Source organism: Aulonocara stuartgranti (genome assembly GCF_965226115.1).
Source record: "Aulonocara stuartgranti genome assembly, chromosome: 10".
Taxonomy (NCBI): domain Eukaryota; kingdom Metazoa; phylum Chordata; class Actinopteri; order Cichliformes; family Cichlidae; genus Aulonocara; species Aulonocara stuartgranti.
In genome coordinates this window covers 16,746,715-16,803,294 of record NC_138946.1, presented here as the reverse complement: position 1 = coordinate 16,803,294, position 56,580 = coordinate 16,746,715, and the positions used below count along the sequence as shown (strand labels likewise).

The window sequence follows — 56,580 nt, the reverse complement described above, 5'->3', positions numbered from 1 at the left end:
GTTGGCATCCATCCATCCATTCGCTTCCGCTTATCCTTTTTCAGGGTCGCGGTAGGGCTGGAGCCTGACCCTGAAAAAACGGGGTACACCCTGGACAGGTCGCCAGGTTTACAGTTGTGCGATACTTCTTCCATTTCTGAATGATCACTTGAAAAGTGCTCTGTGGGATGTTCAAGGCTTGGGAAATCTTTTTGTAGCCTAAGCCTGCTTTAAACTTCTCAATAACTTTCTCCCTGACATGTCTGGTGTGTTCTTTGGACTTCATGGTGTTGTTGCTCCCAATATTCTCTTAGACAACCTCTGAGGCTGTCACAGAGCAGCTGTATTTGTACTGACATTAGATTACACACAGGTGCACCAAAGGGGGCTGAACGCACACCCAACTTTTCAGTTATTTATTTGTAAAAAATGTTTGGAATCACGTATGATTTTCGTTTCACTTCTCACGTGTACACCACTTTGTATTGGTCTTTCACTTGGAATTCCAATAAAATTGATTCATGTTTGTGGCTGTAATGTGACAAAATTCTAGGGGAATACTTTTGCAAGCCACTGTAGTGGAATTGAACTCACGACCTTCTCGGTGAGTGATAACCACCATGCCACCGTGCTGCCAGCACCACATCTATGGCACAGCTCGCAAATGCTTTTCATTATACAGTAATTAGAGGCAACAGTGAAGACGTAAGGAGCAGAGGTAGTAGAGGTAGATGAGTTTAAGCACTTGGGCTCAATCATCCAAAGCAACAGACAGCTCACAAGAGAGGTGATGAAGCGAGTGCAGGCAGGGTGTATGAGTGACAAGAGGAGTGTCAAGATGAGTGACAGGAGGATAGCAGCAAGAGTGGTGGTGATTTTCAGTCCATTCATGGACTGGCCTCCCCAGAGTCCGTACCTCAACATTAATGAAGCAGTGTGGGGTCATCAAGATGAAAACGGGACAAAAGGCAGCCGCCATCCAACAACAACCAACAAGAAGAGCTTTGAATGTCCTTCAAGAAGCCTGGAGAACTATTCCTAAAGATTACTTAAAGACATTACAAGAAAGCTTGCCTAAGAGAGTTTTAGGCTATGGTGAAGAACAAAGGTGGTCGTATCAAATCATGACATTCAAGCTTCCTAGAATTCCCGTTGTTCATTTGTGTACTGCATTAGCATGTATGTTTGCACATATTATATATTGGTACTTTGCCACAGTACAGTACAGATATACTATCACATGAAAAGGCCTGTAGCTGGCTGCCTGGTCACTCCAATTTGAAGATGCACAGAAGAGCATTGGGGATTTTTACAGAGTGACACCAGTGTGTGTATTGCTGTCTTTCCTTTGGCACAACATTTGTTATACTCTCAGTGTAACAGATTTATGTCCTTATGTGTATTCTGTTAAATGTGTGTTTTGTGTTTCCTTCCTCAGCTTGTGCTCGTTTGGATCCTCAATCCTGTATTTTGTGGCAGTATTATAAAAACTGAAGCATAGCCATCATTCGTCGCTGCAGATGAAGCTGTTGGATTTCAAAGCTGTTTATTTTCCAGTCTGTATGTGTGAACCACCTTTCCTTTTCACTTATTGAACCTATCCTATAAATAAAAGTATTTATTACTACCATTACTTATTTTGCATTGCTTCTGTTTTGATCCCTCGTGTGTGTATTTAGAAGACTTTGATTGCCTCATTTCAGACCTTTACATCCGAATCAGACTTCAATCAGACATCAATCAGGCTCCCAGCGATGAGGAATGTTGCAACAAAAAGCACAAAATCATCACTTTTAAGTAGGAAGTAGCAGTCATCCGCTGATGTAAGATCTGGTCCTAATAATGGTTTTTCCTTGACAGTAACACTGTTCTCTACAGTCACTCTGCACAGCCAGAAACCTGAAGTTTACTTATGGGGCTCTGCAGAAGATTAGCACAACAGTTTCAAAAACTGTTTCTACCTCTGGGTAAAAGAAGAGACCACCTAAATATTATGATCAGGCTACTTTTTCTTGCTTTCTTAAAAAATCATTTTTCTTTTTCCATTACTGGGACGGTCTCATAACACTGTGTACTTTTTTTTTTTTTTTATCACAGAATACCATGGTTGTTAGATTAGGTGCTGTGTTGTAAGAGCAAATTAAAACAGTGAATTTGTGTGTTATTAGAATTATTGATATTATAAATGTGTAAAGTTCAGAATGTAACTGAGGGAAACTTTATAGAAGGACATTGCCATGGTAGGATTCAGCACGCATGCATTCATTGATGTTTCCTTAGAAACCAGCTGTACTTATTAGTTTAGTTTGCGTGTTATGTACACACACACGCACACACCGGTTGCTTTATTAGGTACGCTTTGCAAGTATCAGGTTGAACCCTTTTGCCTTCAGAACTACCTTAATTCCTTCATATCCAAAAGCTGCCCTGGTCTGGTGACTGTAGAGGTTGTTTGTCTACAGTGAACTCATTGTCATGTTCATGAAACCAGCTTGAGATCATTCGAAATTTGTGACATGGTTTGTTTTTGTGTGTTGACTGTAAATGATGCTCATTGTGGTATTCAGTTTCCTAATCTTTGCTGACAGGAGTGTAGTCTTCTGCTGCTATAGCACTGCTTTAAGGTGACGTTCTTCTGCATACCTCGGTTGTAACAAGTGGTTATTTGAGTTACTTCTTATCCAACTCAAAATAGTCTGGCCGTTCTCCTCTGATCGCTGACAAAAACAAGACATTGTTCACTCAGATAACTGCTGGACCATTCTCTGGGGGGAAATCCCAGTAGATCTGCAGTTTGTGAAATACTCACCACCCTGTCTGGCACTAATAACCATGCCAAATTCACTGTCACCTTTTTCCCATTCTGATGCTCGGTTTGAACTTCAGCAGGCTGTCTTGACCATGTCTACATGCTTAGATGAGTTGTTGTGCAAAAGGATTAAAAGAATGGCTAACATGCGTCTCCAAAAATATGACAGAACCTCCACCTTGTTTTGTAGAAACTCACTCTTGCACCTCTCTCCTGACCTCCTCCATATTTCAGATTGGGATTCATCAATCAATCAGACTCGTTGCCACTGATTTTCACTTCTGTTCTTGTGCCATTTTGAATACCTAAGCCTTTTCTTTTGATTTCTTTTCCTTATGAATGGCTTCTTGACGGCCACCCTTCAACTGAACATTCTTGATGAGGCTCCAGTGAACAGTAGATGGATCATCTGAAGAGCCAGATGCATCTCTTAGGTCCTGTGTCAGATGTTTTCTTGACTTTTTTTTACTATTCCATAAAGAGCAGATTTTTAATAGATATTTTCTGGCCTGTCACTTCTTCTTGTGTACTCCACTTGTCCAGTTTTGTCAGATTTCTAAGGACACACTGGACACCATGTAGTTAATCTGCGTGCTGGAGTGGCTGTAGCTCAGGAGGTAGGGCAAGATAGATAGATAAAAAAAAAACACTTAGGCTTGTATAAATGAGTGAATGAGCCAAGTTGTATAAAATGCTTTGAGTACGCAGAGTAGAAAAGTGCTATATAAAAACCAGTCCATTTACCATGCTGATTTATAGAAAGTCTTCAGTAAATGGCTTGTTTGGAATCACCTTGTTGGCACCAAAATGCTATTTTATGTCTGTCAAATTGTTTCTTTGCTAAGTTTACTGTTATGTGTGATTAATGTTTAGAATTAGGTGCCTTTTTATGCTTGAATGAGTCATAGGTCAGTGTTAAGTGACTTAACAAATAAACAAAATAAAAGTAAACAAAAAAGCCCATTCCTCTGAAAATAGTCAGGCACACTGGACTGGACTGAAAAGTGAGTGAGAAAGCAGCGAATGTCCAAACACCTTCAGAAGGCCTGGAGAACTATTGCTCAAGAGCATGTTAAAACATTTCAAGTGTGGCTCCTTGAAAGCAAAATATAAGCAAAGAAGGGCTGAAGAATTTGGATATTGTGGTATATTCCAGTATATTTGTAGTGAACTGCTTAAAAGGAACTAACTTTGATTCTGTCACGATCTTCTCACTCAAACAGTGTCTAGTTATAAACTCTATCTCCACTTGGTGGAGCTATTGCAAAGGTGTGTAATTGTTGAATTTCCTTTCGTCCCAGCCTTCCTGTTTTCTGTATGAATAACACATCAGAAGAATAAAAGATCTCAGTGTAATTTCTCACTCTATGGTTTTCTTTTTAGTCTTCTTTCCCCTCTGAATCCTTTGTCACTGTAGGCTACAGCGCTGCCAGTTTCACATCTATCCCACGAAATCACTTGCGATACATCCCTGCACTGCCTCCACAAAGTGAGAAAACCAAAGTTATCATCAAAGCACTCCCCAGACACGTCTTTGCTCTATAGTTTTTTTTCCTGAAATGATCTGATACATGCTGAAAGCACAATGGCAGGAAATTACAACTGGGCGACGAATAAATGTGGCGGTTACAGCAAGCATTAGAAGCACACAAACATCTAAACAAAGAAACTAACGTTTGGTAGCAAATGTTTTAATTTTAGAACCCTATTGAAAAAAAACCAAAACGTTATTCTTATCTGATTTTTTCCCCCTTTTTTTGAGAAAGGGTTTCCAGAAAAATAAAAGATCAGCCATTAATTTTGTGTTAAATGTTTTATTTTCTTTATTTCTATAGTTCAGACTGAGATAAAACTGCTTAAAATGTGCGTCATTCCACTGAAGCCCAAAGAAAAGAACTATGTGAGTATGTGAAGGCTTTTCACAGTGGGAGACGAATCTATCGGTACTGCTCTAAAACACACATGTATGTGTGTATTAAATTGTCTTGGTGACAGCAGTTACATGTGTGTTGGCATGTCCTTTTGTTTTTAAGCGTGGAAAGTGTTGCCAACGATCAAGTAGGCGGTGACACAAATGTTGAGTTCTTGTAAAACAGAATTTGTCATCCTGCACTCGTGGTTGTATCGAGTGAATCATCTCACATGTCTTTTCTCCCTGTGTGTGTGCGCCCAAGTCTTTTGTGTGGAACAATATTGGCATTTTGGCCGTGAGAACACGAGTGAAGAAATGCATTTCTTTGTGTTTATGTGAACAATGTGCACAAGCAATGTTTACCTGTAGCCAGTGCACAGGAGAAGATGGAAGAGGTGAAATACAGAGAAAACAGAATTTATAAACAGATTTGTAATGAAAACACAATTTTTCCCACTGATTTCCTTTAAAGTCCCGTTGAAGACGTAACACCTCCAGGAACTCCAAAATCTGATGGCGGTGTTACGTCATGTAGATTTACGAAAACTGATCCAACACGCCAGTCATTATGGGAAAAATTATGAACTCATGGCATGAGCACCAGTTACCGATTAAAATTTGTGGTTTTCAGTGAGATGTCTTAACAACATTTGAATTGTTTATCATCTGTCAGGTTATGGTGTAGAGCAGGAATGTCAAATATCTCGAATCGTTCCGCCAAAGACTTCAATCTGGCCCACTAGACTGCTTTGTAAAATGTGGAGAGCAAAGATTTTTGACTTCTAACTGTATTGTCATACGTTTTACAGCTTTTCCTGAAAACCTCCCCTGTGGCCAATCATTCTAAAGTGGAGAAATTAAGTAACAGATAAACGGTTAAATGAGAGAAAGTTGATGTTTTTCACTACGATAGAAATTGAGTATTTCTTAAAAGCGGGATTTTCCACATTCATAAAAAGGTCCCATATGCAAAGCAATGTTTTTAAAAATATCTCTGTCCACATGAAAACGCCATAAAATTATGTCAAGAGCATGCTAAAAATAGAAAGTGCAGATATAACCCCGCTGACCAATCACAAGCGTCGTTGTAACAACAACAAACAGTGACATGGAGCACAGTCTGATGTCAAAATAGGGGTTAAAGGTGCACACCTTTGATGTTCCAAGACAAAATCGTTCATATCCTTGTCCAAATGTAAACACTGACAATGAGTTTCTGCTACCCTTCTGTCACAAATGACCCATCACTCATCTCCACCTGCTCCATCCCCCCTGCACTCTCTTCTTTAGCTCTCTTGTGCTGTCTTTCTTTGAATTGTTGGTATTTAAACTCATCCACCTTACACCTGTTTCCCTCTCATTTGCAAAGACAGTGCAGCTCCTACACATCACCCTGTGTTAAACAGTCTGATTCAAAACTTCACTGCCCTCTCCCTTAGATATCTCCATACCAGGTATGCCACCTGGCCTTTCCACTCTTCAGTCTCTACATAGCTGCCCTCACTTCCTCCTTATTAATCCTCTGCACTTCCTGATTTGCCAACTGTCCTCCATCTGTCTTCAGTGATGGAAGAAAACCGCACACACATTCACAGACACGCGCGCAAGGCAGCCAGCAGAAGTTAAACCTGTATCACCTGTATCACTAGTCAAGGTGCTGCATTTCCTCTTTAATTATGTGCAGGCATTGTTTCCACAATAACATTTAGAGCGTTAAACATTAAACACCCCTGTCCTGCTGTACTGTAAACCTCTATGGATTCTTTTGGTTAGACTTTGTCCACATGTAAAACCCGTTAAAAAAAAAAAACACTGAGCGCTTATCAAGCATGAAGTGATGACGTTTGTAATGAGACACTGTGGTGCGTGTCCAAATCATGGCTTTTGTGATGATGCATTTGTGCAAAGATTCGTAAGATAACTTTAAAGGCCTCAGTGTCAATGTAACATCTGCCTATCCTCTCTTGCTGAAGACCTAGTGACCTGGGAGCAGAGATTGAGAAGTAGGACGCTATCAGAAACCCAATAAGTGTGCTTTTTCAAAGCGTTTGCCAGCGGTTTACAGCGTCGAAATCTCTTAAATGAAGGTCTTCACTGTAGAATTGGGATGCAGATTTAGCGCATTCATTAACAGAATGGTTATCAGCTTAAATCATCACACTGATTACATTTTAGAACTTGATTGGATGTTAGGGAAAAGCCAAGATGATTACAGTGCACTCATATTAAGGACGGAGCAATGATGCAATTTCACTACAGGCCTGAATAATGAAATTCGTCTATCACAAACATAGTATTAAATCAAAGATATGCTGGCTTTTCTTTGCTTGGCATGTGGTGTTGTTTCTTCAACTAATTAAAAGCTGCTTTATTCTTTGTTTAATCACGGGGAAATGCAATATTATTCCATTTAATACCGAGCTAAATAACTCAGTTACTTTTAGACATTGTTGCCTAATCAGCCTTGTGTTTTATTGTGTGCCTTTATAGCTTTATGTCAATAAAAGTAAGCTGATGGAAACCAAAGCAGGAAGTTGCCTCTCTCCATGAAGAAACTGTCTTACTGAATGGGATTTATTAGGCATCACCTGCCTAATATTGTGTTGGTCCCCTTTTTGCTACTAAAACAGCCCTGACCCCCAGAGGCATTGATTCCAATAGCCCCCTGAAGCTGTGCTGTTGTTTCTGGTACCAAGCTGTTAACAAGAGATCCTTTAAGTCCTGTAAGTTGTGAGGTGGGGGCTCCAAAGACTTGTTTGTCCAGCACATCCCACCGATGCTAGATTGGATTTAGATCTGGGGAATTTGGAGGCCAAGTCAATATTCAAACTCATTTAAGTCTGTGCTCCTCAAACCATTCCCAGCAGAACATTACCCAAAGCATCACACTGCCTCCATGTGATTCCTGGTGCCAGGTGTTCACCAGGTAACCAATGTACACCCACCCAACCATCATGTTATGCAGAAGAAAAAAATTCATCAGACCAGGCCACCTTCTTTTATTGCTCACTTGCCCCCTAATATATCCCGCCCACTAACAGGTGCTATGATGAAGAGATAATCAGTGTTATTCACTCCACCTGTCAGTGGTCATAACGGTCTGCCTGATCGTTGTAGATATAGTGTTGTATTTACGGTAGCTGCTGTTTCATGGTCTATAAGACACACTATTGAGAAAACTCGGCCAGAAAGAAAGCGTTAAAAATAAATGTGGCACACGTTAAAAGCTGGCTTGTTGTCTTGATGTTGTCTGTACTATTTCAGCGTGTGAAATACTGAATGGAGCCAGAAGTTTGCAGAACTACTGTAGCCCCCTCCCTCCTGTATCCTCAAACAAACCCATCAGATTATGTTCTTGGCGAGTCAGGCTGTCTTTGTCTGTTTGTTTTTTTCTTCTTCTTCTTTTAAGCTCTGCAAACACTCAGCGTTGATTAATCTGTTATCCTGTCTCTGTCAAAAAATAAACCCTGCATCAGCACAGCACTCCCACCAGCTGACTCACAGAGCAAATAAACAAGTGAACACCTGAAAAACAGCGGCTACTTGCAGACTGAGCTCAGTAAAAATAACACATAATCCTATTATTTGCTTGTTGTTACATGTGTTTGTTGGATGAAGACTGAATAAAGCAGATGACATGATCCCTTTTTTTGTGTGACATAAGCTACTTTTCTGTTATGTGACCAAAGAATCCTCCCTGGACTTGTCTTCCAGCTGCTTTTGTTCTCTGTGGAGGGCCACAGCTCATCTGATCGCTGCTGTTTTGTTCCGTAGCAATTTTATCGCACAGTGGCCATAACGTTATTCAAGTGATACTGATAACAGCACCTCACCTTTCTACTTTAGTCACCGTGAGAGAGAGCAGAGTGAAACGTGGAAAAACTGGAGAGGGTGGAGGTTTAGGTGGAGGCTGGTACTGCCTGTGGTTTGCTCTAAAAGCGGTGCGGCCACACCTTGGTGAAACATTGCTGTGCCGGTGTTTCATGATCCCAGAGGGGACTGACCCACGGGGACTCATGCCAATGTTAGACATTAAAGTGTGTGTGTTTCTGCATATCTATCTATCTCTCTCTCTCTCTCTCTCTCTCTCTCTCTCTCTATATATATATATATATATATATATACCTATATATATATATACCTATATATATATATACCTATATATATATATATATATATATATATATATATATATATATATATATATATACCTATATATATATATATATATATATATATATATATATATATATATGCGTGTGTGTGTGTGTATGAATGTATCTCCAGAAATAGCAGACAGGTAATGATAGTTACAGATTGATGAGTCACAGTGACAACCCCGTGGGGCCGCACTGTTTATTGTGACAAAAACACTCATTGTAAATAGGATGAATGTATAAACTGGCCAGACGGTGGTGTCAGAAGAGAGATTTTGTAACATACTTAAACAGTTTGCAAATGACGTGAATTTGTGAAAGTTTTTTGTGCAACAATTTGTGACATTTGTCCTCAGAGTTGAAATTTTGGGTGTCACATTTGGGGAAAATTGAGACGTCAGATGATCATAAAAATCATCATAACGATAAGTAAAACTTTTGGTTGGTGATGTACATATGACGTAGATTTAACTCATCAGTATAAATCTCCTCTATCATGAATGTTTAATCTACGTGGTGTTGCATATACTCCCCAGAAAGCTGATTCTGTTCATTTGACCTAGCGTTTTCAGTCTCAGCTGACGGTATGTTTGTCCACTCTTATAAACAGTACAGTTGCACAACGGCAGAAACGTGCACTATTTCCTAATATTGAACCACAAGCTCAGTTTCATGATTGTTAACATTCAGACTGATTGTTGATCAATGGCTACTCTTCAGTTTGTGAGTGGTAGCATTGTAAGTTGGTAAAAGATGTACCTTTAGGCTCCCTCTTCGGGTCAGCATTGGCTATTTCATTTCCACATAAATGGCCTCCCTTGACTCCCCCCTCAAACAAGTGTGCATCCTCAGAAAGAGTGTCCCATGGCCTCAGGTGTAACTACACTGTGAAATCCTGTCCTGACCAGACAGCTTTTCTATGTTGAGCCAACCGCTTAGCCAGGTTGTTTGGTTTTCCCAATGGCACCATTGTGGCATTTAACTGTGTACACTATATCAGTGTCAATGTCAACAGCAAGTTTTACCAGTGTTTACCAGTGACAGTTGCGCCACAGTTTATAAAGCTTTTTAATATTGAATGTGAAATGTGTCCTTATGTCTTCTTTTCTCTTGGTCCTGAGCTTTGACATTTTGTCAATGAGAAACAAAGAGCAGGACAGCTAGTTGTATTGTTGTATTGGAAGATCATGTGTGTGCATCTAACGTTACTACACGAGGTTTCTTCTGATTGGATGACTTCCAAATTTGTCCTGCTTTTCTACACATTTTAACTTGTTCTGATTAGAGCTCGTGTATTATATTTTCATCATATATTAACAGTTTTTGTCCAAATATTCAGAAAACTATATTCTGCAGTTTTGGTCGGCCAATCTTTGGCGTAGCATGTTTTGGGGTTTTAGAGCCACACAGGTGCAATGTTTTGAAAAAATATGTCTCAGCTGTTCCTATACGCCTGACACCTAAGGTACCATCAGTGTATTTTTTGTTTGCTGTCGTTTTTCTTCCCTGGACTGCCCGGAGCATGTTTTAAGGGTTTTGCAGGTTTGGTGAATACCGTGCTGGGGTAACCAAGGTAACCATGCTGGCAGTTTGCGTAACAACGATGATGAAACTGAGCTCATGGCTCATTGTTAGGCAGTGGGGCTAGTTTCGGTCTTTATGCAACTGTTTATAAGGCTGGGAAACATGCAGTCAGTTTAGAGTAAACAAGATACTTGGATAAATGATGAAAAGTTTCCCCCACTAAAAACACAACAGAACCAACCTTCCTTACCCTGCATTATCGAGCATGTACCATGACAACATGCAGCAGCATCAGAGGACATCACATTCTTTCTCACCTATTCACAAGATTTCACCACAGCAGGTAGCTGTGGCAGTTTTAGATCAGGTGCTCTTCCTTTTACAACCTCTAGGGTATCTGTGCCTCTGCCTGAGCTCAAACCTGTTAGGCAAACATGCCACTGGCTCTTATTTAACACTGCCTTGTTTTAATTGTCCTAGCCAAAACCTTACTCCGATCCTACTCAGACCAAGGCTGAACTCAGGTCTAATTCAAATCTTCCAGGACACATGTTAAGTGTCTTCAGGTGAGATACTAAAGTCCAGGTGAAACCAAATGTGTGAATGTGTTTGTTGCCAATCAAGCACTGTGAATGTGGCTTCTAGGGTAAAGTGCATTGCGTGATCAGGTTGAATGAAAAACACTGTATGTGGAAATACCTGTCCATTTTTCCCCCAAACGATGGCAGATTTACGTCCTCATAGCGTGAGTAATGCAAAACACATCCAACATCAAGGACGTTTTTTTTTTGCTTGATGAGTAAACCTGTTACGCCTAATTCCGGCAGGCAGTGCCTGACATGCCTACTTTCATGCAGCACTACAGACTTACTGTGTTGAACAAGCTGAACAGGCAGTGAAGAAAGGGAAGAGCACAAAGCCAGCCGATGGACTGAACAGTGCCTCTATGGGACGTTTCTTACAAACACAGAGAATAAATGCTGAATAACTCACATTCACAGGTAAACAGAGAGTGTGGAAATAAGGCTCCACACTCCCTGCAGCAGGTGCACGTCGATACAAAATACAAGTGCCAAGTGTTTATTTTACTCCCCTTCTGTGGTAGACAGATGGCAAAAATGTGCGGTGATGACAAATGTTTTCATAGCCATGGAGGGGGGAGGTTTTAACTGTGACGAGCATGTACCGCTTAACTCCAGAGAAACCACCAACTGCACTCGACAGCGATTCAAAACAAACAGATAAATGAAGTAACTTGAAATCACAGACACGACTAGATTTAGCCTTCAGCAAAGGTCTGTCAGGGGGATGTCAGGCCAGATGCCTGTGCTGATTTAACACTAAGTGTGTTAGACAGGTGGACAGATTAGAGGTGTACCCACCTCCGCTTGATCTGCACAACAATAGTTCGCTGTAGATAAGCTCAGGCTTAGGGTGTCTCCTGGTAAGTCTGAGCCTAATCCAACTCAGGTTTAGACTATGGCTTTTGAGGGGGACCTGATCCTGCATAATAATGGCAGCTCTTTTGGGATTGGTGATATTTGTAGCAGAGTTGTCAGTCTGGGAAAAGATTCTCTGGAGATTTTCACACACAAAAAACAACAACAACAAAAATGACAGGGGGATTATTTAAAATGAAAGAACTTGTTGAATTCAGTGGCTTTTTGTTCTTATAAAACGCTCCTTGTACTGGCTGGTTGTTGGTTTTGCTCATTATTTGGATAAACACATGTTTTTTTGGAAAAAACACACAATTGTTTAGGTTGTTGATCTCTCTCAGTGAGGGACTGATGAGCATGAAAGCATATTAGCAGGAAGGAGATGTTACTCCGTGCCCGTGGTAGGGAAATAATTGCTCATACCTCCATTGGGAGAGACAAACTGGATTGTCCTCTCAGTCTGAGGGTGTTACATGTGAGGGTGTGTTGTGTTGCGTTGGTAGTTTCCAGAGGAAAAAAAACAACCCCCCCCCCCCCCCCCCCCCCCCCCCAATCTTTGAGCCACAGTCTAAGCTCAAAATCTACTTCAGGATCTAAGAATAGCTGATGACACACGGCGCATGTTAATATTCTGCGGGAAACATGGAGAGGCAGAGGGCACTGGTAGAGGACTATCCCAGCGCTGCTAGGCTGACAGTCAGCGTTTATATATGGAGCAGTGTTAACCGCTGAGTGCTGCCCTTCAAAGCTGAAATGCGACAACTGTTTTGTAGCGTCACTGGAAGTGGAAAGAGATCTTCTCTGAAAGTGGATACACTGTGCTGCTTAATCTCTAATCAAGCCCTTTGACCTATGAAGCAACCAAGGATTTGTTTCCTTGTCGTGGCCAAGCATTGTAGTTCCATAAATGTGTCGTTGTATGTGTGTGGCCTGAGTGAGACAGCAGAACAGTCTAGAGCCCGGGCAGAGGCTTACAGAGGTGTACTGTCTTTAAACTGAATGTAACATTTCTATTTGATCAGCAGACTTTGAATAGAGGAAGTAAAGGACTGCAGAGGTGACCGGGCAGTTTATATTACACAGACCTGCACTGTCAAACAAGCAAAGACAAGTGCTGAGCAGGGAAACACATGCTGCACAGGCACACTGAGACTCTGAACGCTCGCCAATGCTTGGATTTATTTATGGTAAATGGCCTGTATTTGTATAGCGCTTTACTAGTCTCTAAGGACTCCAAAGCGCTTTACACGTCCAGTCATCCACCCATTCACACACTGGTGATGGCAAGCTACATCGTAGCCACAGCCACCCTGGGGCGCACTGACAGAGGCGAGGCTGCCGGACACTGGCGCCACCAGGCTCTCTGACCACCACCAGTAGGCAACGGGTGAAGTGTCTTGCCCAAGGACACAACAACCAAGACTGTCCAAGCCGGGGCTCGAATCAGCAACCTTCCGATCACAAGACGAACTCCCAACTCTTGAGCCACGATCGCCCGTGGCCAGATATAAGACATTTTGGTTGGAGCACATCTGCAGAAGAAAGTCTTGCATCCAGGCTTGGATACAGAAGGCATAGATCAAATACCATGTGACATTAGGCTTATGTACAGCTTTAATATAATGCAAATAACCTCAACCTCTAACCACAATGCAACAATAATAAAATGTCACCCCATGAAAGTCCTACATACAGTGATATAATAACATAATCAGTGAACTGATAACTTGTGCAGAATTCACCTGCTTGCTGCTACTACTGCACATTCACCTAATATACTATAAATATAATGTTCTTTCTCTACCCCCCCCCCATTTTTTTGCACATGTCGAGGAGAGTGTCAGGTTACATTTCACTGTGTGTTATGCTTGTATAACTATGCATCTGACAAATAAAGAACCTTGAACCTTGAACTTGGCTGCACGCAAGCCAAGTATGTGGACCTTTTACAACCAGATGTTTCTTTTATGGATCATAATGGAAAATATCTGCATTTCAGCTTCACTTAATAAGCTTGCTAGTACCAGGATGGACAACTTTCCCTTCAGATCACTCTTAATTCTTTGTGGCATAGAATCAAGAAGGTGCTGGACACATCCCTCAGAGATCTTTGTCCATAGTGACATGATAGCATCTAAGAGCTGCAGTAGAAAAGTCAGCTGCACATCCATGATGTGCATCTCCCGTACATCCCAAAGGTGCTCGACTGGATTGAGATCTGGTGTCTTGGGAGGCCATTTGAGTACACTGAACTCATTGTCATGTTCAAGAAACCAGTTTGAGATTATTTGAGCTTTGTGACATGGCCTTTTAGAACAATACTAGGCTGTGGTGTTTCAGTGATATTCTGCTGGTGCTAAGAAGCCCTAAGTGTGCCAAGAAAATATAGAGCAGGCAACATTCTTCCAATCTTCTGTTGTGAAATTATTGTGACAGTTTCCTTTTCAGAGTTGACACAGGTGGCACTCGGTGTGGTCTTCTGCTGGTATAGGCCATCCGCTTCAAGGTTCAACATGTTGTCCTTTCATAAATGCTTTTCTGCATGTATTTGATGTAACAAGTGTTTTCTTTTGCGTTACTGTTGGCTTCCTATCAGCTGAAGGCAGTCTGGCCATTCTCCTATGATCTCTGGCATCAACAAAGCATTTTCACCCAGAGGTGCTGCTCATGGGATATTTTGGCTTTTCTGGCCTGTCTCTGGAAACCCTAGAGATGGTTGTGTGGGAATATCTGAAATCTGAAATACTCAGACCAGCATTTGTGGCACCGACAATCACGCCACATTCACAGTCACCTTTCTTCCCCGTTCTCATGCTCAGTTTGACCTTTAGCAGGCTGTCCTGACCATATCATGATGAGTTGCTGCCATATGATTGGCTGATTAGATACTTGTGTCAGGTATACCTAACGTGTACTTAATAAGGTGGCTGTGAGTGTACGTGTGCCATGTATCTAACATATATTCAACATTAAAATGACACAGCAATTAGAAGCAATCGTCTTGAGTTTGCAATCAGTTCTTCTAACATTTTATCATTTTATATATTGGATAATTATCAAGCAGGTAGAAAATAATTAAGAGATGACTTGGTAATGGCAGTACTATTCAATCGATGCCCTCCTTTGCTTGGCGAAAATCACACACTGACCGTAATTTGGAAAACAAAGCCAACAAAACCACTTCCACACTTTACTATGCTTGTACAGGCATGCTGATGGTTGTGTGTGTGTGTGTGTCTGAGTGTGCGTAACTCACTTGCCCTCTTCACTCTCCCTTTATAGTGGGGAGATTAGGTAGTTAATCCAGTAGATCTCTGAGAAAAAGCCTCTCCTGATGCCACAATGGATTTCATTCACTCCACCAGAGAGATGACAGACCTGCTGCCGATGCATATCTCGACCCCTGACGGAAACAAGGCCACACAAGTGCGCACACACATGCACATGCACCCACACAAGGCAGAGCACTCCATGAAGGACAGGATATTATATTACATGTATTAGATGTATGCTATAAATAACCTGACAGCTATATTGAATTCATATTATAAAGCTGTCATGTTTTTTCACTTCTTAATCAGATTACTTGTTAAGTAGTCCATTTATTGTATACAGTACTAACGATGTTAAATGTAAAATATACAGTACTGTTTTATTGCTGCTCTTTACTCTTCCCTGTGTACTGAATGTCTGATTTATTGATTAAGGAGGATTACAGGAGGATCCTTGTTGCCTTGTCTCATCGTCTAAGTCACAGCTCACTAATGGAAGTGATGTCACACAGTCCTGTCTGCAAGTGCAACTGTACAACTTTGAATCCCCTACCTTTAACCTTTCCAGAGGGGGCACTTGCAAAGAAGGGTATCAATCAACACGATATATTAATTTCATTTAGTGACAAATGATTAAGAAAGGCTTTATTAACTGAGATTTTGTAAATAAAGACAAAAGAAGAATAAGATTACAGCAATCTGTGCAAGATTGGATATGCCCTATTAGATTTCCACCTTTGTCCCTCCTGTGTGTTCTCTGCCCTTCTTGCTGCTGTGGAAGTGTGATTGGTTATTCTTCCACCAAACTGCACTGCGCTGTCTTCCAATCCACGGTCCCACTACTTTTATTAAATATGTTCAACACTCCCTTTCCTGATCCACCCTCCAAATCTAGCTACTGACGCCATGTTAAATAAAAAAAAAAAAAAACGGCGCCGACATCCGGATATAAGCTAATTCTTACTTCAAAATAAAACAAAAATGAACCCTGAGATATTGGTTGAAAATTTCTGAAGAATTTGTGGTTTTCATAATATATATATTTTTTATTGCCAATTAGTTCAACCAAAATGTTAACCCTGTAGCAGCCCACTCTTCCATTATTATTGCTCTGTCTATTACTTATAGATAGGTAATAGAGCAATAATAATAATAATAATAATAATAATAATAATAATAATAATAGTAATAATAGTAATAATAATAATAATAAGGTCTGGGTTCAAATCCACCAGTCCGTGAGGAGGTTGCACATGCATGTGGAAAACTGTTTTTTCCCACAGTCCAAAGACATGCATGGGTCAGGTAAATTGGCCACAGGTGAGTGTGACTGTGTCTTTGCGTTGGCCCAGCAATAGACTGGTCAAAGAAATCAGATGAATAGAATAACTACGAATGATAACATGAGGCCACTTGTGCCCTACAAGTAAGATAATTTTTCATTTGGGATTTTCAGGTCACGGTGCACTGTCACAGCTCATTAAGGATAATGAAATATTTGATGAATGTTTAATAGGCTGTTGTATAGATGTTCTTCAATAAAATAGCTGTGCAGCTTACATGAGTAGTTTTCCTGAGTAATCAGACAAATTACCAGTGAACAACTAAAACAATAGTATAATATACTATAATAATAGAAAATAGGATTAGTAGTGATGGATAGATAAGATACTTTTATTTATTTTTTTTATTATTGTTCATGAATTAATGTGTTTCATATTTATTAATATTATTACTTACTTTAGTGGGAGGAGACAACCACATAATGTTTGAGAATCATAATTTAAGTGGGAAGTTCTATGATATGAAAAAAAAAATGAAATGATAGCTAGATAAATAGATAGATAGACAGATAGAAACCCCAGCATGCTAGACTAATGTCATGATTTGTACATTATTTTTTTCCCCAATTTTTTCAAAGAAAAACTTTCACACAAAAAGCCTTTAAGCGGTTACATTCTTTTATTTTGAAAACCCACACCGGAAGTTCTGAATCGTTGGCTAGCTTTACTCTGACTCGAGGCAGCGGAATGACAGCTGAACGGGTCCTAAAGGTGCAGCAGTGCAGTCTGAAACGCTAACAGCGGTCATACCCGCGTTTTAAAGAGCAGGACCGGCTCATATCACCGTTTCGCCTTTTCACGCCGACCGGCGGACGTGTTCGAGTTTATCAGAGGACGGCAGACGTTAACCTTGCGGATGTTTTTTTGTTCTTTTTCCACCCCGAGAGAACAAGGTCCGCGTCCGGATGTGCCAGCAGTATTGGTTTTTTCGCATGTCGCAGGCACCTCTGTTTTTTCTGAATCGGGATATTGTTGATGTTTGAGGGTCAAAGGAGGCCCTCGGGTCGACAGTTTGCCCCTCTAATCTTAAGTATATTTCCCCAAATCAGTGATTTGTGAGGGAGAGACATTAACGAAATGATTGTGCAATAGAGAGGAAGAGGCATTTTCACACGTCTCGGCTACCTCAGTGTTGTGACTGTGGGAAAAAAAAGAAAGAAAGACAGAGATAGAAAGAGCGAGTCGCCGGGAATAAAAAATAAATAAATTCCTGCTTTTAAAACACCACAAGGACGCGTTTGTCAGAGCTGCGGGGAGCTTTTTTACAAGTGCGAGAAAAAGGAAGAAAAAAAAGAGAAGGAATATTGGCATCTGCCCTGCGAGGGAGATTGTGAGTGTGTGTATGTGCGTTTGAACACCTCCGAGTACCGGGAGAAGCTTCACGATGACGGGCAGCACCCCAGCAGACATGGTAAGAGAAATGCCTGTCAGCTCCTCCGCTGTTTTAACATTCACACCCATTCATTTCCTCAGGCTTTGGACTTGAAAGCAGACGCGTCTGAGTGTGTCCTGCCCACGACCGCTACTTCTGCTTTTATTAATTCAGCTGTATGTGTGACCCTTTATGGCTGATCAAATTTGGGTCTCCAGAGGTTCTCTGGAAATAAAATGTGGAAGTTTAACTTTTTTCTTTTCTTCTTGCTGACTGTTTAAAAGTACATGTTGTAAAAAGTTTTAGGCTGCCATTGACTAAGTGTGGAGCTCCTTTAGCAAGCTCTGGAAGCTTTATACTCCATTTACAATCCATCATCAAGTGTACCTTCATTTTTATGCATCATATTATCTTGCGGTGGTGAGGCAGTTGCATCCAGAGAGAACTTAAAAAGTTAGGAAATGTGAAGAAAGAAGTTGATTGTGGAGGTTAACAGGCAGTTTTGATCATGACACAAAGCTTAACATTACCTGGGTCCAGCTTTTGGAAGAAATCAGAACCTCAGACCTGAATTGAACATATTTAGATTGCAAACTGCTGGACCGATCATTTGCTCCACTTGAGCTCTGGTCGGCACCCTTTCGTAAATCCTGAGGCTAAAGAAAAGTTGAGTTAATTGCACATGCATTACTCAAGAAAGTTACAAGGGTTTAGAAATTCATCTTCACGCTGCAGAGGGAGCCGTGGAAGACAATGGCATCCTGGAAAACGTTAGATGAAGTTTAAAAAGATCAGTACATTTTAAAACACACACAAACGCATGAAAAAAGAAGGCAGTGCATGCACAAACATTTGTAAAACATGAGCAGAAACTGCAATAACCAGCAGCACGATCCTGTGGGAACACATACTTTTAATTATGTTGCTGTGATTTATCGTATTGCGATTACTCTGCATTTCCCAGTTTGATGATACTTCCCGCTCAGATCTGTTCCTCATGCCTTTATCAGATTGGAGCCATCGCAGAAAGCCTGAAAGCACCCTGGAGTTTATAAAATCAGCGTCATACAGCGACATGTCACACCTACTGATGTAGACCTTAAAACAAAGGCAGTAAAAAGTGGTCATCAGCAGGCAACTCTTTCAGTCACTATGACATCTTAACTTGTTTTACACTAGCTTACTGGCTGTCATGTGTATTATGAGCTCTCCTCATAAGGATTTACGTCAGCTTCCTGTCTCCCCACTGTCAAAAATTAAAAGCATCACAAAGTGCATTTAGCTGGGTTTGGGTCTTTGACGTAATGCTTCCCTTCCCGTGGGCATGACAGTTTTATGGCTGTTATCTTTGCTGCCAGCGTGTGGTGGCACTAAGAATACTTACAGGTCTATGTATAGAAAGGATAAACCGTGTAATATGGCCCCTCCGGGAGATCAGCTATCCCAGCTGTGGCCCTGCTCCGGCCTGTCCAAGTTCAGCTGATCCCCTTAGCTGCAGGTCCATAATGTTGTCGGGATATTTGGATAATGCTCTGAGGAAGTAAATGAGACGTCCACTGTGTATATGTGTGTTAGAGCATCTCAAAGTGTAGCTAATGGCGAGATATTCTCACAGATTACAGACATAATTATGAGCCGGATCTTTCATCTTTTGACCTGTGAAGTACTGGAAGCTGAATACTAAAATATTATGTCACCTTGGCTGTGGGTGTGGATATTATTATTTTAATTTTTTTATGGTAGCACAAGAGCATCGTTCAGCCAGTGAACTTTGGTTTTGAGCCACAAGCCTCCTGCTAAATTGTCTTCAAGCAACTCAGTGAATCCCTGCCAGCTGGTTTATGGCTCTGCCTGATTTGTTCTCTGAGAATTTCCCCCGTTGGGGAAGTATCACATTATTATTACATCATTTATCGGCAGTGCCGGCCATAAAGTTCATTTCTTAAGAGGTAGAGTAATAATATTCTTTTCACTTCTCCAAAGTAGTAATCCTTTCCCCCTTTTTTAAATCGTTTTTTTTTATGCCTGCTCCAGGCTTACGCTATTAAAATGCCTGCAGAAGAAACATAAAGGTCAGATTCGCCACATGAGTAAGACACTTCAGGTTTTCTAATCTTCCCTTTTGTGGTGTGGCTCAGTCGATACATCAAACTGGCCCCTTGGGTTCCCCACGGAAATTTGGGGGGAAAATCTCAGCTCTCAGCACTTAGCTGATCCTGTGTGGCTGAAATCAGCAGCAGATGCACATTCTCCCCAAGCCCCCCACCTCAATGTTCACTCAGCCTGAGGAAGAAGCAAGTGTATACACACAGCCTCATAAAGGCTGTATAGAGTGGGAGTGAGAGTAGGAGGAGAGGAGATTGCTGGTGCCAAACACTGAGGGTGAATGAATCTGACAGAAAGAATAGGAGAAGCAATAGTCATGCCTCTCGAGAATGGAGGATGGGATTTTTTTTCCATCTTCGAATGGGAGAAGAAGAAGAAGAAGAGGAGGAGGAGCAGGAGGAGGGGAGGATGGGTAGATAGAAAGACTGCGAAGCATGGGAAGAGGGGCAAATTGCCTCTCTCCGGGCAGATCTTAGAAGTGCTGACAGGGTTGAAATAGTCCCCATGGCAACAGTGAGACGCTTGAATCTGAGTCTGGGTGTGTGTCTGCGTGAAAGTATGTAGAAGGATAGGTCTTTGTGCACTGCAGGTATGTGTTGTGGCAACAAGACGAGACGAGAGACGGAGAGAGTAGCGGGAAGAGGAGAAGATAGCAGCGCCCTTTTTCAGATAAGCCCAGCTGAATGAATACACCACAGATGAGAGTGAAAGGCCCACAGAGCAGAGTGAATTTCAGACATCGCTACTTTCGATATGTCCCAGCTTAACAGGCAAGACGGGGAGCTTCAGCTTACATAGACTTGTAACAGACCATGAAACAGCAGCATTTGTATGCTAATGCTTGTTTTAAACCATTAACAACAGCAAGTTTTGGTTTAACCTGTTTGCAGACCTCTTAATCATATCGACACATCTCAGATTTTTGTCAGTGATACAGAGGAGTTTTGGTGACTGGGTCAGTAAAGGGTGCTTCCACAAGTCAGCGAATTAGCCATTTAGCTAGCTGCTATTTTAAAGCAAAAATGCAGCTTTTTGAAATCATCCACTTGGTCCTTAAGAACTTGCGGACATTTTCCAGCTATTTTATCAAATAAGCAGTCATTTAGGAATTAGCTGTTTGATCGACACAGTTTTGTATCAACTGCTCCTGCAAATTTTAAATGAATTTAACTGTTTGGTCCTTCTTCCCGGTTGGACGAGGTTACTACTACAGGAACACATGCGATCCTGCTATGAGATGATATGAAGAAATAAAGACTGTGATCACACATACTCACTCACACATAACGAGTGTAGTATTCAGACACCCCGTCATTTGTGGACTGGCGAGAACATGTTAATTTGTGTTGGAGGAGGTGATCGCAGCTCTGACTCAAAACAAACCATGTGGTACAGTACAGTTCTAACTCTCGGGAGTTGGACTGAGGTAGCAGTAGGCTAAGCAGCATTTTCCGGTTCCTCCTGAGTCTTCCCCTGGGTTTCCTCCCAGCTGGGCGTTCCCAGAAAGCATTCTGAGGAAGCCGCCCTCCCGGGAGGCATTCTTATTAAATGCCAAACCACCCAAACTGGCTCGTTTTGGCGTGGAGGACCTAGCTTCATTACAACTTGATCATTGAAACAAACAAACAAAAAAAACAACAACATCAGTGTGAGCTCCTAGTCAATAATTACTGTTATTAAGTCAATGAAGTCTTCTGTCTTTTGCCTGGAAATGCTGCTGATGTGGTTTGATGGAGACGTTGAAGTTGGTACAGCAGTGTGTGGATGTCATTGAGCAAATCTCAACTTAAAACAGACTTTTTTTTCCACTTATTGTTAATTTTTTTCTTTGTTCTGTCTATTGACTTATGATGACTTGATTAATTGATTCATGGCTAAATCCTTATTGTCGATCCAGTTGTTTTGATTGCGCCACTGTGACTATATTTAAAGCAAAAGAAATGCTGTATATCAGATTTGTTTAGTGGTATTAGGACTGGATAAATCTACTCTGTGTGTGGTTTCGAAAACAGCGCAGTGACTTGTTTGGGTACACACACACACACACACACACGCACACACACAAAAGAAGTCAAAGGTCAGGGTCAGAGGCCACTGTGTGTCGGTGGCAGATGAGGAATGAAAGAAACAATGGGTGGGGAATCCTTGCTGCAGAAAACAACACTACCGGTTCTGATGTTCTGATTCCAGCTAGAGCTTAGCTCAGCACGTATGCCACAGTGACAGATCCGCAGGCGTTGTCAGCTTCAGGCTGGAGATGCTAACAAGGCTTTGATTGACACTTTCAGAGGGAGCGAGAACATGACTGAAGCCTGACAGCGCCAGTTGGAGAAAGCATGTCGTTGGATATGTGTGTGCTACCAATGCCATGTACTGCCGGTCTTGAGTCACAGATCAGGATTACGTCATCTTGCCCCCGTGCAGCAGTTGACATATTGACTCTGGCATCGTCACATGCAGGCCTCGCAGAGCCATGGAAAGTTCTAATGGTAGTTCTGAAGGTGCAGGAGCTGTGTGCCTGATTCCTATTAATTTCAAGCCAGTCAGGAGATTCGAATAGATACAGCAGCTAAAATATATATATAAATATTTTAACAAACATAAATGAACCAAATACATTTAGCCGATATTTTGATTGATGGGATTGGAAAAGAAAAAGAGTTGTCAAGTTTTTTATGATCTGTTTGTGGACTGTGTGGCTGTATTTATAGTTAATTTGTGAGGGGATGCTTTGTCGCTGCAAAATGGACTGTATCGCTCTTCAAAGCTGTATTTACAGTTAATGATATTAGAAAAGCTCTTGTCAATGTATATCCCCAGCAGTCCTCTGTATAGAGGTAATTTTATTGCATTGATGCATGTCAACAACACCAACAGGAAGTCCAACTGAGAAGCTGTCATCTATCGATTGGTTATGTAACTGTTTTTTGCTTACGTTTGTCTGCATGTTCTTCATTGTGGCCTGTGTCTGGGCATGTGCATCCTGTGAATGTGCTGCAAATATGTAGTGCTACGTACTTGTTAGTTCTCCCTGATCTCTTTCTCCCAGCTTGTCTGTTTCCTTTGACGTGTTGTTCTATTAAGCAGTGTTGTCCTTGTTAATGTAAAAAATAGGAATTTTTAGAACCTCATGAACATAACCTTTTAAGAAGCTGCAAGTTTTCTTCTATACATGTATGGTATCGTGCTTGGAGAGTTAGTGTAGTGCTGTAAGTGAACACCGTGTTTACATTCAGCTCAACCATAGACTGTACGTAAATGATGCACTGATGGACTTGCATGCAGTATGCAGTATAAAAGATGGATGTAGCATTGATAACATGATCACTGACTTCTAACTCTGCATTTTGAAATCTAACCTTTAGTGCTTTGGGGGACGCCTTGTTCTTTTTTGTTTTTTTGGGGGGGGGGTTGACGCCGGACGTTGTCTTATGGGTGGAGTGATAAAGGTGACAAGCTTTGGTTAGCAAGCTGCATTGATAAACTGTAACTGTCCAGTGCAGATATGCACATATCAGCTAATTAGTGGTAAGGGACAGACTAATAAATACTGAATATCAGTCACCAAAATTAAAGCACAAACGTATAGGCTGGTCTGTAGTAGAAAACAAGGAAGAAAATTAGACGGATAATACTTTAAAAATGCTCCAACAGCACACACACAGAGTGAACAGGTCCAGTTTAGTTACTGGAAGGATGTGGATGAAGCCTAGCAGACACTAATCCGGTGCCATTATTGGGATACCTGTCAAAACAATTTAGCCATGCCCTGAATTTATCCAGGGAGTTGACTTGTCCATAGACTGTCCATAAAGGTTCAAACTGTTTTTGGACCAGGCCATAACCATGCTTTCTAATGCTGTTAAGTTATTCATTTTGGGGATTGGGTGTCTTTTGGAGCCAGCCTCAAGTGACACCTAGAGGACCTGCAGTTGTTGGACATTGCCCACCCATCCTTTTCCATGCCATCCTTTATAAACTGTTATTCTCCCTGTGGGAAAATAATTGACAAACTGAACATAAAAAAGGACTGGCCTTTGGAAAGAATGCAGACTTTTCTGACCTGGAAGCTGGGGGCCATCTTTTATATACAGTTGATGATTAACCTGCTTTTTTGTTTCTTTTTTCTTGGCTGCTCCAAACCAAAGTAAAACATTATGGTTGAAGAATGAGTAACATATGGAGCAGCTGTGGAGGAATAAAAAAACTCCACTTATAAAAAAGCAATCTCATTGATATTTAAGTTCCCCAAAGCAAAAACAGTAAACATCAATAATGATGATCAATTTGTTTTCTGCAGAATTTAGGTTTCCCTTCAGCCTCTGTGCTGTTACAGGTGCTTTTAAACATTAACTCCACAATCAAATACTGTGGAGTATAAATAAAGTGTTACTTCCTCGTTTGGATCCTTATAATAAAGTTAAAGTTTTTTTTCCTATTTTTGAATTCAGGATTAGCACAGATTTTATTAAAAGAGGGAATAGTTGTTTAAGTCACCCCAAGGAATTACAAGGAAAAAGACAGATTGTGCTTGTGTTGGGATAAGCACGTATTACGTTAGAAAACCCTCCCCTTTTCAGCAGTTGGTGTTGGCAGGTATGGCTTTGCACAGGCTGAGGAATGCGTTGAACTGCTTCATCATTTTGGGGGCGAGTGGGGGCTGGTAATTCAAGATGAAACTGGTCTACTCGTCTGATTCTGATCCTCTTAATAGTCTTAATAGTAGACAGGCAGCTGTTGCATGCAGTTACTAACTAACACTGAAACTAAAACAGAACATTTTTAAATGACAAAAGCTAAAGTGAATTTAAACGGCTATAACTACACTCAATTGAAAATACAAAACTGTGTAAAATTCAGGTTGTAGTTGTAAATGTTTGTGTCCTTGGAGCAATAATAGTGATGTGACAACTGTGATTTCTTGGCATTGAGCTCTTCCAAAACAGAAATGTTCTTAGTAGTAGATGCTGGACACAAAACACCTCAGGACAAAAGTAACCCGAGGACACTCTTAGGCTTTTGTGCCAAATGGTTCAGTCCAAGCATGACTTAAATAAGGGGGTATGAATGTAAGTCGTACACAAGCGCTCGCACACTCAACAAATGAATCCCCGTGCGCTTGCAGCTGCTTTTAATGTCGATGTGCATGTTTATTTTTTGACAAATGTGAGCATGTGCATATTTGCATGAAGGAAGCAGCGAACGCACAACCTCTTCTTGCTGTTAAATGTGACGTATTTGCTGTTGGTGTTGCCGGTGGAGTAACACCCACACCAGCTCACCTTTGCTCCAGATCCCAGGACAAACTGGACTGGCTTCAAAAAGCCGCTGTTTGCATGTAATGATGCTGTTCCTGTGCTGCTGGCACTGTATCATTTAACGCCTTATGTCACTGGCTAGCCATACAAAAAGACACTGTGAGTCTATAATCACGCAAATGTCACCAATACATTCAATTATGTTTCCTGTAAATTGTAAATCTCCCAACTTGACGTAGCTAAAGGCCCATCCCATGATGGCGCAAATATATCTCTGGCAGAAAAACACCCAAATGCACAATCCCAACACTGTTCTTCATCTGTTTTAAATCGCCATAAACCCAGAAATATAATCAAAGACAGGACCACAATGTATTTTAAGTTAACGTCTAAGAAAACAGCAGCTTAACTGTAAAAGAGAGATAAGGAGAAGCTGAGCTGCCACCTAATACTAAAGGAATTAAATTCATGCTTCAGCCGGCTGAATTAAGAAGATGAAAAGAGGAAGAGAAACACGAGTTGAGAAAGGGCCACAGAGTTAGACGTGAAAAGGAAGATGAGCAGTCTAACAAAAGCTCATTATAATGTCCTTTACATAGAAAGTCTTGTTTTCCAAAAGGAGACCGAGTGAAAACCTTTTGTTCATTTATATCGTTTTCTCAACCACCCGAGGCACTTGTGCAAAGGGGGTATGATAGCGTCATTAAATATGCTGCTCATTGTCATTTTTTTCCCCAACCGGCAATGTGAACTAATGTGAATCATTAATGCAAACTGGACGCTTTTGTATTTTTCCATCCCCCCCCCCGCTGATGAAAATTCTGCACAAACATGTTCATTCTAAATGAGTAATGCATTTATTTCAGGTTTACACCAGGCATTAACTACATTTGCAGACTTTTGGGTCCTCTTATAATGTCATGCTTTATATTTAATGTCATTCAAACGACATTACACGATGAGGACTTTACTTAAAACTGTGACACTGTTGTTTTTTCGGTGTATAATTTAAGTAAATCTAAAAAAAGGCTTACAAATGCAGAAAAATACCTTGTGTTTCTTTAGAAGTATTATGTTGAGTATAAAAAAGGAGCGTGTGTGCTGGTTGTGTGTAGGAGAAAAGGGGGATGGGGTGGGGGTGTTTAACTAGCTCAATAAAAGCGGTCTTTCAGCTACGCTGGAAACAATTTCCAGCTGAGGGGACATTTATATTAAAGCTTCGCTGTGCCAGGACAGGCTCTATGTATATGTGTGTGTCTGCGCTGTTCATGTTATGGAACAACACAATGACTGGATCAGAGACTGCCATGCTCTGCCACTTTATCAGTAATAACAGGTTACTAATAAACTCGTTAATCTGCTGTTTATCTTACCCTATACTCGCATGCATGTTATCGTATGGTAATTCTATGGAGAACATTGTATTGATCTTCCTTCTATTTGAGCCAGCGAAGGTCTCAATCTGTGCACTTGTCGTGTCGTTGTGCTGCCCTGATTGATGCTGCAAATTTCATTGCACTGGCTCGGCTTTGTGTGATGACAATAAATTGAATTGAATAGAACCGGGCATGAATCAAATAGCCCTCTTTCTCATACATTTCTGGACAGGCTGCCGTTTCTACATCAGTGCTTAAATCTGTCCTGATATTCAGACACCCTGTGCCAGAGCACTCAGACAGACAGCACGTACCGAGAGAATTAGAGGGTCAGCGTTGAAACTCTTTGGGCCCCAAACAGGGGAGGTGTGAGCCATGGAGCAGTCATCCAAAGGTTAAGCCTCATTGACTGGATGTTCCAAAAGGATCCGCTGACCTCAGGTCATCAAACACATGTCTTTGAAACTAGACTTGTACTCCGTTGTGGTTGTCAGTCATAGATTTTCCTCTCTGTGTTTTCAAAATGTAAAAAGTCTGACACAGCTTCTTGTTCTTTTTTTTTAAATCAACCCAGCCTAGTGTCATTCAGAAGCAGCTTGGGGAGGGCAGTTTAGCCACATCATGATTATGAGGATGAAGATGATTTTATGTGGTATGACCAAGATCCAAGATATGAGTCACGATTCACCCAACAGATTTAGGTCTCATGATTAGCTGTGAGTTTAGATGTGGACTTCAGCATCATCATCTTTTACTGCAGCTGTAGTGGCTGTTTGGCAGTCACCTAGTTCACGGTGTCGTAGAGGTGCTGGTTAGAGTGGTCCTCCAGGTTGTAGGGTATCCCCCTGTAGAGCAGACCCATCCCATCACCAGCTTCTGAAAAACACCGAGATCTGGCACAACAGTGACATGGTCAGTCTGCTGGTAGGTAGAGAACAGGGTTAGATAGTTACATATAGCACAGTTAATGATAAGGTAATGGCTTTCTCTGAAAAGGAGATGATATCATGTTTATTGTCTGCAATCATCAGATGATGAGCACCATGCCATGCTTTGACTTGTCTTAATTGTATCATAGCTAGAAGAGGCAACAGCTGATAATTGTTTCTGTAAGCGTTTCTGCTGCTGTGATTGTTTGATAATTGATTCATTTATTAAACAGTCACTTTGTTATGTTATTTGAAAATCCTAAGCTCAGAAGAGTTTCAGAACATGATATTTGTGTGATTATAAACACAGGAAAGAAAAAATTGAGCGGCTGTAGCTAGAAGAAAATATTTGGCCAGAATCAAATCCAACTTTATTTCCGTTTTGCCACTTTGAGAACGGTCACACCAGCATTCCGGCTTTTTTTTTTTCCTCAGCCACTGAAAATCCCCTCCGTGCAACTTCAGTTTGCTGTGTGAGTCCTCGCACCGAACCTACTAAGAAACTCCTGTGTGTTTGTGTACGGGATGTGTTCTTAATACTGAAGTAATGTCAAGCTTATGCCGAACAGGATGTAACAGAAAATTGGCAGGGTGTGTTTTTGGCTCGTTTTGGGTTGTAATGATGTCAAATTAAAGAGTAACATAATCAGAGTCTTTCTCCTGTCTTTCTGGTTTTAATATATTCACATAGACACAGGTGGTGGAAATGGGCAATGAGGAATCAAGAGGCAGAGGTCATAGAGTTAAAAAGGGAGAGTGCGTGTGTGTTTGTGTGCATGCATGCTGGTTGATATGGGGAATAGAGAGAGGGTATGTTTGGCCTTCATGGTGTCTTGCACAAATTTGTCATTGCATGTTAGATGCTATGGAGCGCTCGATGAAGATCTCTAATGATCCTGGCAGGGCTTTTGTGTGTGCACACTTGTGTGTCTGTGTGTGTTCTTATCTAAACTAGCTAGCAGCAATGAAGCATTAGACCTTGAACTGACGTGACTGAAGGCTTTTGAACTGTTTTTCTCAGTTTCTGGTAATAAGGAACAACCGTTTATGTCGGGGGGAAATGGCAGAACTTTGACTTACATAGAAGACATCAGATATCAACCATGATTTAGGCTAATTACACATCTCTGTGAAGTGGCTCCCGTGTGCCAGATATACAGTTACAGAACCAGTCAGTGGGCCCTAAATTAGTGTTTGAGGCTAGTGGCATTTGGAAGCTCAGATGCTTGTGTGTGTCTGTATATATAAAGCTGGCACATTTCAGCTAAGTTTAGCTGGCTTTCATTTAGCACAGACTCCTCAGTCAGCTGATGTTGGTACAGTGGAGTTTAAAGCTCAGACGAACCATTAAGGCTGAGAGGCACAGTAATCCTGTTTAATTTTTAATCTAAAGGTCACAACATTGTATAAAAAGCACCCTTGTTTGTGAAAGCGTGCTGTGCTTCGTTCTGAAATGGTTAACCAAACTTCTGCATCTTCAGCCACTTCTGTCATCTCAGGTGGTTATGTGTGACGCAGATTCCTTTATTGTGACACGTGTGTGCCATCATCTCAATTCTGCTTACATTACAGAAGCAGCACAACATCCCTTAACCTCACTCGGGCGTCTGTATCGTATTGGAACAATATGAAACCTCATGAATCCCCTCCCCCCTCTGTCGCTATCCTGTGCCTTCCTGTTGTTGCTTGTGTAACTGCTTGCCTCCACTGTCTCCCCACAGAGGCTTCCTTTTTCCTGTTGTGTACAAACGAGCATAATCGGAGGCTAAAAGCCTTAACCAGAACAATGAAAAAATAAATAAACAATGATGAAAACTGCCGGTGCATGTCTTATATTCTGCAGACACAAAGACGTGCTAAATTTATGTTTGTTTTGATCAGATAACTAATACATTTTTTATTATCACTTAATTGAAGTTGTAGGAGATTTCTGTTGAGGTTTTTGGAAGTTTGGAACGTTTAGGCTATTGTGTGGGTGATGCAAGTAAATGCATCATGTTAATGGGCGGGAAGGGGGGGACTTTTAGTCTTTATTATGACAGGGCATTTGAGAGTGGCGAGGAAAGCTGGGAGACAGAGCCGGGGAAGAGACGCCTCTGCAATAGCCTTATGGCCTCTGGGCTCCCCTTCTCAACCCGGTGAGCTATTGTAACATCCGATGCAGTGTTATTTAACACAACAACACCACGGCCCTTCTCAAGAAATTAAACAAGACATAAATGTAGATATTTCCCCAAACAGCAAATGAGCATCATGGAGATAACATTCATCGCAGAGCCATTGATTTGTTGTAAGGCCATTTCATTAGATTGCATTATGTTATACAGGATTGTATGGTATGGTGAAATCTCTAATGTGCCTAATCTTGCACTCCTCTGTCTGTTGTCTCGCTTTATGAGGCTTAGTGCTAGTTGCATTGTTAATATTGTGATTGCCTAATAGTCTGTTTTTAATTGCAAACAGCCGGATGACCTCAAGTTAAATTTTGCTTTAGGCTCATTTTAATAATTCTTTGGTTTCTTACTGCATAATCTTGTGTCAGAATTTAATAACTTTCTTTAATTCTCATTCTCAAATAGGCTCAGATAATGTACTGTGTGTGTGTGTGTGTGTGTGTGTGTGTGTGTGTGTGTGTGTGTGTGTGTGTGTCATAGCCCTGGTTTCTGTCCAGTACCATCTGGTGAATTCCTGCACAGAGGGCATTTTAGCTTGCCAGCTATGTCTCTGTGTGTGCCTCCCTCTCTTCCCCTCCAACACACAGACCCACACACATACACAGACATACACACAGACACATCCACACAGACACACAGTTTCTCCTCTACACACACTCGGCATCACGTGAGTCGTGACTACAGGGCAGTGCTTGTTTCTGAAGGAGAAAAGAAAATGCAGTGTCGTGGATATAACTGCTGTCTCTGGGCCGTTTCTACTCTCGACTCTGTTGTCCCCCCCCTCACATGTTATATCAGTTGGTCTTTAACACTCCCGCTAAGCCTTTACTTCATAAACATGCACTTTTAATTTCAAGACAAGACTGATTTGCATTAATCTGCTGCCTGCAAATACCGCCAAAAAGATTTTTGCAAGGAGGAATGCCAATAAATCTGTTGATGGCCATTTCCTTTTATTTTGTTCACTTAATCCTCCAAATTTTCACACTCTAGAAGCGATTAACAGGGGAGGGATTGCCCTCTTTTCTTAATTAATTGCTGGCTATGATTCTGAAAATGCATGTGATCAATTAATTATAGAGGCACTGATGTAGTACAGGGGAAAGCTTGTTCTTTGGGGGCGGGGGAAACCTGAAAGTTACAAATTGACTACCTGGACTGCACACCTCTTGGGAGATAGGGGGGCTGACACAGTAGGGAGGATGAAGAGGAGACAGGGGAAGGCAGAGGTCACATCAGAGCATGCAGCTCTCTTGGGAGGTAGGGAGGGGAAGAGCAGCATGGGGATGCTTTACATGTCTCCAGGGTTTTTTACATAGCAATAGGCAGGGGAAAGCACACGGGAGGAAGTCACATTGGTGAGACACTGTGTGATGGAAGCAAAGGACAAAGAGAGGAGGAGGCGTGAGCAGGCTGAGCAAATGGTAGGACGAATGAGGTAAAGGACAGGATGTCCCTACTTTAGTGCCATCACCAGCAATCATCAAGTCTGCGTGTGTGTGTGTGTGTGTGTGTGTGTGTGTGTGTGTGTGTGTGTGTGTGTGTGTGTGGGGTCACTTTACCGGCAACACGCCTGCATGTGTAGAAAATTAGAGTGAAAGAAAGGAAAAAATCCAAACAGAATCCAGTGCTGATTCAAAACAAGACAACCATGTATACACACACATTATAGTATACATGTAAAAGATAATGTAAGTCATACATGTCCCTAGAGTCTGTTATTCCAGGCAGTTTCAACACCTGTAGCTTTCAGTTACACTGAATGCAAAAAAAAAAAAAAAGGAAACACACACACACAAATGTTGGTTTTGTTCTTTAAGCACACCTTGAGAGTTGTTGACTGATAACAAAACCCTGAAAAACCTTAGTGGGAGCCAAAACAAGGAGACAACACCCAGTGTTTTCCGTGCTGTTTTTCGTGCTATGGTGTCAGTGTTTCCTAATGTACTTGCATTGTGACCATTTACTCATTACCTACACCAGTTTAGGTTACAGTAGAGCACAAAAGGCAAATAGTAACCCACACACAGCTCATATCTGAGACTGCTCTTAAAGTTTTAGCTTCAACCTTTTATTTTTTGACTGCGATGTAAACAAGAGTCGTTAGCTTAGTCGTCAGTTACCGTCAGTTACGACGTGACATAGCTGCACTGACAAACAAACAAATAAGGGTCTAGGTGGGCTGCGCTGTAGTTGAATGTGACTGTGTAGTTGTGATATTGCGTCATCACTTCTGCAGCAATGTGTTGCTTGTCTTGAATTCTGTGCATTTCAATGTGAACTGAGTGTGATGCTATAACACTGCAACCTGCTGTGGAATAAAAAAAGACAGAAATCTCAATTTCCAATAAAATTTACAGTTAATAGAGGCTAGATAAGTTAGTTTCTTGCTCACTAAGCCATTTATTATATTATTATTATTACTGCTGTTTTGTTTTTTGTAATTCTGTACCTTAAAATCTTTATACTTCTGTTCATGGTGTTTATTACAAACACTAACCTTGAATTTTTTTTTTTCTGTCAGCATTAATTGGTGAACAAGTTGATAGTTTTTGTTGTTGTTGTTGCTTTTTTTTTTGAGCCTCTTCAGCAACGGTTTCCAAGAAAAAGACAATAAGGCAGTACACTGTAACTTTTAGAGGAATTCACTTGACATTCAGAGGATAGGAAACTGTGCGTATACCTGTTAAGAGGGTTAAGGTTGTGGTTTCTTTGGGTAAGATAAGACTGAAGTTAGAGGTGGTTAGTTGTTCCAAAAGCCCACATTTCAAGAAAGAAATAAGTTGTGCAAATTGAATGCAGTTCATGTAGGAGAGAAAAAAGATGCATGTTTTTATAGATATAGATTTCCTAGAAATGCAATCCTTTATACAAGGAGAGTAACAGAGACAGTATTTAAAAAAACCCAATAAGAGCAAGATTTATGAAGAGAGGTTTCTGAGGTTTCGTGATGAAGCATGCATTGCACCTACCGTGTAGCCTTTTTCCGGAGGAAAGTTATAAATAGCTCTCAGTTTCTTTTTGCTTTCATGCAGAAGCACTTCAGAAATAGGTGATGTGTATTAACCCAACACGCGGGAGCGAGTCGTACACGTGGGCAAACAAACGTCTTGGTGAACTCTTTATCAGTTCCGGACGCATCATTTTCAACTTCTTTCTCAGCCACGCAAAGCATAATTTCATCACAGCTTTGCGCAACCAGTGATATATATTTTTTTATCACTTTATCAAACATTGTACCTTGTAATCTCTTTTTTTTCTGTCACAATTTGCCTCAAATTTACCCACAAAGTGAGAAATGGATAGTCGAGAGGTTCACAGGTGGATCAGAGAAGAATCGATTGAAGCGTACAAGAGTAATTTGACATCTCTGCCCACATTTTTAAAACCGGAGCGTCGCCAGCTCCCACAGCAGTCATTTTGAATGCGCACACAAATGTTTGTATGTTCATGTGTGTGCATATGCTTTAGTGGTGGATACATGAAAGTCCTTTTTATCTCATTGTTCACCATCATGCTTCCTCTTCTTACTGCCTCTATTTCACCTTTGTTGATCCTGCTTTGGGCCTCTCTGTCTTTGCTGTGACACTGTCTCATTTCCTCAGTACTATAAGTGTCAGGGGTTCCTATGTATGCTGTGGTTTCTGACTTGTCATTGTCATCACTGCATCGGACCTGCATATTGGTAATGTTGTGGGATACAGGACTCTGCAAACCTCTTTTTCTCTCTTGTAGCTTTAAAATTTCTTCCAGTTGACAACTTGTTTGTGTTTTTTGTCTTTTTTTCCTACATTTCTTTCTAAAAGTATTTAGTGGAGTTTTGTTTTCCCTGTTGAGATGATGACAGTGGAGCCTCCCCTGGATGAAGGGTGAGGATAGGGCTGTTACAGAGCCCTAAACTGTTACAGATGCTCACAGACACTGGGAAGTGACACTGAAAATACTGTTCGGATATTTCTGTGAAACAGTCATCGTTTTTCTCTCATTAATGTTTCTGCGTACCGCCCTTCACAGTCTCCTCCGTTCTTCTGTTTATTAAATGCGTAAAATTTTTCCATGCAATTTTTTAACCCCGAGGTGTGTTGCGCACTTTTAATTAAAACACTTTTATTATTGTTTTTAAAAAAATCAACATGGTGTATTTCATTGTGGAAAGAGCATGAAGTGACCTTTGACCTGCATATAACAGCCATCCTGTACCCTCAGCCTCACTACAGTAGAAACCATGTTGTCTTTATAATCAGTTGATACAGCTGGTTATGAAGCTGTTTTCTTTGAATCTTTTTACCAAAAGTAAACTATAAACAGGGAAATTTTGAACCCTGGCTGATAAATCAGGTGCATGGTCCTGTCTGTCAGCTCTTACACCATCACCATAACATTTTCTGACTCTTATATCATTGTTGGATAAAGATCTCTTTGACCTCTCTGCTTCACATTCAGCATACAGTAGCCTGTTAGAGTGTGGGCTATCTGCAGGTAACTCACTGCCTTTCGGTTATAGCGTTGTGCACATTTGTCATGCTAATTCATTTGTTCCTGATGTGTTGAACAGCCATTTTTAAAGTGTGAAGTCCTTAACAGTCACACGGGACGCAGGAGAAAGCCGCAAGAAGTAAACCTTTGTGTGACAGCTCCGAACACACAGAGAAAGCATAGAAGGAATGTGTGAACAAAGGCACCTACCTGGTGCCTATAAGAGAGAGAGGAATGTAGCCGTGTGTGTGTGTAGGTGTGTGTGTGTGTGTGTGTGTGTGTGTCGAGCAAAGCAGGTTTTCAGAGAAGGCTGGGAGGAGTATGATGACAGCATGAAAAGAAGGCCCTGCCTGTTTCTGGAGAGAAGAGAAGCAGCTGATGGATTAAAGGCTGTCAGGTACAGCACAGGAAACGGCTGATCTTGCTTGTGACAGGAAGGAGAGGGACAGAGAAAAAAAAGAAAGAGGAGCAGAGCAGATTCTGGCTATGATGAGGACGTCGTCATGTCAAAGGATGGGTCTTTTTGAATGACACTACAAAGGGACAAGGGCTTGGAGAGAGATGCGAGGCATGATGGGGCAACTGTGTAATCAGACATGTGACTGGTAGTAGTGGGAGCTGCCGAAAAAGCGAGTTTTCATCTCTCTTGGATTGGATTACCCTTGGATTCAAAACCTGGAGGTGTAGTGAAGCTCCATAGATGCAAATCCAAACCACAAGGTCAGCGCTAAAGTCAGGGAAGAAAGGCCTTCAGTGTTATACAATGATCATGGAATAACCTTTATGAATTTTTAGCCTTTGCAGATGATCTCTAAGCAGAGGGTGTCTTTACTTTGCCCAATCAAACTGCTGTAGAAAGTTTGAGGATGCTGCGAAGGAAAGAAAGCACACTATTACAATGCTATTAGTACTGTAATGCAGCCATTAGCTGCCTATACTACAGGAAGTTAGGAAGCAGCCTAAGAAAGGGCATCTGATAAAGGTCTGTGGTGCTTTTAAAATCGCTCTTACAGTAGATACTCTATTTAATGATTAATGTCCCCTAATAGAGTCCAACAGGAAATAGGGCGGTGTTTTATGGTCACTGAACAAGCTTCTGCCTATATTGAGGCAGGGAGATGTATGATTTTCTAAACACTTAATTATCAGCTTGTTATCATGTTCATTTATGTTAAGATTTGAGAACATATATGATGCTTTTTAAAAATGGCATAGCTGTTCATGGCTCCGGATGTCCTAAAATGCTTTCCTTAAGGGAATTCTTCACATTTAGTGCATGTATGTGTTTGGATTCATAAAGTAACTCTTTAGACTTTGACTGTTAAAGGTCAAGGTCTCTGTGAGACCTCACTTCAATCTCATTCTTTTTAACACAATGTATTTCAGGTATTTCTGTGCATCTGGCACACAGTTTGAGTCAAGGATGAAGAGATTTGATTGTGTTGTTCAGAGGTGAAGGATGATGAAATTTCTTGTCCATATGTTTGGATTCTATATGTTAATTATGGAAAGATGAGGGCAGCACTGGAAGGTCCTGGGTTTGAATCCAGTCAAATGGGTTTTTTCTGTGGGGAGTTTCCATGTTCTCCAGGTGTCTGTGTGGGCACACTCCCACAGTCCAAAACATGCACAGGGTTAAGTTACCTGGTAATTTTAAATTGTCCATAAGTGAAGCGAGTGAGTATGAATGGTTGTCTGTCTCCCTCTGCTAGTCCTGTGATAAGCTGGTGTCTTGTCACTGGGTACAGCCCTTCCCACATTGTCTTGAGGAAAACAAAATGGGTGGGATTATGACAAGATAGCTCCCTTTTCATACCCAAGACACCATAATTTTCAGTGGAAACACCTCTTTTATTACATTCAACAACGTAACTCGGAAACTGAGTTTATTTTTGAAACAAGCAAGGTTGGATACTGATTGGTCCACAATAATCTTTGGGGTACACCTTGAAGTTATGGTGAAAGTACAGATCAGGATTGGGGGTCACATGAGAAACCAGGGCTGTTGTGGAACCGTTCTTTTTTATTTTCCCACATTAAATTTTTCAAAAACACAGAAGACACAAAGCAAAACAAGAACAAGTCAAATGATTTTTTAAATATATTTTAAATATATTTTGCATCTATATCAGAAATCAGAAGAGTGGCTGACGGGACTTTACAGCACAGCTGCACAGCTAACAAAATCTACGACCCATAGTTCCTCTACTGAGATGAGGAACAGCTACATTAAACTGTCAAATGTAACACAGAGGTAAACTGCATCTTGACTGGTCTGTGGAGACATATAACAGGGGAGGGGAAATGCTAGTTGCTGTTTGAAAAACTGTGAGGATAAGAGTCTCTGAAAGGATAAATAACAGAGGATAAATCACAAGTCCCCTGTTCATCAAAAGATGAATTTATTTCACAGCAGCAGTGCTAAACATGTGTTCTTGCAAAATGTAGCTAAAGGAGCAATCGGGACACAAAAGGAAAAAATAACCAAAATTATTCTATTCTAACTAATAACAGCAAAATAAAACTCAGCACCGTCAGGGTCATTATGTAAAAATAAACACCTGTTGCCCTGTTGTTTCCTTCCTGTGGTTGTGCTACAGTGGGAAAATAAATAAATAAAGCGAGGTCTGAAAATTCCATTTAAAACAGGAAATGCAAGCAAGGCTGAACACTGTCAAGGTTTCTTTCTCTGTTCTTACTGCATTCAGTATTCAAGACCACAAATATGCAAATTACCTAAACAAATGTGAGAAAAGAAACAGAGCAAGCTTCAAGAACCATAAAGCATGAGCTTCGAGTACACTAAAAGGGCGAAAGGTTTAGGACACTGATCTTAAACTGTGAATTCAGGTAGGTAGCACCTGTCCATGCAGCGTGCCTTTGCAAACATTTGTGAAAGAATGGGTCGTTCTAAAGCGCTCCCTGGTACTGTGATACTGTAACAGGATGCATCTGCTGCAGCATGTTAGTTTGTGAAATTTCTTCTGTCCTAGATATTCAGATATTCGATCAGCTGTAAGTGGTGTTATTGCAAAGAGGAAGCCACAACAACTCGGCTTCAAAGTGGCAGACCACATAAAGTTACAAGGTCGCTGAGCAATGTCCATATACTTTTGTCAATACAACGTGAGAAAAGAAACAGAGCAAGCTTCAAGAACCATAGAGAACCAACTCTCCTATGTATTAAATAGGTACAAACTTGACTGCGTTTTGTAGCTCGCGTGCATCCTGGTCAGTATTTTTGTCGTTCGAACACAGAAGAGGAGCACCACAAAACTAAGTGCATGTGCCACATTTAACTTCCAGCTTCGAGTCTGCAAGGACTTCAGTCAGATGGTGTTTTTATTATTTTGTACACTGATTACATGATCACAGAGAGGAGCTCACATATATCCAGAAAAACAGAACAAAATAGCACAGATGACTAACAAGGCCCCTGTTTACCACAAGTGTTGACATAGCAGCCATCATAGCATGGCTGTAGGCACAATCAGCAGTGTTGGAATAAATTTTGACCAGCCAGACTGCTTTGCTGGAGCTTTCTTGTTGCAAGAGCAAAGACGACAATTTCTCTTAACATTAAAAGTTTGGAGGAAGATTAGGTTTCCTCTCAGTCTGGCAACTGCTTGAAAGATTCTCCCTCGGCCCCTTTCTGCCAGTTTGTTTGCATCTTGTTGGCATGATGTAAACATGTAACGATAATGACTTCTTCTTGGCTTAATTTATTTTCAAAGTGTATATTCTTGTCAAATTATCTTTCTTTAACCTTAGCACCACTGTCTTTCGTCTGACCTCTCTCTGTTTCATGGAAACAATACCTATCTAGTGTTTGTTGGAAAGCCATGTCAAAACAAAGCATGACACACCAGCAATTGTAGATATGTGGTCTATAAAGATAGCAAAGTTAATAATAAACATTTCAACTGGGTAAAGGTCCTTCTGCTCTCTTTTCCTACAGTGAACATGCTGGTATCCAAATTTATCATCTGCACAGTCATGTCTGTATGAATGTGCATGAGTGTTGCACTGTTTCTTAAAAATATTTCTTAAAAATTATGTTAATCCATATTTCTTCTCTGTCCCTGAGCCTAATTATTTCACCTTTTCACTTAAACACATCATCATTGCTTTGCCAGGGAAACATTTTGTTAAAATGCAGTCAGTTAGTCTATTAAATATCCAGTCACGATTACGCCACAGTTTTTATTGTTTTTATCGCATCACTAGCAAAGAAGTTCATTGACACTGGTTAATGCAAAACACAAAAGACGCCCACATCTCCTGTTGTTTCACATATTGTTTTTATTTTTAATAAAGCCACATTTGTTTATCGCAATTTATCCACCTCCCTTAGTGGGGAGAAGTCATTGCATGTCACCCATTCATTAAAAGATAAAGAAGTAAAGTTGGCCTGGCTATTGGTGCACCTAACAAGCTGGTTCACCAATCTGTTGCCTGGCACACCCTTTGATGAGAGATGAGATAGCCTTTATTTGTCAGTTGCAGGGCTTTTGCCCACAACCGAGGGCAGGATCCTTGAAATTCAGCATAATTTCAAGGATCCTGCTTGAAACTGCTAAACTTCAGTTTGCAACGTTTCAGGTCTGAAAACAAAGATTAGAGGTAGCACATTTTAGGGAGGAAAGAAAGATAAGCTTGCAAAAGCTAACGTTTAATGTGATTAGAGCATTACCCCCCCCCGAACGCTGCTAGACGCACACATGCCCACAGAGACTCAAAGATTACAAATCTTTGCTTTTTTGTATCACACATTTATAAGTCAGCCACTGTTACGTAACGACTGCGTTTGTGTGTATGTGTGAACGTAACAGAGGGAACTCGTGCAAGCGATAAAATACCTCTGTGTAGAATATTGAATTATGTCAAACTCAAAATGAGGCTCTCTGACAAATCGAAAGAGTTTGCTTTCCCATGCGCTCGCTTACAGTTTGCACATGCGCGCAGATGAAGCTCGCGGCTTTTAATACACGCATTTAACCAGCACTTCCAATATGCACAGTGATTTTCTAAAAGCGCTATCCCTTTTCAGCGTGTTTTTAATTAAAGAAAATAAAGGCTCCTGCGCATAATTTATACGATAATGGAGACTAACATTGTGGTTCTTTTTTGTGTCTTTGGAAAATTACTGAGAGCTTGCAACGCTGTTTCTTTTTCACACGTCTTTAAGTCATTTTAAAAAATGCAACAAATGTGTTACAGGTTACCAGAACATGGCCTATTCTGTAGCATTTAATATTTACAGCCAGAGAGCAGTGACAGAAAGAAAAGTGACCTCTCCGCAATTGTCTGTGAAATCACTGACGTAGAATTCATTAGTATTTAAAGTGCTGTGCAGCTACATTTCTCAGGTTTACAGCCGAATTTTCTCCAGATTTAACGGGCAAGTCAAAGCGAGCTGGCTGCTGGATCCAGCTGCCTCGCTTTAAACAGACCACAGCCGGGTTAATCACCCATGTCCTCTCTTAAATTCATTCATGCAGTTATGAATCCGCTCTGACAGCAGCAGCTAACCTTATTGCGCAGACTACATATAAAGCTGCTCTAATATATTCCCACAGGATGGCTTCCCACTCTGTAATTTGTTGACTGCTGCAGAGGGTCTAAAGAGCAGCAATACTCTTTAATGCACTTGTAAACATACACACAGACACATGCGTGCATATGCACACACAACAGTGCCTTGAGAAAGAGTTGAGAGCGGCGCTCAGGGAGGAATAATTATAGATGGCATTGAGTTTCCTGCTCTCCTCCGTGTGCAAACGGTGTTTAGCTAAGAGGGCTTGCTTGCTCACATGTTTACGGCATGGCATTTGTTGGCAGCCGGGTCACATTAGTGTTAGACTTTGTGAATGTCTGGTCTGCAGTGGAGCAGAGAGGCTCGACAGGCAAAAAGCTGTGTCACCAATTTTCCACATAAGTAACCTGTTTCTTTATTGTGTTATTTTCAGAAGCAGCCAGGAATAGGAGCAAGGATGCTTCCGCATTCTGTTACTGGAGCTTGCACACTTTCGCGTCTCCAACGGGAGGGCATGAAAGTGTTTGCAAGCTCTGCAAACACTTGCTAAATGACTTCTTCTTCTTCTCGCAGCTCTACAAGCTCTGCAAGCTAGTGAAATGTTCACAGTGCTAATTTCTGGCATTTCAGAGTGCGTCTGGCAGTGGGTTAGGATGTAGTATTTGTATGCATGAGTAACTAGCAGTCTGCCTGGAGATATGTGTTTGTACTGTGATTACGCATGAATTGTTTTCCTCCCCTTACCTGGAGCAATTGTATTTGTTAGAGAGAATAGACTGTAATTGAATATACTTCCCTGAGCTGGCTGTGCAACCTCATTACCTTGCCCTTTTACGGAAGAGAGAAAGGCGAAGTGAGCCTCTGGGAAAAGGGGGCAGGGAAGGGAAAAATGGCAAGGGAGAGCTGAGATCTCGACTCAGGTGAAATCAGAATTAGAACAGAGAGGGAAAAGGGGAGAAATTCATCTGTAGCAGCATAGCTCAATGTAAGGTCTTACACCACCATGAGCCACCAGAACACAAGGACTGGTACTTTTCATTGATGTCCCTGAAGTGCACACGAGTCTTTTGTAAAGATTTTTTCTTCTAATTTTATGCTCTGATGTTCCAGGTGGCTTGTACATTGTTCACAAGTCCTGCAGGAATTTCAGTTCTGTGGAAATCTGGCGGCTGCACTGGCCATAGCATGAGATTTTTGCATAATTTTGATACGCAAACCATTTCAAACATTCTCAGTTGGAGTGGAAACATCTGCATCTGTCATGCATTTATTTTTTCTAATAATTTGCATTTTCCAGGAAGTACACTGAGAGAAAGAGACTTGTAAGAATAGAGAAAGCAAAGAAAAAGAGACAGAGAAGAGAGGCAAAGGCAGAAATTCACCCTTGTGCTGACATATATAAAGAAGAAAGGCTTAGTTTGCCTTGTTTAACCCAGGCTAGCTCAATTCTTCTTGTTATTCCGGCCTTGTACATTTCTCCACTGTACGCTGTACAGAGCCAGAGATTGATGGAGTCAGTGAAAGAGACAGAGTGAGTGAGGTGATGCAGAGACTGCAGCAAGCATGGGAAGATGGTTTGATGTGACACAGCAATGGAAAATGGGCAGGGGTTGGGGGTGGGAGGTTGAAGTGAAGCTATCCTGTAGGTGTTATCAGGTTAAGCCGCTCACCACTGGCTGTCGCCATGGTGACACCATGGTAACTACCAGGTGTTCTACTAGGAAGAAGCAAAACCTCTCGTATGCAAAGGGGATTCCTTTGAATCTCACTTTGTGCTCATTTCTGCTTCTTTTCTGCATTTGCCTGTAACGTTCAGGTGTTTGTGTTTATAACAATCAAACAGATGGAACAGTGTGCATGTTTACCTTCAGGCATCTGCTCAAAAGCTGATGCAAATTCATGCTTTTATGATCTGTGTCATCAAAGTTGTTAAAGGTATATTTTGTGAATCACAGCCGGAAGCAGCAGTGAATTATTTCTAGCGTTTCCCAGTCGTTAAAGGTGTGTTTGTGTGAGTCTGTTTGCCTGGATGCATGTGTTTGTACACAGTGCACCTGCAAATAGATGAAAAAAAAACACACACACACAACTGAAGCTTGAAATTATCTTATCTCATTATTAAGTTGATTTAATCTCTTAGAGGCACATTTACCTGTGTTTGTGCTCATTATGTTTATTGTACGTGATGTTTTGTGTATGTCATATATATATACACATGCTTCTGTATGGCTCGTCCATGCTTAAACCTATAAGCTGATTTGGTTACGTACTTAAAGAGATCTCAGTTTCAATCCTTTGGTGTTAGCTCTGTTACATCACTCCACCGGGCTCCGTGTGTGTGTGTGTGTGTGTGTGTGTGTGTGTGTGTGTGTGTGTGTGGCACTCAGCAGAGTGGGTTTGGTAGGACACGGGGTGTGGTGTAGAAGGCTAACAGATACTTGGCACATGGAAACACACTGACAACAATGACACACGTGCTCGTGCCATGCGCACACAGGGGCCCAGCCACACAAATACAGTAAGCAAAGGCAAGCACACACCACTGAGTTCTGCTCTTAAAGGCACACTGTACCACTGCTAAACACATATCAGGCCTCTCATCTGCATCCTAGTGCTCGGCAGTTTAATTGCTCTGCAAATTAACGGTTCTAAATGTACACCCCCACGTGTGTTCAGTTCACTTGTGTATATTTTCTCGCTGGGAGCTGGTGATCTAAGGTGAGAGAAACAAAATCATGTGGCTGGAAGCAAAACACGTGTGTCCCTCTCATTTATGTGGTTTTTTTTAGATGCACAATCACATTGGTGAATAATGACCTTGTCTCTACGCGGGGCGGAGATCACCACTGAGGGTTTTTTTTTTTTCTCTCTCTGTTAAACTGCAAGTATGTACTTTTTTCAGTACAGAAGAATTCAGTGGATGTATTTTTGTAATGTGTCAGCCGAATTATCCAGTACACATAATGAGAGTTTGTATTCAGTAATAGTGAAGTTAGGTAGTCAAGGTCAAGTTTATTCAGATAGTGCATTTCCAAACAGTTCATGCTGCTTGCAGTGCTTAACAATGTAAAATGCCACTAAAATAAATAAAATGCACCGCAATGATGCAGTAAAATATAGAGAAAAAACAAATAAATAAATAAAATAAGTCAATTAAAACAACTAAAACAACAACAACAATAACTAAGACTGTTAAAACCAAAATGTTTAGGTCAACATGTGCTGTGGTAGTGTTTAAGTTACTAAGGTGCTTCACAATCTGATTTATAAATAGTATCAATCTAAAGTTACTCAGTGATTGCACATTGGAGGGGTTAAATTCTACACACAAATCCAGGAAATTAACCTAAAAAATACATACATGACATGACTGTGGAAACGTAATTAAAAACACAGGTGACTAACTACATAAACTACAGTACAAAACAAACATGGATACAGCATTTCTAATTTCAGGTAAAGGTTTAAGAAAATCTTTAATTTTAGTTGCCTGAAAAATGTCTCGCTCAAACACCTACAGGGACAAAAAAATGAGGAATGGTAAGCGAGAGACAAACTTCCATTCAATTTCAGACTTGGGAACCAAAGACAAAGAAATACAGTTTGAGGGAATTGAGAAAGCTGAAGAGGAAGTTGGAGAGACTGATGGGAGTTCATCCAACGGAAGGATGTTCCTCAGGGTCTTCATATCCTTCTTCTGTTTCCTATTAAATTACTAACTTGAAACCGTGTGCTTCCTGACCCAGCTCTATAATCTGACATATGGGACAGCTGTTTGTTTGAATGTGCATTTTTCTCTGTCTTCATTTTTTGTTTCTCACATTCACTAATGCTGTTTTTTTGTTTTTTGTTTTTTGCTTTTACCTGTGTTGCAGATAAACCTGCGGCTGATTTTGGTCAGTGGAAAGACGAAAGAATTCCTCTTCTCTCCCAACGACTCTGCAGCAGATATCGCCAAACACGTTTATGACAACTGGCCAATGGGTGAGTAGCTCAATTATGTATTGCTATTCACATCAGATACATGTGCATCGATATGCAGAGGTATGAGTCTGCTATAAATGTATGTGCAATATAAATATGAAAGCAATAACAAGTTCCTACGTTATGAATAAAATCATTGTGGTCTAAGGCAGTCGCTTACAGTACAGTGAAAAGGTTTTCACTGTACTAAGCACACCCCAAGATTCAGTAGCTTGTAGAGCCACGTTTAGCAGCAATAACACAAATCATTTTTCTGCTTGACTGTAGTCCCATTCTTCTTTACAGCATTGCTTCAGTACGTTGAGCTTTAAAGGTATTCGTGCACATCTCTCTTTAAGGTTGTCAACATTTTAATTAGTTTGAGGTCTGGACTTTGACTAGGCCATTGCAGCACCTCGATTATTTCCTTTTTCAGCCATTCTGTTACAGATTGGCTGCTGTGCTTGGAATCATCGTCCTGTTGCATGGCCCAATTTCAGCTAAGGTGCAGCTTTCAGACAGATCTAACATTTGACTCTAGAATACTTTTGTATAGAGACGAGTGCATGGTTGACTCAGTGACTCAATGACCTGATACCTGGGTTCTGTGGCTACAGAATAAGCCTACCTCTTAAGCCCTCCACCACTGTGCTTGATAGAGGGTATGGGGTAGTTGTGCTGATATAGTGTTTTTGGTTTTCACCAAACACGGAGCATTCTATTGTAGACAAACATCTCCACTCATTTAGAGGCAGCTTTGCAAAGCTAGTCTGTGCTGCCCTGTTCTTTTTAGTGAGAAGAGGCTTTTTCCTGTTTACCCTTTCAAACAAAACCATACTTGTTCGGCCTTTTTAAACTGTACTATTGTGAACTTTGACATTTAAAATGCTATCTGAGGCCTGTAGAGTATGAGATTTAGCTCTCGGGTTCTGTACAGTTTTTTTTTTTTTGCATGGTCTGACGTTGGGGTGAACCTTCTGGGACATCTCCTCCTGGGAAGATTGTGGCTTTGTGTTAATACACACCTCACCAACAAACTGCCAAGACTTTTGTTTTTATGGACGTGGCAATGCACTCATGATCCATACAGCAGTACAAGGGTACTCCTGGAAGCAGTCAGGGCACACTTGTTTTTTCTCTCTTTCCTCTTTAAGATATAGCTTTTCATATATTTGATTAATTCTTACAGACATCTACAAACTTATTTTTACAGTAACCACATTTTCAAAGCTGATTGACTTTTTTTAAAAGTGAAAAAGCAGGTTAAATATATATTCTTATAATAGTAATCTGTAGCAAAAGAAAAATATCATTGTTTACCTGTCCAGCCTGCAGTTGTACTTTTTCAGTTCACTTTTTTCAGTATTGGAAGTTTTTTTTTCATGTTTGACATTTAAAAACTAAAAAATAACACGTGGAAAATGTACCTGCTCGACACCAAACAGTCAGCAACGAGCTAGCGAAGACGGTGGATGATTGTGGAGCTGCTCTAGCTTGTAATGTGCAAACAAGATTAACGGACAGTTCAAGGTTTAGGTTAACAGCAAAATTAGCATTAGAGTTGACTTTCTTTCTTACCTCATTACAAAGGTGCTTATAACACAGTTGTATTATTTATTTGATTTACATGAGAAAGATCTGGGTTTTCACATCTGCTTTATACATGTCAGATTTTAGCATCAGCTTTGGTTTTACTTACAGTTCTATATTCTTTAACATTTTTGCATTTAATATGTGGTGTTTAATAAATATTATCATTATGCAGGCACAGCTACCGAATCTCTGTAAAAACTCTAATTAAACAATTTAACTGTAAACAAATATTTGTTAATTTGCTTAGAAACTACTTGATCAGACTTATTGCTGTCAGACCAACTGCTAATTGCTTACATGCAGGTCTATATAGCAGTGTGGGGAATGTGCATATCTTTGGTGTAGGGTAATTAGAATGAACTCCTTTCAGCCTGATTATCATTGCATACAGGAATGTGGGATCACAGTGCAGCCGCTTCCTTTCTGTAATACACCCACTTGCCTCGCTGCTGCTGTGCACCAGGGTTAGAATTCATTTGATACTGCCCACCTTACGTCACCTTCAAAACTCTAGCTTTTTCCCACGGTGCCGCTAATGTACTCCAGTTTAAGAGAACTCCACGATGCATGAAAAACTACAAATTACACAGTTGGACTCGAATTCTCCTCGACAACAGAAGTTTTCCGTTCAATCCCGTCAGTGTTGGGAGCACCCTGTGTTCCTCCCAGACAACCCATCTGAACCCTGAGAGACCCGGAGCAGGCTCTCAGTCAGCAACAACACCCTGCGCTTAGCTAGAGACAAACATCTGGTGGCCAGACTCTGTTGCTGCGCAACTCCGCACTCTCGTTTCTCTCTCATTTAATGCGTTCACTTTTGTCCTTAGCTCTTCCCGAGCCACACCTCGTCTTCTTCTTTTGCCTCGGCTCTTTCTCACGTTCTGTAGGGCATCCCGCAAAGCCCAAATATTATACATTCTGCCTTTAAGGATTTAAAATAAAGGCCCTAAATGTCTTAAAATATCTTCAGTGTGGTTGTCTGTGGTTCTTCTTTTTTTTTTTTCTTTACCAGGCAGCAACTGATTTCTTTTCACTACACTGTGTTCAGCATTTTCATCACGCCGACACGACAGCTTTTTATACACAGCTTTAGGATTCTTGTATATTGTGGGTTTTGAAGTACATTAAATTGTACTTGTGAAATGTCAAATTAATACTTCATGGAAAACGAGTAAAATAAGAGGTAAAAATGAACCAGCAGGGCTCCTTTCTCTTTAACTGTCTCCTCCTTTCTCTCTGCTTTCCTACAGACTGGGAGGAAGAGCAGGTCAGCAGTCCTAACATCCTGAGGCTCATCTACCAGGGACGTTTTCTACACGGCAACGTAACACTAGGAGGTGAGAAAACACTGAAGCTACACCACCCAGAGAAAATGGCTCATTCGCTCATAGACATGCACACAAAATCACAGCCGTGCGCTGCTGGAAAGTTCTTTGCTGTTCTCATCCTTTTCCTGAGTCACAGAACAGAGGTACCTCAGTGCTCTGGACAAGCTTGCTTTGACAGGGAAAGAGGGAGGAGAGAGGAAATAGAGGAAAAAGAGGGGAAAGAGGCTGGTCAGGAAAGAGGGAAGACTGGTGTTTAAAGGAGACCTCAAGTGGTACAAAGGAGAGAGAGAAAGGAAGCGAGAGTGAAAGGCAGAAAAGGACGTCTTCTGTTGTGGAAGGCCAGTTCACTCTCTCTGGCTTTTAGGCTTTTTATCTGCCTAACCCAATTTAGACTTGACTGGTGCTTTGTGGTTAACGGTGTTACAGCGCACCCTAACCCTTTTGCAGTCTTCTATCTGCCATCCATCTGATAATTCCCTTATCTTTTAGCATGTTTGCACATTAACACAGAATCCTTGTTGAGTACAGACACACACATTTTAAAGCACACACACAAGTTGCCAACTATTACATGTTAACAGCAGTGTGTAGTTTTAAAAGTTATAACTATATATGAACTTATGCGAAGCGGTGAGAGATCCTGCAAATTTTCCTTCTTATTTTGTGTATTCACGACATTTCTGGGCTCCAGCCTTTAGGCAGTGGTTGTTTAACCCCATGCCAATTACAGCTGTGTGTGTAGTCTGAGGACTTTGTAAAAACCTATTGAAATAGACTGTGCCCAGCTCCAACAACGAGGTAGCAAAACTCTTATTTAAACAGAAGCAGGGTTGCACTGAACAACCTGTTATGTTATGCACCTATGGCAGTCTGTTGTGAGCGCTACCTTTTCAACTTGCTACTGCTGACGAGCACTTCTGACACACCTACCAAAGGCGAGGGCATACCACAGCGTCTCATGGAAACATTTAGATGAACCTGGAGGCACCATTTTAGACTGAATGTGCTCCTTTTCCATCTCTCTCCTCTGGTGTCTGTGTCATGGATTTTAAAAAGAGCAGCAGGTCTGTGTGTTTGTGTGGCCAAGGGCGAGGCTGTGCTACACACACACGCATGCAGGGCCGAGTGGCGTCAGTAGACAGGATGAAGCGTGCATTTATGCTGCATTCATACAAAATCCGGTGGTGCCTCACCTTCCTGCAGGGTTGTTCCAAGGCGTGTGGGTGGGTTGTGTTTTTTTTTGTTTTTTAGGTTTGTTAGAGTGCTGTGAGACAATAATAAAATAATATTTTACAATCTTATTGGCTGCTTTTTCCTTGCTGATGTTGCTGATTTACTTTCAAGCGCACTGATCGACCTCTGATTTTACTCCTTTTGGCTTCTTGACCCAGGCTGCAGGCGCCAAGTTGGATTATATTATCTCTTTAAGGGGTATCCAGCAGCTCATCTATTGGTTTTGGTCTATTCGGTATTACAAAGTTGTTTTTTTATTGATATTTCACCTGCCTTCCTCATAGCCATTGCTTTCCATTATTTTTCATACTAACATGAATGCCTACCAATAAAGGGACAGGCAAAAAACAAAACAAAAAAAAAAACCAAAAAAAAAACCAATAAAGCTCAACTGATATGTTGGCAGGGCAGATATATTGGCTTATAGTAGCTAATATATCAGTATTGGTAAATTTAAATTTAAAAACTAAAGAAGAAATGGGGAAAAACACCCTTCAAACATGTTACATAGCATGTCTACCAGAGGGTGCTCTGCAACCTCCACATTTGTGTTTTCTCACTTTTGTCTGCTAACTAATCCCGTTGAACTTGAATCCACTGTATACATGTGCATGTACATACTACACTCTACACGTGTGTCAGATATTTTGTGCATTTCTTTTTTTAATTAATCCTTTTTAGTGTTAAGTATCGTTTAATTTGCACCTTTATTACTGGTAATTATGTTGCAATATTATCTGCAAATAACAATAAAACTTGGAACCGGGTCGTCTTATTCAAGAGCAAGAAACTAGCCGCTCCTTGAGCCGCTTGTGAACAGTGTTTTAAATGATTCAGTTACATATGGATTCAGATTGCCAACAATTTCAAGTGATTATTATTCTGCAATCCCACTTTAATCGCATAATTTGACAATTTAATTTTCTCTATGTGTAGCTCAGCATTATCCAATCTATAATTTACACTCAGTTTCAGAAAGCTGTTAAAAAGTCATGTTATACTTCTGCTGAGTGACACTGTGCAGGCAAATATAATGTAGCGCACTGAATAACCTTTTCATCCTCTCCCTCCTTCTCTCCCTCTCTCAGCTCTCAAACTGCCCTTGGGGAAGACCACAGTGATGCATTTAGTTGCCAGAGAGACTTTGCCTGAGCCAAATTCCCAAGGTAACCAGCTCCCCGTCTCCCCTTTTTCCTTTCAGGAGGCTTTTCACACGCTGAACAACGTTAAATGTTCCGCTCCCAGCCATTATTTATTTCTGCACATGGCTTCTGTTTTAGGAGCAGCCACTAGTGCAAATAATTGGCTCCTTGAAGTGTATCCCCAAGATACAACACACTGTGTAGAGTATAGCTAATATAAATCATGCCAGAAGATTTGCTTCATTTTTTTATGACTATGACAAGCGAATAGAGTTCAAATGGACATCAAGTTCTCATACTGGGTATCTGTGAGCCCATGTGAGGAAGAATGAATCTGAATGAACTTTTGTTATGTGGAGAAACAGTTACAAAGTTAGATTTGAAGTACTCTTTATGTGAATTGTACAAAAGACCTGAGTCGCCCCTCTTTTTTTAATTTCTGGTCTTGTATGTTTTTTTTATAGTGCTCTTGAGCAGCAGTTCTCTAGGCTTTTTAAAGTTTGGTTGCTTTTTCAGTCCAGTCCTTGTACCTGACCATTTTCAGAGAAATGTTTTTTATGTTTATCAAGCCTTAAAGAATGAGCCAGCGTTTCTTTAGTTGAATCTATGAAAAATCTCAAAGACAACACAGTCTGAGAGACATAAAATAGCATGTTTGCACCAACAAGTTGATTCCCAAAGAGCTGTTAGGCAGATGTTTTTAAGGAAGTGAAACAGGGAGAAAAGGCTGAGATATGCCAAACTGCACAAGATCTTGACTGAAAACCAATGGCAATGGAGTAATGAATACAAATGTGACATTTTATAGTTCAAATTGGTATTAATATGTACGTTGGAGGTCAGGAGAGAGGTACAACAGTGACTATCTCCAAGCATCTGTAGAATTAGATGACTGTGGAGGCTGTGTCATGGTTTGGGGCTATATTTCAGACAGTGGTGTTGGAGATCTTAGAAAAGTGCCATCAGATTTTGATCCACTATGAAGTACCAACTGGAAAGCATCTGACTTACTACATTTAATACATTTTCAGCATGGCAATGATCCCAAACACACTGCCAAAGCAGGAAAAGCATTAAAACACAAAGTCAGGAGCACTATCACTCATGAATTGGCCTCCCCAACCTTATTAAAGCAGTGTTGGATCATCCTGCCTAAGAAAGTTAAGCCTGTGGTCATACCAAATCTCGATTTTCAAGATTTTTATGCTGCATTTCCACATTTCAGTAAATTGCAGCACCAATTTCCCATTTTAACAAAATGTAAAGAAATGAGAGATGGGTTAAGACTTTTACACAACACTGTAAGTGTAGATTTCAAGAGTCTACATTAAAAAAAAAAAAATAAAATGAGGCAATGTTGCTTCAGGTACCACTAGGAAATGTAACAAACTCAAAGAGTTTGAGCAACAGATCCAGTCTCATGAAATCCCAAAATGCTGCTCAGCTGTAGGAGATGGAGATTTAGACCTTCTTTAGAACATTTATGAGCTACATATGTTATATGGTTGTAGTATATCAAAAGTATTTCCATGCAGTGTTGCTGTATCTGAACTTGGCCTACCAGTATGTTTCTAAATCTGTCCTTTTGAGGTGATGTCTGACTATTGAGCTGAGTAACTCTGTGACAGTGCTGTGTGGGTGTTTGCTTAATCATGACGTTTGTGTGCTGTGTGTCCAGGTCAGAGGAACAGAGAGAAGACCGGGGAGAGTAACTGCTGTGTCATTCTGTAAATACACACCTCCACCGCCACCCCCTTTCATCCTTTGCATCCGTTCTCGCCCTCCATGTCCTGGACCTAATGAGCTTGTACCTTGTCCTGTAGCCTGTCTACACTGCGAATACTCATAGAGACATTTAACGAAACAAACAAACTCGCACTTTCTCTGTTTTTCCCCTTCTCCCTCATACACATGCATAGAAGGACAGCAGGCTCAGGCTGATCCAGGACAGACTTGGAGAGCAGTAAATTGATTAAAGATAGAGTTGATTCCTTTGTTGTACTTGATTTGCTGTCATAACTGAAAATGAGAAGGAACTGGATTTGCATGTTTTTTTTCTTTCTTTCTTAATGAAATGCTTTTGAAGCCTTCTGCCATACACATGCATGCACACACACATTTGCAGTAAACACACACACACACCTTGTCGAGCCATCCTCAGGCGGTCTCTTACAAGTCACCTTTCTAACTGGCTCTTTACTCTGGCCGGTTGTCATTGTAATGCAGTGCCCAAATTTGTGCGTGTGGCCTTGTTTTCTCATACAGACCGCTGAGAATTTTAACCACTAACAGCTCATCAGCATACCAACAAACGCGCACGCCCCGACTTCCTGTCCTCACATCGAGCCGCGCGTGCTTGCGTGATACCCCTTAGTGCGGCAGACAAAGCGCAGACGTGCCTGATCAGAGAACTCAAAACATGACACGCACACACACACATAATAACACACACGTTTGTGCCCTCTTTACTGCCCTCCTCTGCATGTGCCCTTAAAGGTCGCAAGAGAGAAACGATTCCCTTTTTTTATGTCGAGAGCGACACATCCCACTCCTTTGAGCCCGCTGTATTTTAGCCAAACGAAGCCTAACAAGCAAACAAATAGAAAACAACCATTTTTTTAAGGTCTTGTTTTTCGATATTTGTTTGTTCATGATTTTTTTTTTTTTTGGTGACTGTGTTTTGACAGTCCACTCATATTATCGACCGACTAGTGTTGTGATTAATGAAACATCATGCCAATTTTCTTTCCGTGACACGCCGTCGCTGTCTCACTGTGCCCCCCCTCCCTTTATTTTTATAGCAGTATTGTGAAGGATCTCTCAGACAGTTGCTTTGTAAGCACGGACATTAACTCAGAAGGAAAAGGGTCCTTATTTGTCTTAATTTGCCTCTTAAATCTGCATTAATAAGTCCAGTTTGCACAACTAAAGCATGTGCTCCTTCATTAGATTAAAACAAATGTATAAAAAGCTTTGTTTTATTTTATATTTTTCCAGTGGAAGTAATGTTCCAAACTAAGGTAACATGTGTAGAATATATTTAATATGAATCTTATATAGAAAATGACGACTTTAGATCTTGGTGATATACATTATATTGGTGTTTAGTCTATGATTGTGTATACGGTTAGCTTCTAGCCAGTTCACAGTCACTCTCTGACAATGTCTTGTGCTTAACAGCAGCAAATCCTCCCTAATCATTTATGGACTGATGGATTTTTGTTTTCTTTCTTTTGTTCTTTCTCTTTTATTATTCATTTCTTTTTCATTTGTTTATAAAGTAATATAATCCTGTTTCTTTGTGGGGTTTTGTTGTTTTTGCTTTAAAGAATCGCTTTGTAACAGCACTAGGTCTTAAAAAAATATTGTTTATATTGATCAGGGTTCAAATCTGTACAGAGATACACGTTTTCAAACCAATTGTAAATAGCACTAATGCTCTCCCCTCCCCCCCTGCAAACTTCAAAATGGAATACATCTGTAAACTAAATAAAAGTTATTGAAGTGCGCTACCTCGTTGTCATGATTTATTGCACGTGAACTGTAATGTTTTAAGCGCCACTGACTAATCATTCTAACAGCATCTTAGCTCACAGTCTGTGGGACTTTAACCAGAGGGCTGAACAAGACACCGGACTCCAATCTTCATCTTAACAACTTCAGCAAATTATTCTAAAAAGAGTTTTTCTTGTTACAGTGACTCTGGTATGTTGAATTTCACCTTGAAACTATCACTCACAGGTTAGTGTTGTAAATAGAGGTGGGCTTAAATTTAGATTCTTCAACTTCTTGGAACAAGTAAAACACATTTAGTCTCTTTTGAGCATCAATATCACAATAATTTAACAAAACTGTAAAATTTGGGATGATGGTGCTGTTAACAGAGAAGCTGCAGAGTATCCAGGTCCTGTGGCTATAAGCACAAGCCCAAATCATGACTGCTCCACCACCATGCTGAAAGTTCGTACGAGGTGTTTGTGCTGATATGCTGTTTGATTTTCATTGAAGAACATTGCTCCAAAAGTCTTTTGGTTTGTCCAGATGCAGCTTTGCAAACCTAAACCATCTTGCTGTGTTTTTTGTTTTTTGAGAGAAAAGCATTTCTACTGGCCAAAAAAAACAAGCCCCGTAGTATTTTTCTAATTGTACTGCCATGAAATTTAGTGTTTAACGTGCTAACTGAATCCTTTAGACACAGCTGAATGCTCCAGATCTGCAAACTGTCCAAACCTCTGTTTTTATAGGTGTGCTCACACTTGCTGATGATCAATTAAACAAGTCCATTTAATTAGAAGCAGCTGGCTGCTACTTATCCTTATGGAAGCAGTAGGAGTGTACTTCAGATGACTCCATAGAGCGCTATGAAAACTTTTTCACATGACTGTATGATGTAGAATAGTAGAAACCAGTAGCGGGAGCCTGAATGATTTTATCTGTTTTCTGAGTCATATCAAGATATCACTTTAGACCTCCTGAAGCTGAAAGCTCCTTATTTTCATGTCTCTGTAGAAAAGATGAATGTGTACCAAGATTACACATCATCACAATCTGGTGGTGGAATCAGACAGGCGGTACAAACTAACAAGGAAGCAACACTATCACAGTACACATTGGGGAAAAAAAAGTAAGTGAGTATGTGGGAAACATCTTGCGGTATGCTGTGATGCACAGAATTTGCACGGCTTCATTAAATATACAAAAACACATCAGGTGGGAGGTTAATCCACCAATTTTAGCAGTGGTAGAGATGTTTTAAGTGTTTAAGGCTGTGCTACACAAATAAGAAAAAAACTCAATAGATTTTACTTAAATTTGTAAAAACACTCTTGTAATAACAAAGCTGATTATTCAAAATGATGCAAAAAGTCTAATAATATAATAGCAGTGCCGCTGACACTAGAATTTTATTGTTTTACTGAAAGTTGTTGTTTCAGTAAATGATCCAAAGACTTTTTCAACTGATGTGTAAGATTGCTGCATAAGTTATTGATGCACTCTATAAAGCAATATTTTCAAATTCAACATTATTGTCAAGTCTGCAATTTGTTCAGGACGCACGCACAGGATCGAAATGTTGTTTCCTCCTTTACTTGTTTTAGTTAAATGAACTTAAATGCTTAAATGAAGTATCAGCTATAAATATGAATAATAACATATTTATAGTTGATACACGCAGTAATGATGCGCAGTTATTGCTGCGTTTAAAAATCTCAGGTGTTTAAAAATGTGAGGGGTACTGCAGTTTTTTGTGTACAAAATATTAAGTATTATTAAGTATTACAGTACATCTTATGACACTTCAAAAATGAGTATGGGTACACTGAAAGAAAAACACTACAGATGCAACAACTAAGCATGTCTGTGTGCAGGAGTATGCTTCCTGTGAGGTGACAGTCAACAGTTTCTCACTGGATAAAAACCCCTGATTAATGTTTGTGTTGTTTCTCGTGTTCAACACGTCAAGTAAGTCAGAATGTTTACTCAAAGTTACCGATACAGTCGTACACAGCGAGAAAGAATAAACTCTGATTTGTAAAACAAAAAAAACAAAAACGTGATGGCATTGAGTCACTTGTCGAGTTTGCTCAACATCGAGTAGACCAAAGTGCAGCAGGAGGAGCAGCACAGAGAACAACCCAGCCTGCTGCCCTGGGAGAGTTTTGCAAACGTGTTAAACGTCATGTACTCGTCTACTAACGACACACTGAGCAAACAAAATATGTTACATGTGTTATTTGCTCAGTGGTTAAAGAAATAAAAGATATGTGTCTGAGAATATCACTAGGTGTAAAGCAGTGCAGTGTAAGAGAAGCATAAAGAGCTATTCAAACTGAAGATGCTGACTGTTTCTGTGTTACCAGTGGAGTCCTGTGTAGTTTTTGTCCCTCCTCTCCTCCCTGCAGCCATGCTGTGTCACAGTAACGCGGGCCACATTTAACATGAATACAGCTATTCTTTCTCGAAGAGACTGGGTACAGACAGAGCGGGCTGTGGTTACAGTAGTGAAAAGCACCACTCTCTGTGTGTTTGTGTGTGCGTGTGAGGCATTAACCATGCCAGCATCACTTCTGCTTTGCTTCCAAACAATACACCAACAGTATTTATACAAATCAGTGTTCCCAAGGAAATCTGAGTCTCCGTAAGAACTCCTTATAATTTGCAGTATGAGCTAAATATCTGTGATCTATACAAATCCACATTTAAGTGTTGAGCTTGGCTGTAAACATTAATAAAACATATCTCTCATGCTTACTTCAGACCACAACAACAGGGTTAAAACCCTGGTGCAGTGATATCTTCTCATGAAGCTTCTCTCAGCATTCCTTTATTGTGCTTACATCGATTATAAGGGAAAAAATAAAATTATGGAAAAAGATCTTTCAAACAGAGTTGCAAGGCAGGAGTTGCCTGAATTCAGCGGGTGAATTCTGTTTGCAGTAAAGATTGAGGATGATGCCATCTTCTGGCAGAATACTTCTATGACAGCTCATCGTTCCACACTATAAATGCACATGTCGTCTGATAGCTTTGAGTATTTATTTATTGTGTGTGTGTGTGTGTGTGTGTGTGTGTGTGTGTGTGTGTGTGTGTGTGTGTGTGTGTTTATATATATAAATAACTATAGGTTGGTGGATGAGTTTTAAGATCAGCTCTGATGAACATGCTGTACGGTACACTTTGGTAACTTCTTTTTTTTCTCACTACCATTTGCTTTAAATTTATACACTCACCTTATGTTGTTTAACAATAAAACTCAACTGCATCTATACCGTCTTTGGAGGGCCTCGAGTGCCAGAATGAATGAATTTAATACATAATTAAATAATTAATTAAGTGGGTCACGAATTAAGTAAAATTGAATTAATTCATGAATTAAATATAGAAATAATTAATTAAATGTCAAATCATTTAAAACATTTAAGAAATTATTTATTTATTTACAATTGCAAGAAATAATGACATATTTGATTCATTATTTATATAATGAATGCATTAATTATTGACACATTTAATTAATAGATAATTTGTCACGGCTGGGGCAGCAGTTGTGTGGAATTATTTAAGGACCCAAAACGCAGGCACTTCAGAAGTGAGGAGGCTTTATTGAAGGAGGTGGAACTAATGCACAAGGCCAGGGAGGCAAGAAACAGAACAGAGTAACCTAAACTGGGAAAACTAAAAAGCAAACCTGAAATGATAACCGGACGGGGAGAGGGACGGCAAGGGACAGAGAGACGCAGGGAAACCACTCAGGGTGACGGAGGACATGAACGCAGACGAACCGGCAACAGGCAGGAGAACACACAGGGCTTAAATGCACACAGCAGTGATCAGAGGATGGGAGACAGGAGGGGAACACACCTGGAACAAACCACAGCTGACGAGACAGGGGAAACGTAAACTGAACACACCCACATGAGACAAGGACCTTCAGAATAAAACAGGAAACTAACAGACACAGAGGACCTGACAAGACCCTGAACTTAACAGACTTACAAGCAGACACCGTGGACAGACACAGGCAGGCATAAAACAAAACCCAAACACATAGCAAACCTAAACAAAAGACATAACAGAATAAACAAGAACATAGGATGATATAAAGAAACACAAAACACTGAGTCGTCAGACTAAGGACCATGACATAATTATTTATTT

General features: G+C 40.6%; 1 protein-coding gene across 1 annotated transcript; it reads left to right on the top strand.

Annotated features, from left to right (window-relative positions):
- The first annotated feature begins 17,098 nt into the window (after positions 1-17,098).
- Positions 17,099-52,433, top strand: ubl3a (ubiquitin-like 3a). Its single transcript, XM_082549766.1, has 5 exons — positions 17,099-17,846; positions 43,538-43,646; positions 46,469-46,555; positions 48,868-48,945; positions 50,600-52,433. Exons 1-5 carry the CDS (start codon positions 17,820-17,822, stop codon positions 50,650-50,652), a joined length of 354 nt encoding a protein of 117 aa, XP_082405892.1. The 5' UTR covers positions 17,099-17,819; the 3' UTR covers positions 50,653-52,433.
- The last annotated feature ends 4,147 nt before the right edge of the window (positions 52,434-56,580 follow it).

Coding starts and splice junctions, on each gene's coding strand:
- ubl3a (XM_082549766.1), top strand. CDS start 17,820: ATGACGGGCAGCACCCCAGCAGACATG. Junction 17,847..43,537: donor GCAGCACCCCAGCAGACATG/GTAAGAGAAATG, acceptor CCTGTGTTGCAG/ATAAACCTGCGGCTGATTTT. Junction 43,647..46,468: donor TTATGACAACTGGCCAATGG/GTGAGTAGCTCA, acceptor GCTTTCCTACAG/ACTGGGAGGAAGAGCAGGTC.